Below are 72,089 nucleotides of genomic sequence, written 5' to 3'. Positions count from 1 at the left end.
CTATACCTGATGACTGTGGATGATAAGGAATGTGAAAATACCAGGACAGTGAAAGATATTTACACAAATTCTGTGTTAACTGAGATGTAAAAGGTGTTCCTTTATCTGAGTCAATAGCATGAGGCACGCCATAACGAGGTATTATTTCTTTCGCTAAAACTCGGGTCACCACCTTTGCATTCTCACGAGCACACGGGAAAGCTTCCACCCACCTAGAAAACTTGTCTACCAAAACCAGAAGATATTTGAATGTGCCACATGCAGGCATATGCGTAAAATCAATTTGCCACTCTGCAAACGGGGCAGTAGGTAATAGAAGACTTTCGTGTTTACCTAAACCCTTTGTCACATTATTCTGAGCACACACCAAACATCTAGATATTAATGAATCAATTGTTCCAAGCATGTTGGCTATGCAAAAGAGTTTTTTCATATCTTCCTTAACCCCCCTTCGCGCGCGATGTGTAACACCGTGGAACTCGCGCACGAGGAACGGAAGACAATGAGATGGCAGGCACAAACGACCATCAGCACAATACCATAAACCATCAGAAGCAACATAGGCACCTTGAGCTTGCCAAAAAGAGGAATCATTCGGCGTGGCTGAAGCTTGCAAAGACCATAAATCTACATCAGGAATCAAAGAGCTAGCAAGAAAGGATGTATTGATCAAATCAGAACCAGAGTCAGGAAAGAAAATCTGTTTTTGAGCTGCTTTTTTAGCAATACAATCAGCTAGAGAATTACCTCGCACTTCCATAGAGTCCCCAGAAGAATGACCCTTAGTTTTTACAATAGCGAGAGTACTAGGTAGATGGCATGCGTCTATCAAATCCTGAACTAGAGAAGAATGAGAAATTGGCTTACCCTCAGCAGAACGAAAACCCCTGGATTGCCAGATGCGGCCAAAGTCATGAGCGATACCAAAAGCGTAACGAGAATCAGTGTATATAGTGACATCTTTTCCCTCAGAAAGAACACACGCACGAGTTAGAGCAAAAAGTTCAGCTGCCTGAGCAGATGAGAAAGGGAGAGAGTAAGCTTCAATGGTTATATCTGGCAATGCACACACAGCATAACCACAAAGAAATTTCCCATCATACGGTTTTGAACAAGAACCATCTACAAACAGAGTGTCACCAGTTGCTAATGGAGTAGAAGACAGATCAGGGCGTATACTAGTGGAGTGAATGATCTCTGAACAGCAGTCATGATCTGTATCTACTAACGTGTCGTCCTGTGCATTGATCAAGCGTGCCAGAGCATATCCAAGGGTGTCAAAAGAAGAGGTGGATTTTATCTCTAAGTTACTTGTAGAACAAAGGATAATCTCATACCCAGACCTTCTCTGAGCCGTCATATGTTGTGTTTGAAGGTTCTGTAGCACTTGTTTAACTTGATGTGGAGAATACAAAATTAAAGGATGAGAGAGAACAATCTTCTCAGCATCTTGTACCATCACCGCACAGGCGGCCACAGCCCTGAGACAGGCAGGCAAACCTTGTGCCACAGCATCTAAAGTTTTAGATAAGAAAGCACATGGTTTAACAACACCCTGCTTGAGCAGTGAGCTTAAAATCTCATCTATTCCTGAAGCCTTGGCCTCGGAGAGTGGATATTGTTTGATGTACACAGGTTGCAAGTGTTTTAATTTAGCTTTATAAGGCACACAGTGAACTAACCCCACCTCATCCTTATGTTCAGCCCACAGACTGCTTGGCACACATTCAAGGGCAGCAGGAAGAGAGCTGTTCTGTGAAGAAAGGAAACAATTATTTACACGCATATTTGTAAGGTGGGAGAAAGAAACTGAATCAGGCATTTCAACAGTGAGTTTCACTCCAGAAAAAGTCAGGGACATGTGTAGCCTACTCATTAAATCACGACCTAACAGATTAAAAGGACAATCAGGCATGCAAACAAAACGATGAGAAAGATGAATTCCCTTATCTAAAGGACATGTTACAGTTAACTGGGGAGTAAAATAATTCCGTTGAGAAACCCCTTCAATTCCCACAGAGCTGATACTTTTATTCGAGAGCGGCCCCTCGTAATCACGACCCAAAGACGACATTGTGGCTCCCGTATCAACCAAAAAAGAGAATACGGAACCATCTATACATAATTCTATAAAGGGCAACTCATTAACCTGAGGTGACTCGAAAGTACAAAGTAACATTGCGGGGCTGGAACTCTGCGGGCATCCCTATGCATCATATGCTCCTACCTGCATCCCTGAGAAGGGATTGGGTCTATATTGCTGTTGTTGTTGTTGTTGTACTCGCTGTGGTGGCTGCTGGGAAGGATTAGGAGAAAACACCTCATTAGCATCATTCAATTGATTATACACATTTTGTCCACTACGTCCCTCATCTCGGGCCTTCGTGTGACATTCACGAGCCCAGTGACCTTCTTTATAACAATAATAACAATAACCAGATCTACGGGGTACACTCTGACCCTGCAGACCTCCTCTACCTCTTCCACGGCCTCTTCGGCCTCCTCTACCTCCCTTTTTTCCACCTCTGTATCCTTCACTTTCCACAAACAAACATGCCACTTGTTTATTTTCTAAAATACCATCTCCTTCTAGTGTTCTCACACGCTCACCTAATTTTTTAATAGTCATTGTAGAACGATCTGACAATTGAAACTTTAAAATTTTCACAATTTCTGGTCGACAATTATTCAAGAAGGTTGTAAGGAAAAGTGGGTTAGGATTTTCTTCAGGGAGGGGCATACCACCCAAAAGGGTCCAGGTCTCTCGAAACCGCTCCAGAAACCTGGATGTAGTCTCACTCTTTTCTTGTCTACAATTAGTTACCTGTGACAGATCTTGACTAGCTTGTTGACGTGCAAGAAGATAAGTAGTTAGCTCATCTTTTAAAAGTTTCATAGCCTCATTAGAATTACCCCAATGAAAGTCATATTCCTTCTTTTTCCGTCTTCCCCCACCCTCTACATCTTCCTGTTTCACCACTACAGTCCATGTGTCTTTTTCAGGGTCTAAGCATTTTACTGTTTTTATCAAATCAGCCTCATCGTACCCATCTCCCAAAACCGATTGCAAAATAAAGCGGTAATCCGCACCCACGAGCTGACAGTGCCTAGAAGCCTTTTTCAGCATATCAACAAAATGCAAAGGTTTGTTGGGAGAAGGGAGCATCTTAATAATGTCCTTCAGCGTGCTTACGGATGGTGGAAGGATTTTTGGACCCTTTGGTCCCATAGAGAAAACAAACGCAGTATTTTCTTGTCGAGGTTTGGGGCGAGACCTCTCATCCGGACCTTCATCGTCCGAATTATCATCATCCTCACCATCAGTATCCTCGGGATCATCCGATAGAGGGCTGTCAGAAGTTCGTCCTGACACCTTCTTGGGAGTCTTTCCCTTTCCTGAGGCACACACTTCCGACGAAGGTGAGCACGGTTTTGTGGGTACAGGGGAGACAGGCACAGATGGGCAGCTCACAAAAGGATTAGTGGGATTCAAATTAGGATAGATTTTCTCAACAATTAGTTGGTTAGATGCTGACGTTACTGTGTCAACAGGATATGGAGGAGGAATCGGAAAGGTTGAGTGAACAGGCGGCTTGAATTTAGTTTCAGATGTAACCTTTGGAATCTTTTTCTTCTGTATTTTAGTTTCTTTTATGTCTAAATATTTATCCCAAATAGCTTTCATTTCTACCCATTTTTGATAACATGAACCCATATAAGAATAATCCCAACCTGGATCACCCATACCCTCATATATCTGAGAGTAAGCAGAGGCTAGATATTCAGGCTTAAAAGTACCTCCTCGTGGATAGGTTAAAAATTGAGATTGTGGTTCAGTCCACCCTGATAAATTATCAAGCCAAGGTGTGGTAAAGTAAGTAAGTCCACACCTATTCATCCAGTCACGCGGAACCTCTTCTGGGTCCGGCTTTGGATAAGTAGTTGTGTTCTTATTACCCATTTTATAAATGTGAATAAACCCGCGACAGAAAAAACCAATATCTTCAACAAACAACACACAACACTTCAACAAAGACAACAACAAAGAGCTCAACAAAGACAATAACAAAAAGCGGGCAACAGAATACAGCTTCCACACTATGCTTCAGTTCAAGGAACCTTTCAGAAGCGAGCGCGCGCTAAACAGGCGTAAAAGCCCCAAGACAATCCTCCCCCGTACTGTATATGGTCCAGATACCAAAAACCAGTGAGCGTGCTTGCTCTATGCTTATAGAGAAAAAAATTTAAAAGCAACACTCACCTGATTAGAGGTATCCCGGACGAGCCCCCAAATTGTAAGGATTTCTTGAATTTTGGTAGACCTCCTTTTGTCTACTCAGTGCTCAGCCTGTATTCTGCTTGTCCCGCCTGGTACCAGGGAACCCCTCAATGATACACACAAGTCAGTGCTCAGTGAGACGTTCAAAGTTTATTGTGGGAGACAGGAGTATATATACGCACATACACAAAGAACCAAAGAAAAGGTGGATGCAGAAGTGTTTACATCCAGTCTGGAATGCTTTTAACAGATAAGGTAAGGAAGAACATAAATTTAGGAGTAGCTCTCAATTTACGAGCGTTTAACAGTTTTACGACCTTTAACATAAACTTCCATAGGATGTGTTTTTTGAAAGCACAGCTTATGTCGTGAGAACAGGACGAAAATCACTCTGTTCTCATGCACACAGAATACAATGAAACATACTAAAAATCAAATATTCCCTACAATGCAAAACATACAACAAGCTGAGGTTTCAGCAACAGGACATTAAATGTCTAAAAATAATACAAAGAAAAATAAAGCATGGAACAATGTAGCCGAAAAGTGGCTAGTTACGAATTTGTCAGCGAACCCAGTTTCACACTGATTAATGTATTATTTATTTTGTGTTGAACTAGAAAACTTTAAAAGCTACAGAATTACAAAATCAGAATATCATTTAAAAGTATAATTAAATTTAAAAAGTGAAACCCTGATACTATATAAATGCACTGAACATCAAGTGAAACATTTCAAGCTTTCTTTGTTTTAACTTCAATGACTACAGCTTAGAGTTTATGAAAATAAAAAATAAAGCATCTCAAAATATTAGAATATCTCACTTCAAGAGAGAAGTGTGGTAGGAAAAAGTGAAAAAGCAACAGGGATCACCGCAGCTTTTAGAAGATTGTTGAACAAAGCTGAATAAAAACTTTCACAAGGAGTGGAGTGAGACTGGCGTCAATGCATCAAGAGCCTTCAGGAAATGGGCTACAACTGGTGCATTCTTAGTATCGAGCCGCTCCTCAACCACAGGCTGAGTCTGGAGGAAGAGTGGAAAGGCACAGAATCCAAATTGTTTGAAGTCCAATGTAAAGTTTACAGAGTGTGATGATTTGGGGTGCCATGTCATCTGCTGATGTTTTCTGTGTTTTATCATGTCCACAAGTCAACACAGCCATCTACTGAACCAGAAGAATTCATGTATAATAAAGGAGTACATAAATTAACATACTTTCAGAAGCTGGACATTTCTGTAAATCTTGTAAATGTTTGATACCAGTTATAAGGAGCTGTAAGCCATAATTATTTACATTGATGGCATTAGAAGACACCTTTATTCAAGGTGACTTATTTATTTCATTACACATGAGCAGTTATAAGTTAAGGGCCTTGCTCAAGCCCCCAAGAGTGACAACTTTATGGTGCCGGAGTTTGTACCTGGTACCTTCAAATCAGTAGACACCTTAACCACTGAGCTACCCTCATTGAAATTAAAAACAAAATTAAAACAAAGTATTGAAATATTTAACTTTATGTGGAATGAATTTAGAATAACCGAGTTTCACTTTTTGAATTACATAAATTAAAAAAAGTCCACAATATTCTATTTTTTTGCAATGCTACTTTATATAATGAACATGAGTAGCTACTACTTACCAAAAACACTACAAAAGCATTCAGCTTCCAGAGACTTAAGTGACTCATGAATTTAGAGTAAGAGTTGACAATGTTTTATCAGTTTTATGGGGGGCACTTTTGGGGAGACATACAAGTATATGTAAAGAAAAATTGTACTTTGTTACTCTACTTAAGCAAAAAAAAAAAAGATTTTACTCAAATAATATTACAAGAAAAATGTTTTTGCTAGTTTCATTTTTAAATGTTTTGCTAAAAAATAACAACTAATTAATTTTGCAGCTTTAAGCCTGTAAAATTTCAAGTTTTGTTTTGTCGCTAAAAACACTTTAGAGTTCATTCCAAAACGAATAAACATAAGCTATCCAGCGAGTCAAATTCAGTTTTACCAGCATATTTAATAAACATATTAATAATCTTAAACATATATAAGATACATAAAAAGAGAGATAAAAGTTGAGTGAAAAAGTTAGCAAACCCCATGAAGTGCGCATTAAACAGAAATATTAATGTTTAATTTACGGATCCCTTTTAAACAACTGATTTGTGCTTTATTCACTTATTTTAGTTAAGTTTAAACTTGCCTTTTCTTCCAACATTTTTTCGTTTTCTAAAGGAATGGGATATATACAATAATAATTCTTATTATTATTAGTAGTAGTAGTAGTAGGAGGAGGAGGAGGAGGAAGAGGAGAAAGAAAGAAAGATTATACAATAAAATATATTTAAAAACAACTTTGTATAATTGTATGCAATATGAAAACTTCTTAAAAGTGCTTCCTGTAACAAAACATACAAAACATCAAATTTGGTGAAAAAAAGTTATAATTCTAAATATCATTTAAATATTTAAATAAAAAAATTTGGTAATACCACAAGAAAGAGTCAAAAGTAAGGATTTAGCCAATTTATAGATATTTACATACAACATTGTATAACATTTCAAAAGGAGAATGCAAACATTTAAACTGCTATAATTTTGACTGTTTTTACCCATGAATTACTTTCTGTTCTGCTTAAAACGTTAAATTTTTAACAAAATTTCACTGCTTATTCCTTTTGTCCAAATGGTTGTGCATTCTCTTTCACTCAACTATATGCGAGTAGCAAACAACTTTGCATATCCATATGTGAAAAGTGAAATCAAAACCGAAATAGGATGCTAATTCTTGACCAAATAAAAATAAAACGGTAAAAAAAAAGTACAAAACAGGTTGATTTCCCAGACATAAGACATTAAGACTAAGTAATCACACAATATGTCTAGACTATACATTAGACTATAGTTGCATCTAAGATTTTGTATAATATTAAAGTTAAAAACACTCTATTCAAACTTAAAAAATTTTTTTAATGTAAAATAAAATGTTTTAGATAAAATAAGTACACAGCTGCATTTTAGACATGGATTAAACGTAGCATTGGCTGGATTTATTTAATTAAGAGGCTTTTAGCTTAATATGTGAGGAATACATTTGGAAGAATAACACGTTTACTATATCCAGAGGAGGGGAAAAGGTAAAATGATCCAAGGGCAATTTCTGTTTTTCGAAAAATGCTCCATTTCTTATAAGACAAACCTGAGTGATGGAAAAATACAAACAGGAATGGTTTAAACACTGTACTGAGCACCTGGTCTAAGATGTAGCACCAAAATAATCCTTCTGAGGAGGTCTTTGAGACTTGGACTTTTTACATAAAAATTGCTCTGTCATCATGTGACCTCTGAGGTGATAAGTTTGGCATCTAGCAGATGTGTTACATGTTGGGTATTATCTTGTTTCACACTTTACATGATATACAGTATATAGAACAATAAGTTACAGAAACACACAGTTTGCTTTCTTCCTCTTGCCAAGTTATCTTTACCACCCCCCCACCCCAAAAAAGAAAAAAAGAGAGAAAAAAATGGTGAAAACATATAGCTGATTGCAAAAGTTTGTGCACCCTTACTTTATATGTAAAGAAACAGTTTGGTCAGTTCTACAAAGATTTCTTCATGTATGACAAGAAGAAAAAAAACACTATTATTAGAGAATGAAATAGTACATTGTATTGTATATCAAAATCGTATTTGTTAAATTATTACGAATATGGACTTCTACACTTATTTTCTTTAAGGACTTGGACAGATTTGCTTCTGTTTATTTCTTTTCAGTTACAGTACAGTAACAGTACAGTAACGTTTACATAACAGTTCCCTTTAAGGGACATTAATTTAACAGAATAGTTAACATAAACCAACACCTTAAACTTCAACATTAATACAAAATTATAAAACAGTACTAAGGAAATTTGATTATTTTCCAATAACAGCATGTCCTAAAATGTTTAATTACTCACAGCAATTTGGCATCGATTACAATTTACAATTAATTAAAGAAGGACAACTTGTACATTCAGCCACTTATAGTTACCTTTAATATTATTGAACGTCCACAAACGTCCCAAGTGATTTCTTGTTCTCACTTACAGGTTACAGTACCATTAAACTGTCACTTCCTCACCAGGGTCTCTTTTTTACTCTTTTTTTCCTTTTAACACAATTAATAAACCACAAAGTATGACAAAAAGACCTCTGTTGTTAAGTTTCCTGTTACAGTAACTCTCACTGTTACAAACTGATAACATGGAAGATTCCTTCCATAAATGTTCAATAATCTAACATATAACAAACCTCACTATTTCAGTAACTACATGATTTCTTTGTTGAATTTCAACACATTTTAATTGTGAATTGCATCAAGGCATCTGCTGCACCAGTCCCTGTGAAATAATGTTACTAGTATTACGAGTATTAGATTGATATAAACTTAAAGCTGTACTACTGTCAGAGCTGCTGTTATAGAAAATTAATCAACACCTTCTGACCAGAAAAACAAAATGGAGAATTTAGAAACACTATGATGCACACAGAACTAATTTGATGGCCTGAATTACGGGCCTTATTCTTTTAAATACCACAGTTTAATTTAGTCATGGAGTAAATCATAATGGAAAATCAATACTGTGCTTTAAGACAAATAAAATTTAGTAAATTTAGTGGGTGAAAAACACATAACAAAGTAAACATATAAATGAATTGACTGAGATCCAAACTCCTGAATCTGCAAAAGATTTTTAACAGGAAAGCACCATTGAAAGACATTTAAAAAAAAAAAAAAAGTAATGATATACAAACTTTTGCACTCATCTGTACCTTAAAAGAGCTAGAACATCTGGACCTGGCTCTGAACCCTGTAAGAGTGGTTGGTGGTGGTGATAATCCTTTTAGCACCCTGATGTAATATTGAGCTTTTGGCTGATATAGTATACACAGTACCATGCAAAAGTCTTGACACCCCCCAATTTCTTCATACTTTAGTTAGAGTTTCTAGGGGCCAGGCGAACGTTTTTGGCTCTTATTTTTGGCAAGTGTTTGTCTCTTATTTTCAGTCCAGTCCCTGTACCTGACCAGTTTCAGGGGAATGTTTTTTGTTTGTTAACAAGTGACCTATGAATCAATTAAGCATAAAAAAAAAATCTAACTTAAGGCATGAACCAGTGAGAAACAGGTGCAGATTATTAGGCTGGTGATTAGTATACTGCTGATGCCGAATGCTGAGTGGTTGGAACAGATGAGAGGGGAAATGGAGGTTGCCGCTGAGGTTATGTATACAACCAATTTTTAAATTGCATCTTTAGGCACTTTGCAGACACTCACAGTAAAACACTTGTTAATTTCTTTGAAATTAATCTATATCATTTAATTTTATTTAACTAAAGAGGGGCTCAAGCCTTTTTCCACAGGACTGTATATATTATAAACAAAAAATGACTTGATTTGAGTTTTAATAATACTCATATTAATCTAAGCATAAAATGCAATATTGATAAAAGAAAAGAAACAGTAAAAGTGGTCTTAGACAACCCAGAAAGTCAAATCCCTTGGACTGATGTATGTCAAAAACATCAGCATTTCAGTAAAAATCATTCCTAAAAAATATAATTTGCATGTAAGGAACATTAAAAGCATATTTTCTTAATCAAAAGAAAATAAAATGCTTAAATAGTAGTTCAAAATGCATATTAAGGATAAGGTGTCTGATCTTATCAGCAACACACACAACAAAAAAGAAAAGAAAAAAGAAAACAAATGTTTGGTTCTGAGGAGAAAAAAAATTATGCATCACTGGTGAGAAAGAAAAAAAAAATAATTAGGGCTAAAGGAACAAAGTTTAACAGACATGTTTGCTTTCTTCTTATACTGTATCTTTTCGGATTCCCTGCTAGCATGTGTGTACTGTATGTTCAGAGCTCCCTGAGAAAAGATGAGTGCGGTGAAGCATGAATGCGTCTCCCATCAGTCTTAAAGTCCTCTGTGCACTAATCTCTTATGGATGGGGGGGCGGAGGAAACAGCTGTTATACCAAACAAACTTGTGTTAATGTGTCAGGTTATTAACTTTTACAATTACATAAAGGACAGAAGACAAGAGGCAGAGGCTTCTGCAAGTGCTAAAAGTTACGAATCACAATCGTTATAAACCCATGTACACAAAATTGGCCTCAGATTTATAAATTATTCCTGAAAATGAAATCACAAAAGAAAAATATAGGATCCATTTTAAACAAATGAGGTAGTGGCTGGGAGAAGCAGATGTATGAAGCACCCTTTAACATGCTTTAGGTCTCCCGTTAAACAAATCAAATTACTATCAAATATGATGCTCAAAAAAAAAAAAAAAAATCAGACTACATGTACAATAGACATGTCCTTCATCTTCTCTTTTCTCAGCAGTTTCTCTTCGTTATATACAGAAAACTCCTGAGAAACTCCAGCCAAGGAATGTATTTATCAGACTGTCTGATTGCACCCGGATGAAAATAGGATTAGCCACACAGAACTGCACCCATAAACACGCATACACAACCAAAACTTTCACTTTTTTTGCCTTAATGTAGTATTTAGCATAAAAGACATATTTTATTTACACAATACTAAGTCTTTTAGCTTACATAGCAAGCTAGCTAACATAAAATAAACTATTTTCTTGTGAAGTGATAAAACTAGCAGCAAAGGTAATTACCAAGCTAGCTAACAAGACGTAAACTACAGATATAGTCCGCAGTTGCTAGCTAACTAAAATTAGCCATCCTAATAAGCTCTGAATATGTTTGCTAGCTAAGATTATGCTAACTACTGTACCATAAAATCAAACCTAGTAGCCGTAAAATCTTTTTAAGGTAGCTAACATTAATTAAACTACAATACTTTGCTATTTGAACTAGTAATATTGTTCAGTAGCGAGCTAGCTAACATTGTGTGAAATTAAATCCAGGGAAAGAGTTAGCTATAAAGCTAGCTAATATTATGCTATGGTGTGTAATTTAAACCACTTCAAACAAGTACCGAGCTTAGATTAAGCTAACTATCATACTGGAAAGTAATAACTAGTAGAAAAATTAGCTGGATGTTTAAAAAAAGAAAGAAAAAAATAGATTTCTTTTTATGTGACTGGTTTGGGACACATGCTAGCTAACAACAGGTAACAGTGTACAGTATATTGCTAACACCAGCTGGGTGCAAATACACTTTCCTGTTTCCACCCAGGTGCAAATAGAAACGTCCGTATTGTATTCGTGTGGTTGCGTGTGTTTTTGTTTGTTTGAGAGAGAGAGAGAGAGAGAGAGAGAGAGAGAGAAAGGGATGAAAGCAAGTGCTATGTAAGATTTAATCAAGCTGAAAGAAAAGTTGGTAAATGTGTAGTTCAGGGTTGTCCACCCAGGACCGTGTGTGTGTGTGTGTGTGTGTGTGTGTGAGTGTGTTAACCCTGAGAAATTTCTAGTGCGTGGCAGGGTTGTGGACTCTTCCTTAAAGTCTACGGCTGCTTTGTACTAATCTCTCATCGGTCTATTCATTCAGCTCATCTGACTATGACCTAGTCCACACTAACTTAATACTTTTTCTTTAAATAATTTTAAGTTTTTCATTTTTCACTATGGAAAGTTTCCTGAAAATGGCACACTGTGTGTCTGACCCACAACCTTTAAACGATTTTTGACATTTTGGTTTGTTTTGGCCTTATGATCAAAGATGCTTTCCAGCATGGCACAGTTTCACAGGTATTACAAAAATGACATGATAATTATATGCCAGTGTTTTTCAAAACCTGTGATAAAAAGCTTTCAGTTTTATCCTCTTTGAAGAACAAATAAAAAAAAGGTGCATCCTTAGATTTTCCATACAGAAATGTGATATATAGATATACATCCCAGAAAGGTTTTCATATAGTTATATATTCATATATGTTACAGTCATATATATATATATATATAGTACCAGTTTGGTGATGTATGTGTGCCCCCTATAGGCCAAAATTACATGTTACCCTTGAAGCGAGTTCAGTACTGTACAAGGGATGTGTGGAGTTACTGTAATGTTCAAGTGGTGTTAGTTAATGATTGTGTGTAAAGTTCCCATAGACTGATGCATCTCTTACATGGACATAAGGCCTTCTTTAAAACATTTGCACCAGCTCAGTTTTACTACTTCTTTAATGAGAACTTTCATCATAAGCCCCTTGCATTTACACAAATAACAAATTACTCTTTTAAATACATATACTACATATGCCCCCCATATGACAAGGACTAACTTTAGATATGTTGCCATATATGGCATATATTTAAAATTCTTAGATATATTGCATATAATAGGAATGTATATATGTCCATATATCACATTTTTATATGAGTAAAAACTAAGTAATAATAGATTGTAAAAAGTGTTTTTAAATATACTTTTCATTAGTGTGAACTAGACCCTTCCAGCTCTGTTCTGATCTTCACACACTGATATCTACTACTGATTCCACCTTCAGAGTAAGAAAAGTCCAAATTTACAATATTTATATATACTATTTATATCACATGTGCATGTATCCATGTATACTAGTTGAATACATACAATACATGCACACAGTAAAAAAAGGGACAAAAAGCAAACCCATGGTTTCTAGAGCTAAAAAAATATTCTGTATGTACACACTTATAAAACAACACGTTGCAATCGTGGACTATTGGCATCATGGTTCCTCCTCTTCTTTTAATACTTAGGAGCACAGGTAGCTCTGCGCACCTGAGGTAGAGTGGACGAGGCCGGACCTGGCGAAGGTTGGAGGAGAAGTGGACAGTCCTATCTGAGGCAGGGCCTTCTTCGAAGGGTGAAGTCTATGATCTCTTTTCTCTAAGAGGTGTTCAGGGGATACCCCGTCTTCGAAAACGTCTTCCAGAGTCAGCTGGGCCAGCCCGTTTTCCAGCGGCCCGTTGTGATTAGCCAGAATGTCCTGAAAGTGGTTTGAGGTGCTGGGAGGAATTTCAGTGTTTGAGTCAGGTTTGACTGAGGGGAATGATGGTGATGGCGGGGCATCTTTTCTGCAAGGAGTTTCCAGAGAGGGGTTGGTGTCACTCTGGACCTTCTGCACCACCTCCACTGGATCGGACAGCTCCGTGTGCACAATCACGTCTGCCTCCACCTGGTTCGAGCCCAGAGAGTTAGGATGCTCCTCACGACAGTTCTGAAACACACAGACACACACAGAGAGATATCATTGTCATTATCCTAATTCAAAACATTATCATTTCTTCTTGCAGTAGAAAATATATATATAGATAGATAGATAGATAGATAGACAGACAGATACTTTATTGATCCTTTATTGCATCAACTTAATGACTAATAGAAAAACAAGTATAATGTACAATATACGAGGAAAAATATCTAAATATATAAAAGAAATGTGGTGAATATGTATATTACTACTTGTGTAAACTGAGATAATTGTACAAATCTGGATTGATTCTCTGATAATTCGCCGACACCCCTCATAGACTCTTGCCTACTTTCAAGAATGTTTTAAGGTGATTAATCTAAAATAAAATCTAATAATGTACGCTATGGATTAATTAGGTCCTTAAAATATTACCGATAAAAACCTGATCTTTTAACAAATTACAGTCACAAACTCAATTTATTTAGACACTATTTATTGTGTCAGAGTTGGTATTTTACACTTCTAACAACTTCTAATGTAAACAATTAAAAAGTGTTTGTTTCCTACACCAGTATTTAGATTAGATTAACATCTAGCTATTTTGTAATTCTTATTAATTATTATTTGGTGCTTGACTTAAACTGTACATCATTGTTCATCTCTCCATAAAACACACAAAAATTATGTTGTTCACTGTTGTAAAATTTACTTCCTTTTTTTTTTTATCTCAGTGTGGCACCTAGCTTAAAAGATTGCCTTTATTTACACAATAATAAGCTGTTTAGCTTACATACCAAGCTACTGTAGCTAGCATGAAGTAATTTACTTTTTTGTGAAGTTAAAACTACAGTGGAACCTCGGATTACGAGCTTAATTCGTTCCGGAAGTGGGCTCGTATTCCAAAACACTCTTAAACCAAATTTAATTTTCCCATAGGAAATAATGGAAACTTAAATTATTCGTTCTACAGCCCAAAAAAATAAATACATAAATATAATTAATACAAAATATAAAGTAAAAATAAAACAAATTAACCTGTACTTTACCTTAAAAAAAATGTAAAATTAAACCCCGACAGATAAGGGTTTTCGTTTGTGCATGCAGTGTATGTGTGTAAAATGTGCGCGCACACACACACACACACACACACACACACACATTAACGGATAGACCGTTTTTAAAACCATTTAAAAATTAGCAAGGAACATTCCTAGTCACACTCACGTGAGCGCATACTAACAGGATCACTGCTGATGTTGCAAAACAACAACAAAAACAAACAAAAAAAACAAATTAAACAGCACCTCACCTTTGAAAACAATCGCGACAGAGAGAAGTTTGTGTGTTTATTTGGCAACCTGAGAGGAGGGGGGATGAAGGGGGGCTCGCTCGCGTTTACGGCCCCCCTCTTTCAGGTTGCCAAATAAACACACAAACTCCCTGCCTTACACAGACACAAACACGCGCACTCAAAAACACTGCAAGCACTAAGACCCAGCAGGGGAGACGATAGGTCTCGGCTTTACAGCTCCCCTTCTCTCAGGTTGCCAAATAAACACACAAACTCTTCTCTGTCGCGACTGTTTTCAAAGGTGAGGAGCTGTTTAATTTTTGTTTAAAAAGCAGAAGAGACGATTACCTACAATTCTGCTGCAAGAGAGATAAAAACCGTTGCCTCACTTGTGATGATGTAACGCTCGTTGTTAAAACAAGAAGCGCATGCGTGAAACATGATACTCGGTGCTCGTTAACTAAGACAATGCTCGTTTTTCAAGTAAAAAATTATTAAAAATTGTTGCTCGTCTTGCAAAACACTCGTAAACCACGTTACTCGTAATCCGAGGTTCCACTGTAGCAGCAAAGTTCAAGCTTGCTATCAATATGTAACTACAGTACAACCTTAAGTGAAAGCTCAGTGGCCATGTTTGCTAAAAAGCTCGCTAATGTTAGCCAAAATACAGTAGCAGAATGTGAATTAAACCCATCTGCAAAAAATCTGCAAAAAGGCAGATTTTTAAGCAGGTTAGTTTATAACAGGCTAACTTTTAAACAGATTATATTGGTTTCAGGAGTCATTCTAGTTCCTTCTGTCCAGCCCTATGGTGTCAAACCTTAGGGCGACTTCTGGTTCAGAAAAATATGATGCACAAAAAAAAAAAAAAAAAAAGAATGCGAAAGTGCAAAAAAACATACAATTGTGAGTTCATCCCTATAGACCATCTGTTAAAATTTCCACCTTTACAACACAAATAAACATGTTTGCAAAAAACTGTAATGGTCTGCTGCTATATTTCCTATTATTGACAACTGTACTAGGGGCAAATTTTTATGTAGCTCATCAGATAAAATTATATTAAAACATTAAATTATGCATGATATGGGCCGATTGAAGTGTCAAAACGCTAGCTGCCTGCTTTGCACTTCTTAGTTACCCAGGTAACTGGAATCGTTGTTTAACTTAGCACGAGAAATGTAGGAGAAGACGCGGGACAAAGTGTAGGATACAAATAACAAAGTTCAATTAAATGCAAAGCTAGCTAGCTTGTGGTGATTGAGATAAGTAGACATGTTTAAACGAACAGCAGGCTCCGTTCACCAAAATTTTAGTTTCAATTCCCCACAAAAAAATCTAGTTCCCTTCATCACACCTCCATGGACAACAACTGCTACCTCTGGGACATGTTATACCATCATTCTGAACTGCTGCATCACAAAGCAGTATAACGCTAAGGGGAAAGCGCTATCTGCTTTCTTCTACATACACAACCCTTGCTTTCGGGTTTTATTCTTTCATACCAATTAGAACACAATATAGTGTAAAATACCCTTCCACACTTCCGATTAGCTTCCGTTTGTTAGCAAATTTTGCTCAGGTGTAATTATTAAAACTGCCCTTCAATAAGTCCCAGACATCTATCCATCCTGATAATAAAGACAATATAAGATTTTAATGCACTGTAGTCTCTTTTAGAAAAAAGGTGACCTTGTCACAGTATATTTTCCTTCATTCCTGTTGTGCATAAACACGGTATAATGACGGGACCGGAAAGTGGGGTGAAGACGTAAATGTTAACTGGAGAATAAATCAGGACTAATAGGAGGTGTAATGAAAAGCTCAAGGTTTCATTTGATTTCTCCCCTTCCTTCTGGCTCTGGACCTGTTTAGTCACAGAGAGAAAGAGAAAGTGCGTATGTGTGTAATTGGTAGGACACAAGCTACAGCACTTAATTGGAACCCTACGCTTATTTACTGGATATCTAATTGTTACTGGACATTTAATGTCAATTACTTTTTTCTCCTGCTTCAAAGGCCACATGCTCTATCAACCCCTTTATACTTCCTCTTTCACACACACAAACAACCCATCCAGCACACAATTGCAAATGTCATATAATGTCCACATACATTCACACCCACAGTGCAAACGCTTGTAAAACTGCACACACTCTCTTCACCTGGCTCTCCTTAGCGTCCCACGGTCCGTTAACGACACACGGTGAGTTTTCTGTTATTGCCTCTTTGTAGGTGCTGATCCGACTCGCCCATTCCCGGCTCACTGAACCATTCCAGCTCGGCTAGGTGACCGAAACATAAAAGAGAGTTAAACTAGCATAATATTTGCATAATGATATGATTTCTTAATGATAAAAGTCTTCTCCAAATCAGAACGTTGGCCTTCAGCAACCCTGAAGCCCTTTTCTTATTCCCAGGCTGTTTGTGAGAGCCAAATGGTCCTGAATTCATGATTCTTGGTGGATTGTCTCTGTTATCACATGACATAATCACCTACGATTTATCTGTACATGATGGTTTAGATAACCATTAATATAAAAGCCACGCCGAGTTCCGGTTTTAAAAATCATTAGATAACTATCTAAGTAAATCGTTTGAAAGCACCATATTGTGTATTACATCCAGCGTGTGTTTCTTTCAGTTCTTCAGAACAGATGGTATTTTTTCATTGCTACAGCTTTGTTTTTCTTTTCACTTTTGCGTCTTATAAAAGACAACAGAAAAAAATTAAAATGCTGGAAGCCAAAACACTTTCTTTATAGCTTAATCACATTCCCGCTGGAGTTCAGCTGGATGCCGAGCAACACAGCATCAAGGTTCCAGTCAAACACTGCAAATCTGAACACACCCTTAACGAGAACAGCTTCTCACACATTCTGTAATCAGGTTTAAGTTACTTATTTGTATTTTTTAAGATCTCAGTGCTTCAAAAACAAACATGAACTCACAGACAAATCTCACCTTCAGATCTGTCGGTGCATCGTAAGCTCCTCCTACACTACCCATGAGGCTTTGCTGCTCATTAGGTTCATTTAGGGGCAGAACCGGGTCCTGGGCTCCGGGGGGCATAAGTGTTTCGAGTTCATGGCAATCTGTGCAGTTAGGCATGACGGCAGGTACGGGATGGGTGTTCCTGCGGTACTGGGTGTTCACCAGCGTAGGTTCCAGCCCTCCAGGAGCATCACTGTACAAAAAAAAAAAAACAGATGCAAAGAGAAAGACACAGACATTAGACACCTATTTCAAATGAGCACTGTCAGTCACCACATCCTGTCGCTCAGTGGTGGAACGGTTGCCATCAACCCCCAACCAAGTGTCTAATAGAACAGCTCCTGCAGATGTACTTGAGCAATGAGCCTCGCCATCGAGCCATTCTCTTGGTTGTTTATGCAAAGTTATGCAAAATTAATTATATTTTAAAGGTCATGCCTGTGCAGATGTGTCGGCTCATACATATTCAAAACTTACACAATAAATGTATATACCATTTCTACACCAAAGCTCAGTAAAACTAGTTTCAGATGAGATATTCACCACAACAGCAGGGATACTGGACCTTAAGCAGAGTTAGTCCAGCACCAGGGGCAGATAAAAATTATTGCAGACTTTGCTAAAGAACTCTAGACACCCCTGTTTTTTTCCAAAACCAAGTTTCCTCCTAAGCACAGTCCTAGTTTTCCTGATCACATTTACAAACTCATGCTGGTTCTCCTGATCCTAAGTCTATTAATTCAAATTAAAATGAGTCGTTAAGTACCGGCTTTTTCCGTTGCGGAAGCTAACACACATGCAGACAAGGATGCAGAGAAGACCGAGACACACGCCGGCGATGATCCCAGTGACAGCACGAATGTCCAGCTCTGCAGAAGAGAGAAAGAGAGAGACCACAAGCCAGTGCACTTATTGTCTCCTTGGTCAACATACGCACTATGCTTTTGAATCATAGAGAATTAATACACTAGGTACAGGGTAGGTTACATCTTGGACAGGGTGCCAATCAATTGCAGGGCACACAAGCACACACACACACACACACACACACACACACACACACACACACACACAACGGGCAATTTGGGAATGCCAATTAGCCTAACCTACATGTCTTTGGACTGTGGGAGGAAACGTCTCAGGTTAGTTTGCTGTAACCCTGTTCCCTGAAACAGCGGGAACGAGATGCTGCGTGAAAACACTATGGGAACATCTTTCTGTGTTGCCGGTTGTGAAGCATGTGTGTATCAAACACGCCAAATTTTGGCATATATAACCTCGGTTAGGTGATGTCATCTGATGAAGCTAACTCGAGTAGCATGAACATCCAGAACACACTTGCTGCAGGGGAACACCTCTTGCCAGCGCAATAGATGAGGCAATCCCCCTGGTCGAATGAGCCCTGATTCCTAGAGGCAAAGTAAGACCACGCGCCTCATAGGCTATGGCAATACCATCTCTCACCCAATGTGACAACAGTTGTGTAGTGGCGGCCGCCCCCCGATTGCAGTCCCCATAACATATAAAAAGGTGCTCTGACTTACGCCACTGGCTAGTGCGGTGGACAAATCTGAAAAGCACGTACTGGGCACAGTAAGTGAAGTCTTTCCTGCTCCGGAGCTGTAAAAGGCGGAGGACAGAATGTTTTAAGAACAACTGGGTGCGTGGTTGAGAATGGAACTTTCGGAAGATAGTTCGGGTGAGGATGCCTAACAGTGCTGACTCTAGTGGTTCAAAAGGGGTGTCAATCAGACCTTCGGGAACAACAGATAAGTCCCCAGAAGGGACAGTGGCTCTAGTGGGCAGCCTCAACCATTTAGCTCCACAAAAAAAAAGGGCAACTAAAGGGTGCTTTCCCACAGAAACCCCATCAGTCAGAACATGACAAGCCAAAATAGCGGCTACATACATTCTGAGAGAAGTAGGGCATAAGCCAGACAACAACTCTTCTTGCAGAAACTCCAGCACTGAAACGATTCGGCAGTGGACTAAGTCTACATGTTTTGCCATGCACCAACTTTACAAATACACTCCATTTAAGGGCATAAGTTCTTCTAGAGGAGGGAGCCCTAACACTTAAAATTGTTTCAATTACACTGGCTGGTTAAGACCAGTATCTCTTATCAGGAAGGTTCTAGAGCTCGGACTGGGGATGAAATATTGTCCCCTGCGCCTGAGACAGAAGATCCCTCCTCACTGGAATCACTGACGGTGAGCCGTCGAGAAGAGATATTAGATCTAAAAACCACATTCTGGTCGGGCAACTAGGCGCTATCAGTAAGAGGAGCAAACCCTGTTGACGACTCTCGCCAAGACTCCCGGGACCAAAGCTATCGGGAAAAACGCATAAAGGCGTAATCTGGGCCACGTACGGGCCGAGGCGTCCACACCCAGGCGAGCTGGAAGATGGTACGAAGCATAGAAATGGTACGAAGCCCCTGACGCATAACCCTTATTGGGGATTGGCCCTTGAGTAAAATCCCCTGGTTCTTAGCCACAACTGAAATGCTCTCATGTACAGAAGGCCCAAAGGTATCACCGTGGATGCAGCTGCCATGAGACCTAAAGATCTCTGAAAGTGATAAACAGACACTTTCTGGTCTAGCTTGATTTCCTTGATTTCCTTTCCTTCCTGACACCCAAATATGTTGTCCTCTGAACAGGCCAACAATCATCATGCCGTTGGGTCTCAATCCTAAGAAACAAAGATGAGCTAGGATGACATCCTCATGTCGAAGTGCTAGCTCCTGAGACTGGGCCAGCCAGTCGTCTATGTAATTCAAAATACGGATGCCCTGGAGTCGTAAGAGCCAGAACTGCATCCATGCATTTTGTGTATGTGCGGGGTGAGAGAGCTAGACCAAATGGAAGGACTCGAGACTGGTAAGCTTCGCTCCCAAAAGCGAACCTCAGGAACATTTTGAAGCTGCATTTATTTATTTTTAGATAGCGGTTCAGCCCGCGAAAATCTAAAAATTGGAAGCAGCCCCCCGTTCCTCTTGGAAACCAAGCAATACCAAACGTAGTAGCCTGACTCTCTGTCTGGTAGGGTAACATGTTCTATGGCCCCTGTCAGCAGATGCGCCCTTTCTGGTTTCACGGAAGTGGAGACCACGCCGTTGAAACGCGGAGGGTGATGTGAGAACTGAATCCTGTAGCTTCTCTCTACACTGCTTAGTACCCAAGGAGATATACCTGGCAGTGCCTTCCAAGGGGCAAAAGTCTCGGCGGCTTGGTTAGCCGGGGAGGGAGGGCGGAGTTAGATGTTCGGCATTCTGAAACATGGCAGTAAAGTAACACTTAATTGGACGCCATTGTTGCCTAAAACACCAGTAGTGGCGGAGCATGAACACCGACCTCCTGGGGGTGCCAGGGAGAACACTTTATTCTCTAAAGGAATTCTACGTACCTCTCCCCGTTGAGGGGCCACCCCCATGGTCCTGGGCACATGAGCCTCAGGACTTCTTTGTGAAGAAGTGGTTGCCAGGCTCAAAAACACTCTCCTTGTGTGTTTCACGCCTCGCAAGAGTCAGACCCGGTCGAGACTGGGTGGCCGACAGTCCCGGTTCTTTAGCACGGCAGGGAAGGAATTTCCCGAAGGCTTGTTTATATAACTTTGCCTCACGAACCTAGTGGAGACCGAGTTAACGACGTCGCCAAACAGGCCAGAAGGCGAATGGGGGCATCAAGGAGGAATTCCATGAGATTCAGCCACAAGTGCCTCTCCGCGGAGACCATCGCAGCCATAAAACAGCCAATAGCACAAGCTGTCTGCTTTGTGGCACGAAGAGACAAGTCTGTGGCCCGGCGAAATTCCAGAACGCCCTATCTTAAAAAGCCCCGCCAGTGCTCGAGTCTCTAAGCAGGTCAGCCTGGTAGGCCTGCAAAACCGCCATAGTGTGCAATGGAGCACCAACCTGACCTGCTGCCTAAAAAGGAATCCGCCTCCCGCACACCTGCAAGATTCACGCGTAAGCCCCAGGAATGCACCGCGGCTCGGTGGGCCATCTCATTTAAAACTCTGGCATATTGGTGAGTTAAACACTTTCTCATTTTTGCTGGTTTACACACACACGCAAACACAACTAGGCTGTCATGAAGACAAAAAGATCTGAGGAATGTTTCCGGTTCACTCCTATTTATACCCTGCAGGTGCGCTTCATCAGATGATGTCACCTGGCCGAGGTTATATATGCCAAGATTTGGCGTGTTTGACACACACACTTCACTGCCGGCAACACAGAAGGATGTTCCCATAGCGTTTTCACGCAGCATTGAGTGTAGCTGTTGAAAGGGAACCGGAGTACCCGGGGGAAACCCACCAAGCACGGGGAAAACATGCAAACCCCTCACAGGCTTGATGTGGGAATCGAACCCTGACCCTGAAGATTTTACCCTACAGTGCTAACCGCTACAACACTGTGACACCTGATTCAATACAATAAAATTAAAATAATACTAAAATGCATCTGTTTATAACTTTGACACTTGTTTCTTGTTCACTTGTTTCAATCTATCAGAGGACACACATGCACTCTAACGCCAATTATCCTAATCTGCATGTCTTTGGACTGTGGGAGGAAACTGGAGTACCCAGAGGAAACTCATCAAGCACAGGGAAAACATGCAAACTCCATGCACACAGCCCCAAGGCAGGAATCGAACCCGGACCCTGGAGGTGCAAGGCAACAGTGCTATGGACTATGCCACAGTGCCGCCAATATTTTAACTCTAATTAAAATTATAAACTGCTAAACAATAACAAACCATACACCTAAGATGGTAAATGGTAAAACACTCCCATTTGGTTCTTATATATGACTGTTGTGCTACTTTCAAATGAATTTAATAAAAATAACTTGTTAACTTGCAATAAATAAATACATGTAATAAATGTAACAAGTGTAATATATATTAATAATTAACAGTCGCCTGGTTTGTAAAAAAGGTTCTGTAATTTTGAAGATCTTACATATATATATTAAAAATATGTTCATATACTGTATATGAATACGTGTACGTGTGAGAGTGTATCTGTGCGTGTGCCTACAGAGTGTTGCGGTTATTTGTTTGTATTCAGAACTGTTTTATTTATCTTAAATTCCCATGAAACTCACCATGTTTCATCGGGGGTGTGTGCACATCCTTTATGGGAGAGAACGGCCCCACTCCAACCTCTGTGCACGCCCCCATCTTAAAGTAGTACCGTGTCCCACTCAAAAGACCCAGAACCTCTGTGCTAGATACAGATCCTGTGTGAAAAAAGAGGTATATTGTATAGCGGCATAAAGGAAATCAGTACTGCCAGCGAGGCTGGTGTTGCCAGGTGTGCAGGTTTCACCCAAAAAGCTGCATATGTTTCCTCATAAAATCATGTCTCACATCTCATGCGATCATGTGTTAATGTTTTTTATCTTCCTTTAAAATCTATCTATACATGTAAGGACACATGAAAAATAATACTCATTGAATGTTTCAAATAAAACTATTAAAAGTGTTATTACAAGGCTCATCTTTGATTCCTCACTAAACTCTTGTTTGTAGAGCACATCTGGCAAAATTGTTTATAAGATTGTTTATAAGATGTGCTCACCATTATGACTCTGGTTGGTCCACAGGTAGTCTGGCTGACTGAGGTTGCCGCTGTAGAGCATTTGATAGCTTATGATAATACCATTAGGCTCCAGAGGGGGGCGCCAGCTTACCAACACAGAGGATGAGTCTATGGCACTCAGCTGTAGGTCTGTAGGTGGAGATGAGGGTCCTGCAATAATCAGATGCACAGCATATAAAGCAGTGAGTATTAACCAGCACAAGCTCCACCCACTTAAACAAGTTAAGATGTGAAAACACCCACACAGTCATTTAGTTCCAGTATTAGTATTAATATATTCGGAACTGATAATAAATTCGTTGACACAACCAAAGTTCTTTTCTGCTTTTTATAAGTTGATTTGTTTAGAAATTGAGAATGTAATATCTAAGTTATACCTTTAAAAACTATTACAGTATAAACTACAATATTGAGAAAGTCTCGAACTGGTCCTGTTACTGTATGTATTTTTACTGCACGTATGCACGTCTTCTTCCAACACCACGTAACAAGCTTGTGCAAAGATTTTCATTCAGTTTAACAGGAACAGTTTTATATTGCATGCATGTGCTTTAATCCACTTGATACACAATTATGATTATGTGTGCTTTAGTGACACTCTTCTGAAAAATCTATTTGACAGTAACACAGCTTAGCACAGCTATCATGGACGAATACCACACACACACATACCCACACTCTCACACATACAGTCCGCACATGGCACCATTCATGTAATTTTTGTAAAACACACACATTTGGCTGGTGTGACTGACAGGCTAAGAGTCTCATGACCAATTAAATCCCGATACATCCCCGTGAGTGTGTTTAGTGCTCACTGTCAGTGAGTGTGGACTCCTCCACCGTGCCGCTGAAGGGCCCGCCGGTGTTGATGCCGTTGGACTGGATGGCCAGCTCATACCGGGTGAAGGGTTTAAGTGCACCTAACAGGATCTCCTGAGACGTGCTTAAAAAAGGGAAAGCAGTAAACACACAGTTATTTATCTACCGGCCTGGAAAACATGAGCATGGTTTATTGTAAAATTCTAAATGAAACACAGATTTGCAACTGCACACTTAATTACAAGAAAAAAAACCTCGCAAAAATAAGAAAAAAGAATTTCTTTATTAAAAACGTTTTGTTATTGCTAGAAAGTCTCTCATCTGTTTATTATGAGAAGAACATAACATTTATTTATTTAAACTGGGATTTATTTATTTACTTATCTACATATGTAGGTATTTGTTTATTTATTCTGACTAGGGGTTATTTATTTAATTATTTACTTATTTATTTATTCTGATGGGATTTATTTAGTCATTCATTTAAATGTGGATTATTTAATTACCTGAACTGAGATTTACTTATGTACATATGTATTTGTTTGTATGTTTATTCTAAATTTTTACTTATTAATTTATTTGTTTATCCATACATCCATTCAGTCTAACTGGGATTTATTTATTTGTTTATCTATTTATTTACGTACGTACGTATTTATTTATTTATTTATTTATTTAACCAAGTATTTATGTGTTTGTTCATTTGTTTATTTCTTCCTTTCTCTTTTTGTTTGTTCATTTGTTTATTAATTTATTAACTTGTTAGCTTGTTCGTTAATGTGGATTTATTTGTTTGTTTATTGATTCATTTATTCTGAAGATACGCACTGTGCTGTACAAGTGACACAAAAAAATGTGTGTGTGTGTAATCTACTTTGTAACCCACCTGGTGTGGTAGGAGACGAGTGAGGCGTTGCGGTTGCCCGCGGGGCTGCACCGTATCGTGTAGTTAATGATGCGCACGTTGCTGAAGGGCGGTTTCTCCCAGCGCAGCCAGATGGACGTGGAGCTGTTAGCTTGAGCTTTAAGGGTGCTGGGGGGCAGTGGGGGAGGGTGGTCCAGGGGTCGAACTGCAAAACACAAACTAACACAATGACTAAATGATTTTAATCTGAATCTTAATCATAATCCGAACCTGAGCATTAATCGCTGGCTACATGCCTCTAGAGACACAATTCGAGTCCTGGAATATGCCCCTTGCCATCAGGGTAGAGAAACTGGACACTATGCATGATGGGTGCATCGCTTTATGAGCTTCCCTTCTTACCCATCACTCTGGAATAGGCTCAATCTGGTCTCATCAGGTCACATGACCTTTTTCCATCACTCCAAAGTCCAATCTTTATGCTCTCTAGCAAACTGAATCTGATGAGTCTCACTAACGAGTGGTTTACAGCTGTTAATTCCCAATCCTATGAGTTCTCATTAGTGTGTGTGTGTGTGTGTGTGTGTGCAGAAATGCTCACATACTTTCACTATTAAACATAGCTCAGATTTCTACTGTCCAGTAATTCAATCGTCATTTACTTGCTTGACACGGGCCAATAATCTGTAAACGCAGCTCTTTTGTGGACTAATGTAGTTAACTCATATTCAACCTCGATCAGTGAATTTCTCGGTCCGGCCCTTCCATGTGGCAGGATAGCCTTCAGCTTGCTTATTACACGCCCACACTTTCACTTCATATAGGCGATCAGGAGCTGAAACACACACACATACACACACAAAGAAAATGTAATAGGTCTGTGTGAAGACAAACGGCCTGTCATATAAAGGCAGGGTGAATTCTGTCTCACCAAGACCAGTGATTTCGTAATGCTTTACTCGCTTGCGCAGCCTGATGTGCGGAGCACCAGCCGCAAAACCCTCCTGATTGGTCGCCACCATGCCATCTGCTTCCCGATAGGCCAGTTTGTAGCTGGTGATCTGCGTGTGATTGGGCGGCGGTTGCCATGTGACATGGAGCGAATTCATCTTAGCTGTCACTCTGAGCTCAGTGGGAGGAAGGAGCACTAGATGACAGACAGAATGCAAGCATTAAAGATACATAATCAAAACCATACACTTAAAACGTTTATTTCAATAATTTTTTTTATTGCTACACTTCTGTCAAATTAAGCAACAGTTCAGAAACAAACCCCAACATGCCAACAATACTGTAAATCAGGGCAAATCTTTTTTTTGCCCTCTTTCATAAAAATGAAAACAAACAACACTTAAAATTAGTGATATTTTGAGCTTAAACATACAGTACACTGTATAACACTGTCCTATTTTGTTCTGACTTAATATTTTAATACAAAACAAAAAACTATATACATGACAATGGCAATTTGTTTGTATTTACAGTGGAACCTTGGATTAGAGCCATAATTCGTCTTTGAAGCAGGCTCGTATTCCAAAACACTCGTAAACCAAATAAAAACTTTCCATAAGAAATAATGGAAACTCAAATTATTCGTTCCACAGCCCAAAAAATATATATACATAAAAATAATTAACTAAATATTAAGTAAAAACAAACAATTAACCTAAACTTTACCTTCAAAAAAAAGTTGAAATAATTCCAGACAGATAAGTGTTTCCGTTTGTGCGCTCAGGCGCTGTGTGTGTGTGTGTTTGTGTGTGACCAAGACCAAGACTTGCTCATTTTCCAAGTCAAAAATGTTTAAAAATCTTTGCTCGTCTTGCGAAACACGCGCAAACCGCGTTACTCGCAAATCGTGGTTTGACTGTATTTTACATATAAGGGGTGTAAATACTATTGCCACTTTCAAAAGAAAGAAAAAACATGAGGTTTTCATGCAAACGTTTTAGGTGTTGTGTGTGTGTGTGTGTGTGTGTATCTGTGTGTTCTCACCCTGAGTAAGGTTGGGTGTTTGCGGAAAAGTCCATTCTGAAAGTTCAAAAAAGCCTGAACGGGTTCCTGCAACCATCTGGAACTGGTTTGTATGGGCTGTACTGGGCTTTGGCTCTCTCAGGGTCACCTGGGTCTCGTTACCTTCCAACTCTTCTGCAGCCACAAACCCACACACACACACACAAACACACACACACACACACACGCACAGAAGCCATTTATTGCCAGATATTTTAAATTACTATACATGCGACTTCTAATAAATAATTTATAATCTGGCCTGTGTTACGGTGATTGACCCTGGAGATAGGACATGCCACTCCCACCCAGAGATCACGCCCATTCTAGAAATGTTTCATATTACAGTATTCACATACAACTGCGAGAAATCTGATTCCTCTACCACTCACCGTCCTCCACCGTCTCTATGGTGATAGACTGAGATGGACGGCTGGCTCCCATGGGTGAATAAGCCACCATGTAAAAGGTGTAGGCCGTGTGAGGCTGCAGCTCCTTCACGTGGTACTCTGTCGTGTCGTTGTTCACTGCAAACTGATACTCCATGTTATCAAACCCTGCTGGAAAACAGAGCAGTTTACAGTATATCAGTAATATGGGGTATAATCTGCAACTTTTCACTTTAAACTTGGGATGATCCCAAACTGAACCAAATCCTTCTGACACTGAAAACGCTAAAGCTAGTTGAAAGCACTAATTGCCTTCTTCTACATACATGAGCTGTGATTGGCTAGTGTCATTGTGATTGACAGGGGAGAGCCAGTATGCCACGCCCATCACAGCACACACTGTTTTGCTGACACATGTGGCTGTCGCATCATTAGGAATTAAAATTCCCTGATGATGAAGTAAAAAACTGGCTAGTTACCTGGTTGCTTAGCAACAGTGTTCCTATTAACTACACGACCAGTGAGCATATTGTGTATTTATCTTCCTAAAACAAAAAGTTTCTAAGGTTCATTTAAACTAATAAAATGATGAGGAGTGTGATATTAAATCTGCTGCTCACCTTGCTTTTTATTTAAAGTATTGCTAAACCCAACTCCCTGACTGTGACGGTGTCCTACCTGTGGCGCGCTGGTAGTGGATGGAGAAACCGATGACCTGCTCACGGTTATGTTCTGGTGGTTCCCACGTGAGGCGAATGGAGGTGCTAGAGAGAGGCGTGGCCTGGAGATGAAGCGGAGGACTGGGAAGTCCCGCCCTCACAATGACAGACAGTTTGGCGGTCGCGCAGGCGGTGCCCAGGACGTTTGAGGCGAGGCACTGGTAATATCCAGCGTCATCAGGCCGCAGCTGGTTGATGAGGAGAACGCCCGGACTCTGAGTCTTTACCCGAGCTGTCCAGTGCAGACGCTCGCCGTCCTTCAGCCAGAGCAGAGACGCAGCCGGTGAACCTGAACTGTTACACACAAACCTCGCCGTGTTCCCCCGAGAGAGCGACACTGACTCTGGAGGTTTCACAATCACCGGAGGGGCTGAGGGGTAAAGAAATAGAGGGAGAAGATCAAGAACAACTCTTCAAATACTAATAAATAAAAATAAAGAGACAGTGGAAAAGAAAGAACGCACGTGTTTAAATTATGCTGTTTAAAGCCATCTAGAATAAAAGTGAACCAAAGATAAAAAAACAAAAATGAATCCAAAGAAAACATGCATGAGTTGGATGTGTAGACAGATAGATAGATAGATAGATAGATAGATAGATAGATAGATAGATAGATAGATAAGATTAACATGAACAAATAAGCATCGGAATGTAAATGATTGTACGATAAAAATTAAAAAAACTAAAAGTAGAAATGAATAAAGAGAAAGAAAGAAGTTTGATGAATTTTAATTGACAAAAGAAAAATAAATAAGGGGTATTTAAGAAGACAAAAATAATTAACTAGAAGAACTAGAAGAATGTGATGAGAATGGACAATAAAACAAAAAATAAAAAACAATTAGATAGGAAGAATGAAATGTAATGCAATAATATAAATGTCATATATAATATAATAATAAATGTATTATAGCTCCACATCTGACGCAGTGTTACCCAGCATGCGGATCTCAGCGGTCGCAGAGACGAACTCTCGCGTTTTGGGCTTGTTGGCGCGACACACATACACCCCGGCATGGTGACTAAGTGTGTGAGGTATGACGAGGTTGGTGGCGAGGACGAGAACATCTGCAGCAATGGGTTTCCCATCTGTAGCACAGAGAGTTGCTTTTTAGAAGATGAATGGAGGAAGATTAGAAAACATTAAAGCAATGCACATACACAGATTCTCAACGGCATTAAAGGGCACCTGTTACACAAAATCCACTTTCTAGTCATTTTCAGACGTTCAGACGGGTCTCCGGTGTACGTGTGTAAACCAAAAACATAGCATGTGACCTCATGTAAGAAGAGCCCCCTTCCTGGCATGCTGTACAGCTCTGTGTCCCTGGTGGGCGTGGCTCAGCAGTAGCTAATTTACATAGACAATGAAATAGCATGTTTGTAAGAGGAATAGTATATAAATGGTTTCTTTTGTGTGCCAATTTATGCCTTGCCACACTAAATCCAGAATAGATTTTTTTTTTGCTAAAAACACCATAAAATCGACATAGCTTTTGTTCTGTACATCGGATGTTGAAAATGATAATGAGAGCTTTAAGCGAACCAGGACTTTATACTGGTGAACCAAAACTATCGTATAATTTTATACTATGGTCCGAACCAAGAGGAAGTGTACTGTAAACACAACATTAACTTCTGGATGTTTTAAGATTGTGGTCTTGTGGGGGTACGGGAGAAATGAGTCGGCCTCACAGGTTTCAATTTCTCAGTCTGGGAGCTCAATGATAGAAAATGGCTGTCCTATAAAGCTGTCCTAATGGTATATAATCCTAATTTCTGAAAATCCACAAGAAGACAGCTTTCATAGTCTGAAACAGCTCTGAGACAAAATGGCGTCCGTTCAAGCGCGCACCAAACACCATGTAGCATTATACTTCCCCGACGTCTTCCCGGGTTCCCTTTAAAAGAGGTCTGCTAACCCAGCTGCGTCACCAAGATTCCCCTCCCGATTTGGAAGCGCAGTCTCATGGGAGTATAATGGGGAAACCAAAACAACAAACCTGTGTGTTTGTGTCAAAGGTCTATATGACTCACTTTGCTGGACTTACAAACAAATCCAACTTACGAACAAGTCGAGGACTTACTGTACTAAAATACTGGACATTTAAAAGACACCACTGATTAGAACACCTGTGAAGCGGAGTGATATGTAGAGTTAAATGTTGCAGTGTTGTAAAAACTGTACTCTTCCTTGGTGCGGGACCGGTAGTATGTAGCTTTCATCTGAAAACTGTGTATATAGTTCATTAATTCATTGTCTATACCGCTTTATCCTGTGTACAGGTTCACAGGAGCCTGGAGCCTATCTTAGGAGACATAGGACATAAGGTGGGATACACCATGTGGACGAGGTGCCAATCCATCGCAGACTGTAAATATATAGTATATCACTCACTCATCTTCTATAGCGCTTTATCCTGTAAGGGTTGTGGGGACCTGGAGTGTATCCCAGGAGGCTTAGGGTAATAGGCAGGGTACACCCTGGACATGGTGCCAATCCATCGCAGGGCACACACATAAACACACTCACACACCCATTCACACACAACGGGCAATTTGTGAACGCCAATTAGCCTGACCTCCATATCTTTAAACTGTGGGAGGAAACCGGAGTACCCAGAGGAAACCCACTAAGCACGGGGAGAACATGCAAACTCCATGCACACAGAGACGAGCATCGAACCTGGTCGGGAATCGAACCCGGACCCTGGAGGTGCAAGGCGACAGTGCTAACGAATATAGTGTATTTAAAAAAAAATGATATATTTGCACTCTTTGACACTAAAGGAAAAGCTTAAAAAATAGATATATGCAGCCTAACATTACAAAATATGCCACTTAAATGGTACCACTGCAGCACATACTACAGAAGTACAGTTAAAAGAACAGTAGATTTTGGTACTGTTATTTCCCAGAGAGCACACGGATTAAAAGGAAAGAAATCAAATTCTTTCCTCATATAACAGCATCGTCCTGTGCGCAGAAAACTGGCCGAGTCTGATGTGTACTATTAATCAGCAGGAGGCAGTAGAGAACAACAGAGACCACATGGTGCTGCTGTAATTAATTCTGTAGGGACGGACTGACCAGCAGCATCTGCCATGTTTTTCAGCAGACAAAGAAAACAGCCTAAGAAAAGACTAGACACGGTCGTGTTTGCCAGAACGCCTTCAGCTGCACAGCATTTATCATGCAAATGTCAGTATAAAGGATCTCTGATGAGACGTGTGAGAAGAATTTGATTGCAGCTCACTGAGAACAATGCCTCGACGTCTGGAAGTCCGCTCCATTGTCAAGCACTCGGCAGAAAAAGCAGTCCACTCTGTGCTTTGTACAAAGTCTCTCTCATGAGAGTCGTGGAGCTTCCTGACCAGATACTGTCGCATAAAAGGTGGTGTCTGTCGCATCATTTCAGTAGCAAAGGACATAAGGAGTGCCCTAAGATGTTAGTAGAGCTAAACTGGGCCACAGCAGGCAAATATAGTGGACTTCAGACAATATGTCATAAATCATGCACCTTTCCATTTCAATTAAAGTTGTATAAATGTCATAATTATGCATATTTTGGACAAATCTTAAAGCTGAGAGTCAGTCAAATGCAAATAAAAGCACTATAATACAAGGAAAATATTACATTGTGGCGGGGTAGCTCAGTGGTTAAGACATTAGCCTAGTAATTGTAAAGTCCCAGGTTTAAACCCCAGCACCAACAAGTTGTCCCTGTTGGGCCCTTGAACAAGGCCCTTGACTGCTCAAATGTAAAATGTTCTGGAAAAAAAGTGTCCTGAAGTGTCCCAAATGTTGTCCTGAAATTCTCAGGACTGTCCCTGTTACAGCATCTAGGACTTCTGGTTCTAGAATTTGTCCAATGACATGCATTTCAAACAACAATGTATATTATGACCACCTGCATAATATTGAGTAGGTCCTCTTTTTGCCACCAAAACACTAATCAGACCACACGGCCCATCCTTCGCTCCCGATATGTGTTAGTGAGCTTTCGCTACCCATGACCCTGTCACTGGTTCCCAGGTTTCCTTCCTTGGATCACTTTTGGTCGGTCCTGACCTCTGCAGACCAGGAACATCCCACAATCCTCTACCATCACAATTTGGCCCCCTGTTATAGTAGCTCCAGTTACAATATTATGTGTCACGGATGCATTAGTGACAAGTATGCTCTTAAACCTTTATTCGAACTTGTTGGCAGCCTTCCCTTCTACAGGGGTGTGAAGAGGTGGGGCCGGGCCTTGGGCTTTCTCCGCGCTATACAAGTGAGAAGTGGAGCTTAGCTCGGGGGAGTTCAGGAGAGAGAAGAAAGCATGGCGGATGTAAACGGCATGTGAGAGGTGCGGTGCCATGCGCTCCAGGTGGACTGAGAGCACAAGAGACATCGTGTAAGCATGAGCTGACGCGGCACTTGTACTTTCGCCGATAACCAGCTTTCTCAATCCAGCCACAGAAAAGGGAACGACTGCTGCACTCACTGTTAAGGTCCCCTTCCCCAGCTGAGATCGCCACTGCAGTTAACAGAGGAGCAACAGACGATGTTGGCTGCAATCGTGTTTGACTCCCATATGTGAATGCACCCAAAAAGGACTGGGCGGGCTATCACTCGCCAGCCGAGTGCCCACATGCCAGCTGGCCACTGCCTCTGGACCCACACATGCACACCTTTACTTCTTTTCTTCCACCATCCTCAAAATCTTTTCCTTTCCCAATTTTTCCAATAAACCTTTCCTTTTCTATAAGACCTTGCTTCGTGTCTGTGGTGTGCCCCAGGTCAAAGATATTACATTTATTACAGTGGTACCTAAAAGTGGGTGGATTACATTAGGCACCAAGTGAACATTTTGTCCCTGAAGTGTGTTGGTGGGTTGAAAGCAGAAAAAATGGGCACGCATGAGGATTTGAGTGACTAACAAGGGCCAAATTGTGATGGCTAGACAACTAGGTCAGAGCAACTCCAAAACTGCAGCTCTTGTGGGCTGTTCTCAGGTCAAAACATATGAGAAGTGATCCAAGGAAGAGAAACCAGTAAACTGGCAACAGGATCAAGGCTCACTGATGCAGATGGGGAGCAACGCTGGCCCGTGTAGTCCGATCCAATAGAAAAGGGTAATATTATTACCTTAATAATGTTGTGGGAGGTCACGTTACACCTGACCGACGTGTGTGTGTGTGTGTGTTTTTGGCACAAGATCTAAAGCAGTAATTTGTATTTTCTTAGATGAGCTAATATATGTTTTATTTTATTAGCACAACAAAGCATTCTGTCTCTATTTACACTTCTCCACACTGCTTCCCCTCAAAGAGGGCGCTGTCTTTTAATTTTTCAGGCTATATACAGTAACTCATTGCACTCATTTGGAGCAGTATGCAGCTCTTACCTTGTCTACTCCAGGACACGAAAGGTTTGGGTTGGCCATGAGCCATACACTCGAGCACTGCTGGCCGCCCTAGAACCACAGTCAAGTCTCGCGGAGGAGCTACAATCGTCACCTCGCTCTCCTCTGAAGGACCTGACAATATACACACACACATGTACATATACTGTATACACACAGCATGGTTTAGAGTTCTCTTGTTGCAGGTGTGTGTGCATATACCAAAGCCCACGAGAGGGCAGAAGCATGTGATAGCCAGACAAAACATTCAGTCAACGGGAACGTGACTCAGGGTCAAAGAGGCATCCTGTCAACACACAGCTGTCTGAAACACTCCGCAAAGAGGCTTGAGAGAAAGTAAATGTCTGTGTGTGTGTAAGAGAAAGAAAGAGAGAGGGAGAGAGGGAGCGAGACAAAAAAACAAGCATGTACAGTAAGCGCGTCACTCTGCTCACTTCAAGTTCAGCTGATACGTCTGTAAGGGGAAAAAAATCTTATTTCAAAATTTCATTTGAAAATCGAGAGAATGAAGGAGCTGCTGACAGTCCTTATAGGTAAGGAATAAAAAGACTCCATGTCATGGTGTTACAGGAAAACAATCGGCAATAGGGTGGGGTGTGATGAAGTGATTCACTCTCACTGTCCCAACCCAAAGATGTTTATTTCCCCAGGGGTTTCTTTATTCCTCTTATTCCACAACAGTTTACAGCGGAGGACAGTTTTTATTTAATAAAAACGATAAAATTGCATGCAAGTCGAGGAACATCAACAGAACATTAGGTAATATTTTATAGCAGCTATAAATGAACCGTTTGACAACAAGACGTTGAGCTTTTACTCATTCTGACAAATTGTTATTTATTTATTTGTTTATAAGCATCTCCTTCATCAGCTTTCTCTTCCTGTGCATCAGCCTCCATTTCACTGCTCTTCGTTCTTGTCGGGGTTTTATGATCCCGGTGTCTTGAACCTTTTCCAGAAAACATCCAGAAACTAATTGACTTGTCGGGGCAAAAAGATTCAACTGTTTCCCCATTAAAGAAGAGTTGCATGCAGTCATTCAGTGTTTCAGGGTGTAGAGAGGTACGATGTGCTGTCTTCACTCGGTTCATGCAAGAATATCCTCTCTCACAGATAACTGTTGATGGACTAAGTGTCAGCATTAATTTCACTAGCAACAAGATACGAGAGAGGTGTTCTGGATTCTCAGAGAGGATCTACAGTACCTTGCTACCCTGATGTTTTGCATTTTTAGATCCATCCGTTCTTGTGGAATTTTCTCCTTCTCCTCCTCATCTAGCAAACTGGCAAAATGTGTGACAAGATAATCCACTTCTTTATCCCCATAAATTGCCAGCTCTTCTCTTGGGTAGTAAATGGTGGAAGAGTCAAAAACCTTGAAACAAGAGAAAGGCTTTTCACGCAGATTTTTTAATCTGCCCTCATCTCTTCTAGCAGGTTCGCTGACTTTTTGTGAGCTGAGTTTCACAGTAGAAAACGCTACCATCCTCGTTCACTGTGAACTTTGTGTCCAAGGTTTTTTCTGGTATTCTCCTGGTTTAGTTTTTAGGCTGAGTAGGCGTAATGTGGTGCTCTTAACTAACTGATTTGTTGGTGTGATGTTTAGGTTATCATGCTGAAAATCAGTACAGTAATTGGATAAGATGGTACTGTAGTCCAACATGAAATGCAGGAAGCAAACAAATTTCTCAGTCTTCATCTCCTGCACCACCAACTTAGCCTTGGCTGCATCCTCGGACTTGACATCACTTTCTCCTGCCATGTTCTCCATATGAACGACGGTGGAAGTGTAATATTTCTCCACAGCCTTCAGACATCTCAGCTGGCTTTGGAAGCCACCATGTGCTCTTCAGGCCACTGAAATGTGCCAGTTTTTCTGGGGAATAGTAGTACATCTTAAAGATGGTTTTTATTGTATCTTCAAATTTCACCAGGTACACACAGCCTTTCACGCTATCCAGCATAGCTAGCTCTAATTTGTGTGCCACACAGTGGATTGTTTCAGTCTCCCAGCTACTCCTGTTTTCTCACCCATCATCACTGCAGCACCATCAAAATTTACACACTTTCTTTTTCCATGTGTCTTCTCTGATACCCATGGTGTTCATCGCTTCATCAATAGACAAGCGCCCTCTAAAATCCCTGCAGCATTTGCACTCTTGACTGGCTGACGTTTGATCATGTATGTGGATATGTCACCATTATCTCTCACATACCTGACATGAACCAACTCCTGTTCTATTATACCAGTGTCTGTACTGCCATCTGCAAGAATGGAAAAAAACATGCTTTCCTGAATTTCCTTTTTGATCTGCAAGTTTTATAAACTCTCTGCAAGCATGGTCATTGAGGTAAGTAGAACCAAGATCTAGGCCATTTGTTTTTTGAAGTTTGCAAAGACTGCTAAATTTTGCCAATGGTAGTTTACTCTTTGCAACATAGTACGCTGTGTTAAACAGCTTTTTCAGGACTTGTGCTTGCTTTATTTTTAGTATGTTTTTTTGCAATTGGTGTTTGTTCTGGGAAAGATGCTGCAAACTGAGTACCAATGCATTTCTTGTGATGCAGAGATTTTTCATGGGTTCTGATGGGGTCTTTCTTAAAATTACTGGTCCCAGTAACAAAGGTGCTTGTCGATATTATTGTTATTGCTTGTCGTCATATTCCAGTTACAAAAATTCTTTTGTCCATGAAACCAAAAAGCTGCGCTTTCTTTTTGCCTCACAGTCCGATTTGTCATAACTTTTCCGCTTTGTGGTAGGCTTTTCTAAGGCTGTCGCTTCTTCACCCTGACCTGTCTTATTTGGCTCAGCTGAACTAAAATACCTGCGTACAGTAAATCCATCTATTTTTACACATGCACACACATAACAGTCCGCAATTTTTTTCATCTCTGCGCAATCACATGTTTAACCTTGCTGCGGGAGATTTTACTTGTCATGAATAGTAAGCTAACGAGTGATCGGACAATGTCAGGAATTGGTGCGCAATTAAAGTTAAGTTAGCGTAAAGTTGGCGTGTCTGTACATTGAAGATATTTGTGAAAAAAAATAAGATAAACTAAGATGAGTAATAAAGCACATCAAGATGTTTTTTTGGATTTTTTTTGTGTTTGTTTTAAGCACGCATCACATAAACCTTTTTTTAACAAGTTCTAAGGGGGTTCTCACTGGTGTATTTGACCGAGCTTAAGGTAACATATAGGCTTTACTTTATCGCAATCAGACCACAGGAAGAGAAGAGATGCTATTTTGGTACTTTTTTAAATGGAAATCGAACTTAAAAAAATTCATTAGGTAATCTCAAAATTTAACAGATGGCTCTGTAAATTTTTTAAAATGCATTTATGAGTGTAAAATTGAAATCTATTTAATAAACACAATCTCACACCTTTATTCCACGCACTTCACGGTACCATGTAAAAATCTTATTTAATTTAAATAAATGTTTTAGAACGGGCTTACAGTATAAGTGTGCAATTAAATTTCATGCAAACAAATTTACAGGTACATCTAGTATCTCAAACAAACAAAAAAATGCAGTTTTAACAATGTTAATAAGACTTCATTGTGTTGAGGATTTAAGTATGCTTTATAATCTCTTCACCAGCTGTCTCAGATGTTAGCTACAGTATGTAACAAAAAGCTGTTACTACAGAAACAATTTAAACGTATTAGAATGATTGCTACTGTATATAGATATAAACTTGTGATTTGTTAATCTGTACTACTGCTGTAACTTAAAACTTTCTGACCAATCATGATACCAAATCCAACAGCGATACCAGAAAGAGATGTGTTGTGTGCTATGTGTAGTAAGGTTGCAGTGTTGTTGACGTTAAATTCTTTGTCTTAAAAAAAACCCTTCTTAAATTCTTGATGTTATAAATTGAGGAGAAAAGCTTCTGTTTAAGGTTAATTAGTCACCTAAAATTCTATTGTATGCTTGTCCTTGAAGTTCACACACACTAGGAAGTGATAGTCTATCCCAGGAACACTGGGAGTAATGCATGGACAAACCCTATCAGTGGAAATCATCCACACACTCAGACATAGCGTTATTCAGGCAGCTTAGAGTTACTGATTCAAGAACCCAGATGAAACCATGATGAGAGCATGAGAAACACACAGACCTGAGATCTGAGAATCGAAAACTGGAGCTGTGATAACTGCGTCTTCACCAGCAAATAACGGAATTTTAAATTACCATTTGCACCCTAAATGTCTCATTCAAATTCAAATTTTATTTGTCACATACACAGATAAAATTTTAATTTAAATAACACTTTTATTATTTTGTCATACTTTATGTTTCCATTTTTTGCAAACCATTGGGAAACCCTTGATAGTAAAGACATTTATTTTTGTCTTTTTAGCGATATTCTAGCATTACATTGTTTGTATAAACTGCTGCGTGTTAGGTAGCTAAATTATTGATTTTAGACAAGAGTTAGTTACTGTAAGGCTTGGTGGCTCAGGTAGAGGTGTTTAAAATAAAGATATTCTCTATATAGTACATCAGACCATGGATATCTTATATATAGTAGATCAGGCCACATATACCTTACTGTATATAGAATATATTAGACTATATTGTTGTAGACCAATATCTCATATACAGTAGATCAGACTACAGATATCTTAGCAGGTCAGATATCTTATGTTGATTAGATCACCGCAGATATATTATATAGAGTAGATCAGACCGCAGATATCTTATATAGACTATATTAGAGCACAGATCTCTTATACAGAGTAGATCATGTTATATACATGTTATATGGAGTAGATCAAAACACTGAAATCTTATATAAGGTAAATCAGATAAATGTGAAGATGTTGAGGAGTTCCTCTTATTGACTTTATAGCCCGATCTCTGTGTGAAAGTACTTTCTCTTTCTCTCTCTCTCTCACACACACAAAACCCATTTATGTCACAGACACCACACCAAAGGGAAGGAAAGGCCAGCAATGAAAGCTGACAGAAAATGAGAGAGCATGAGACAAAAATCTAGAGCTTGTGCTAAAGTCAGAACTAGACTCAAGGACACACATTTGATAAATACAAAATCCTTCACACCATTATCTCTCCCCCCCCCCTTTTCACTGCACACTTGTCCAATTTCAAAAGATTTCACGAAAATATTTAAAAGAGAAAAACTTTCATCCCAATTTTTTCCCTTCATGGGAGCGATAATTATTTTATTACGCCTGTACATCTCATTGTGCTTTTTTCTCCTATATTGCTGCTAATTAATCATTTTAAATGATTAAATGAAGATCATATTATCATTTCTTAATTTAATAGCTGTATATTATAATGCTTAGGGTTGTTTGGTTGCCTTTTACATTATAATAAAAGTCCCACGTTTGTCTCTCTTGAAGTTATTATGCAGCCTTTTCAGTTAAAAAGTTATACCTCTGATTTACACCTGTAAAGCAAACACCTCCTTACAGAACACCTCGCCATATCAACTATAACGTCATGTTCATTTATGTGGAGCATCTGCCATCAGAGCCCCTTTGAATGAGTTGTTACTATAGAAACGATGAAAATGAAATATTAGAACAAGCGCATTAATACAAATCTAAAAGTGATTTGTACCCGCACTATTCTATCCACTACGTTAACTCCATCCGCTAATGCATTAAAGATCTTCTCAGCATATAAAACACACTCAAAGCACAGGCTCAAACGTTTAACTGTGTTCATATTCTCTTTCCACATAAATAATACGAGACGGGCGATGACGCAAACTGGCTCATGTACAGATGCACTTGTTCACGTTGAGTGGTCTGAAAGCAGCGATTAGCATTCTTTTCCCTCGGAAAGCAGATCAGGTTGATGAGTGAAGCTTATTAGAGTCGCTCTAACAAGAACCCTCTTGAAAACAGGCTGTATACGCATGACGGATCCTGAAACAGGAGATGAGCTTGATAATAGTGGGGCTTTGTGGTAGCTATAGGTATGTGAGTTGCAAGTTGATACCTGATGTAACTGTTAGCGAAGCATTTTGGCTGTAGAGCTTGTGAGCGGAGTTTGATGCTACGCAGCGGTACAAACCTCCATCGTCTGCCGTGACGTCCAAAATCTGCAGAATGCCATTTGGAAGTGTTACAAACCTGTTACAGAGAAACAAGAAGGAGAAATAGAATAAATTAAAATGTATGTGTCCTAATAAAAAATTGTATGTTTCTTAATGATTGTAAATATCACACTTCAATCATATAAATAGTTCACGCATTTATCATCAGTTAGCATTTGTCAGGGTCAGGGTTGTAGTCAATCAGGAGATTATCCTAGACCTGGGGTACAAGGCACCCACCCACCTACTGTACACCTACAGAAGGGGTTCTTTTAGTGTAGTCATGTTTTGAAAGGCAAACTCAAGCAGGTATGGCTCAAACCAGGGACTCCATGTTAACTAAACATCTCTGCCACCCAATAAGACCTAATTAAGAATTTTTTATTGTTTGGTCATTTTGTCATCCCACGTCCAGTGTTCCCAGTACACACTCCGAATCCACCATCTTCCTATATGTAAGAAAATATACTGTTATTATTGAAACATTTTATTTTGCAATTTGTAAAATATAAAAAATTTAATTTTTCACAATTTTAAGGAAAAATCATAACATTTCTTAACATTTATGTTAAGAAATGTGTGCTCTATATTTGAAGCACAGTCAAAAACAAACTAGATGTTTACCACCTGGCAGTCTATATTTCTAATTCCTTCCTGCACGTGTTAAAAATGTGTTTCTGTGCTCTTAGAACACTGTAGGTGTGAGAACAGTCTGGCTCGCTGTATTGTACGAATTAGCACACAAACGCACAGCTGGGTAACAGCACACTGACATGAAGGAATGTCTTGTTTAAATAGCTTCTTTCATACAGAAAATGCAGCTCTGAAAGCGTTTGCAACTTCATTAATACTGAGCTTTTTAAAAAAGCTTATTTATTCGTAATTTGCCAACACATCATTTGATATTCCAAGCCAAATGTATTACATTACTGCACCATTCATTATGACTTTACACTGTTTGTATAAAAGCCAATGTGGGTTTGGCGAACCTACTGTATTAGTGTTAGTCTTGGTTTATGTCTGCCTTCTTTACTTCCTACTGTATATTGCATTTAACATTGTAGCGGATTAAACTAAGCATATTTTCACTATAATTTTACCAATACATTATTATTTTTCAGTACTCTCTTAAGAAGTTTGAAAAATATGATTAGAGATAAGATGATTTAGATTTATTATATTTTTGCCTGTTTTAATAAGGTTAAAATGCTCCTGTAAGCTTATTCTAAGAATTTCCTTGTTACGCTTATATACTTATAACATGACATTTTAGAGGCTAATGTCATATATCATTAAATGCTCATTTTATTCGTACATAATTTGATTCAGAGTCTTTCCTAACTAATCTGCCAACAATTCTGAGTAAAATCTCAATTTCCAGACAAATTTATTCTGCTTCCATGTTGTTTTGTTCTCAAAGCAATCCTTTCAGCTTATTCTTATAACCGCCTCTTACATTACCGTTATAGCAGTCGATGCTAAACGTCATTAATGTGTCATTTTAGACGTCCAGTCTCTTTTTTTCAAAAGTAATTTGTCAACACACCTGAGGAAAATGTTTTTATTCCGGACAAATATAGCAACATTCTGACATATAAAATACCCCTGTGTGTTAGCTAGCTAAATCATTGACTACAGTCATTAGCTAGTTTATGCTCGGTGTCTCCCAGTTTTTTAGCTGCCTAGCAACAGGTTTTTCACTATTTAAACCACTCAAACAGCAAGACATAAAATAACCCACTTCACATATTTCACTTGTCATTCTAGCCGACAATGCTAAGAGACAAAAAAAGTGGTTTTAGCCCTACACAGACTTTTTTTAAGTAGTTTGTCAACACATCTGAGAGAAATGTTGTTATTCCATACACATTTATTGTGTTTTAAGCAACATTCTGCCTTTACATTGTTTGTATAAAAAACATCTGTGTGTTAGCGAGCTAAATCATTGGCTTTAGTCATTCGCTAGTTTATGCTCGGTGTCTCTTAGCTTCTTAATTACCTAGCAACAGGGTTTCCACAATTAAGACCAGCAAGATCTAAAGCAAACCTCTTAGGTTATTTTATAATTTCCCATATTACACTAGCTAAGAGTCATTAAAATGTGATTTTAGTCCTTACGTGTCTCTTCCTTTAGTCATTTGTCAACACATCTAAGGAAAATATTGACCTTTAGGGCAAATTTGCCCCCTTTTCACTGCCTTACTAAAAAAAAAATTTGTACAAAAGACTGCTGTCTTAGCTAGCTTAATCATTAGGCCTAATTATCATAATTTATGTTTGGTATCTTTCAGTTTCTCAGTTGCCTAGCAACAGGCAGGACTTTAGTCTCAGCAGATATTTAAAATGAAAATGAAATATTATGTTGTGTTTTAAGTTTTTCAAACATTTATACAGTACATAGGGCCGTGCATCGTCAGTAAAATGAAGCGAAGAGCAAAAGTGTGCTTAAACTCCAGGTGAAAAAATGTGACCAGAACATCTGAAAATCTGAATGTAGGTCAGCGGTGGCTGTGCGTCAGAGCTTGACAACCTCGAACAGACCGTTTTGCTTGTCAATAGTCATCTCCCTCCGCCTGTCTTTTCCCGCATGGCATCATGGCTGCTGTGGAGGAGAGCTCATGTTGCACAAGGCCTTGACTGATCCACCACAACCCTCCAGAGACCGCCGTTTTCTCTCCCCCACTCCACCAAAGTATTATAGACTATTAATCCAGCAGACAGATTGCCGTCTGTGGGAAACACACAGCTTGAGAGCCTGCGTTTGTGTCTGTGTGTGTGTGTGTCAGTGTGTAAGAGAAAGAGAGAGAGAGAGTGAGTATGTATGTGAGAGAGAGAGAAAATGGACTGCATGAATTATTAGTTCAGGGGTAGAGAATTTTTTCAGCAGGGGTTGAGTCAGGACAACACAACATCAGAGCAAAGAGCTCAGCGGCACGGCGCTGACCCGCAAGAGCTGAAGCTGTGAATTTAAAGCGAGCCATGTGTTGATACTGCAGTGCAGGAGGAGTGTGTGAGGTGGGGGAAACTCGTTTGTTCCTATTAGCAGCAAAAATAGAGAGGTGACCGAGGCGACAGAAGAATTTTCCACTGTGCATTTATGCATTCAGGAAACGCTCTTATTCTCCTAACATAGGCGTGCAAATTAAGGGTTAAAGGTCTTTTTTCACAGAGTTTACGTTAGCATGCGACAGGTCACTTGTCTTGCTTGCAGTTTGTCGCATGTGGGCGTGTATTCTGTTTTTTTGTTTGTTTGTTTGTTTTGTTTTGTTTTAAGTAAGAAATAAAACACCCAGAGATGTGCTCTTACAGGAAAATAATCAGCGCATAAGGATGCATCATGGCATAAGGAACAGTGAGAACTGACCGACTTATGGTTAATTAATTTACAGTAGGAGGACATACTATACAACCTTAAAGTGTTTTATTTATCGTACACTTCGTCAATTTGCCAACAGTTCCATACTTTTTTAACCCATTTATGGTGACATTTTTGTCATGGATTGTCCATGAAACAGGTTTCAGTTATTATTTATGTTACAGTAGCTATAAATAATCCTTCCCAGAATCTTGTCCCTCTCTGGAAGTTAATAAGAAAAAAATACACTGCTTCGCATGTTAGAAAAAAAAAAGTAAAGTGTTTTGCAAAAGGTTACACCTTTACATCTGTGAAAAATCACTCACTCACTCATCGTGTATACCACTTTATCCTGTATATAGGGTTGTGGGGCTCCTATATAAGCAAGGGAGCATAAGCAAGGAGACTTAAGGCTCGAGGCAGGGTACACAACGACGGGGCACCAATAAATCACAGGGCACTTATACTCACATGCTCATTCACACACTACAGGCAATTTGGGAACATCAAATATAATCTGTGTGTCTTTGGATTGTGGGAAAAAAAAAGAGCACCCAGAGGACACCCACCACGCCTGGGTTAGAACATGCAAACTCCATGCATACAAACCAAAGGTGAGATTTAAACCCAGAACCTGTAGGTGCAAGGCACAAGGCTAACCACTATCCCACCGTGCAAAACTGAAGACTGTTTTTCATTTACATCCACAATTATAAGCCAGTCGTTAGCACTGTTGACTCACCCCTCCTGGGTCGAGAGCTCGATTTCTGCCTTGGGCGTCTGTGTGCATGGAGTTTGCATGTTCTCTTCATGCTTGGTGGGTTTCCTCTGGGTTAATTATACTAACTTGTGTTCCCAAATTGACTGTTTAGGTGTGTGTGTGTGTGTGTGTGTTTGTGTGTGCCCTGTGATGGACTGGCACCCTATCCAGGGTGTATCGTACCTTGTGCCCAAAGTCCCCTGGTGTAGACTCCAGGCCCCCATGACCCTGTACAGGATAAACAGTATACAGTAGAAGATGAATGAATGAATCCACAATTATGGCTATACACATGGCTATGTTTGTTCAGTCTTTTAAGGGAAATACTTTTATTTTTTTAAATGGCATTGTAGTAAAACAAATACTAAATACACATACAGTAATACTGTAAGGTCCTACTGTAAGCTGCGGGTAACGTACCAGGAGCACTGAAGTCAAAGTATGTTTTTACTTTTTTAAAGGGTACTGGTAACTCGTGCTTTTACCTCTGTAATGTTCTGTGATTCAGTTCACGTTGCCCTTCTGCTATTTCACATATTCAATAGTGCAGTGTTAAATGGAATATACTTGGCTTTTTAATTCAAAAGCAGGGATGATGATGGTATATAAGGAATAAATTAATCTTCATCTAAATTGCAAATACAGAAAAACCTCACTACATGACGTGCACTCTAACCTGCTCTGTTTGCTAAATATATTAAAACGAAACCATGTGAGAAACAAAGGAAGACGAACAACACAAAATTACAGTCATATACAACATGAATAATAAGGTATCTGTGTCAGCTTTCTTATTTAAATGATAAACCACAACAGCTCCATGAAACAACAAACAAGCTCTAAAATAAAGCAACTTTTTCTTTCTGGTTCAATAGAAAATAATAAGAATCATTCTGAGCACAATTCAGGAGAAGACAAGCATAAAGTAGAATCTTTCAGCAGTGTACAGAATACATGAGTCAAACAGATGAGTCTCACCTCGGTGTACTGACTGATTCAGCAGATACAGGAAGCGGCATGTGGTTCTTCTCCCAGGTGATGCTGGGAGCGGGTACACCGTCTATGTGGCACTCGAAGCGTGCAGTACCTCCGACCGGTACAACCTGAGCCTCAGGGTCTCGGAGGAAAGCAGAAAGTCCTGAAGACGAAAGGAAATGAGGTGAGAAATGTAATTAGTGCAGTAAACTCTGCAGGTAGCTTTTAGGGGCTGTGAAGGTGGAACGTTCGTTTCTGTGAAACAAGAAGCATTTTCGTAGCTCGTGCTTTACATACTTTCACAATAATTAGCTAAAAAACTGCATTAGAGAATGCACTGGGTTTTTCTTTGCTAAAGCTGCTTCCTCATATTCACTTTACAGCATGAATTATATTACTTGTTAAATGAAAAGTAAATGAAACCTGTGATGTAAGTTAGAAGAAAATGTGTAAAATAGCTTTTTCTCATCTAAATAAATTCAGTAGTATATAAGAATTTCACTTTTACAGTATGCAGAGCCAGACCACGAGTATTTATAAGAGCCCCTACTCAGGGCTTCTGTAATGAAATAGGAGTTAGCGAGACATGCACAGGAAGACCTTCCCGTTAGGAGATAGCATGGGATTATTAATTAGCAACTAAAAAGGAAACTGAAAACACAAAATAACAAAGCTCAACAGTCCACGAGACCGGGCGGGAATCTGGAAACTAAAAATAAAACTTATATCCTCTCGTGGCATTCGCCCTTACCGAGGATTTATACGTGATCGATGTGTTTTTATACTCTGCACTTAAACTGAGAGTGCACATTTGACAGGTGGCATGCCGTTCTCTCTCTCTCCTCTTCAGCGTCTAAGGAAGACTAAGCCTGGATCTTTTGCCCTTGTCTTGGCTTGCTGCACGCTGTGACGTTGTTTGGCCCTGATACCTTTACCGGTTCTACCCAAATGATCGCAGGAAGTGCGCAGGTATCAGGACTCTTAAATAGACGCCACCAGGAGCAGCATGTCCACGCTGATTGCCTTTGTGGCAGCATCGCCTGGCAATCATGTTCTAGATGACCGCGGCTATGTCTGTTCAGAACGGAGTAGCAGCTTGCGGATGAATAATGCAGATAATTTTCACGCAATTCTGCCCCTCATGAGACCCGCTTTGTTACATTTACAGTTAAGAAAAACAAAAGAAATGACCTATACCTCATTGAGACAATATTTTTAAACTATAATCTAAGGTCAATTTTATTAGAAGAGTATTTATTATATGAGTAAATAAAAATTACATCTACATAAAGTAAAAAGGATAACATCTTAGACCTGGACAAGAGAAAAATTAATAAAATACACAAACATAGAAAAAGGACAGCTTGTGCAATATTTATAATTATATTCAAACAGATGTGTTAATTAAAAAAAAAAGACTTTCCAGACATCAGAAATATAATTTATTGCATGTTTTATGACACTAAGCATTTACTACTTTGTGAGAGAGGACAAGAAGTAGATTTCTGTTTAATTAATAAGAATGTCTATGCAAGCAAAGTGAGAGAAGTGACAAAATCACCCTGCAAACATGGGAAAAGAGGTACTGATCTGGGAATTACACCAAACACAGGCATTATGGTTTTCACCACGATGGGTTTTCCTGTTACACATGTTCATGACTGAAATATGGATTTTGATTATTTATCACTTGTACCATTTATTTCACTAAGTGAGAAATCTAAGGAGAACCTTAGCAGACATCAGTGACTGTCCTGTCCAGGTTATACTCACCTGGTGCATCATACTGTATCTCCCAAAGACAGTAACACCAGTAAACAAAGGCAAGTACAATGGAACCTCGGATTGCAAGTAATGCGGTTTGCATGTGTTTAGCAAGACAAGCAAAGATTTTTAATACATTTTGACTTGGAAAACAAACGTCTTGGATCACGCATGCGCTTCTTGTTTTGACACCGAGCGTCACGTGATCACATCCCTGCCGCTCCAGAATTGTGGGTAATCGTCTCTCCTGCTGGGTCTTAGTGCACGTCCTTTACTGGTATAATCAACATCCATGCATGCGTGTACTGTTTACTATAACACTGTAACCACGCGTTCGTAAAATATACTTTATTTTGTGTCTGTATGTATGTGTACAGCACGCATGTAAAGCAAAAGCAAGTCTCTTTAGAGAGGTTTAAGATCCATTTTCTCTCTTTGCTCAAGGCTTAGCCTGCTTTTTGTGTCTGTGTGTGCCCACGTCATTGGACACCGTGCCACACACACACAAACACACACAAACACACACACACACACACACACACACACACACACACAGACCCTTCCTACCCCTCCTACTAATATGTGGTTCACATAATCTTTAAACTTCATAATGCCGAGTTTTACAGAATCAATCTCAGATGATAAGTCAACCAAAAAATTTCTGCTGGTTGAGTCCTGCTCTGAGCTGAGTGGAATTTTTGTTGCTTTTGGTCTTTTAGCTAGTCACCTTGAGGAGTCGCCACAGAGGACTATCCAGTCCCCACACAACACGATTTTATGCCAGATTTCTTTCCTAATGCAACACTTCCATTTCATCTGGACTTGGGACCAGCACTGCACCAAGCGGCAGAGGTTTGGTCATTGATCATCTTTTACTTTTTAAAGATTAGGGCGTATGGCTCGTAGGTTTTGTTACATTTTTTCTCTGCTTCATTACAGTGCTTGTACTACAGCACAAACAAATCACATAATGTCCTATCCTACAGAACGTACTGCGGACATTAAGCGAAGCATACCTGTTAATTATTACTGCTTTAGTGACTGTAACATCAGCAGCAGAGTGTAAACATCCTTTTCTTGACTTCATGAAAAGTTCCCCAAAAAGACTTTGAACACATTCAAACCAGAACTGGTTTCTTTTTTCTACCAGAACTTTTCTCTCCTATCCAACTGACCTTTCTTTTACAGTATTACTACTAGGTACTCCATTAGACATCCTTATATTTTATCTTATAATTTCAAAGCAATTCAATGCCTTTACCATCAGTGCATCACTTAAAAAAATATTTCTAAAAGTACATTTTGAAGAAAGTTAAATATTTGTATGACGTTAAGGAAATGTGCACTTTTCATATATATATAGAAAGTATGAAAAAAAAGAGATAAAGTGGGCAGAAGGACCACTTCAGGATTTCTGACATACTTTACAAAACTTACCTTCTTTAATGAAACTGTTTGTCAGTGTCCCTGAGAGAACTCAAGAGCAAAAAGTCAAACAGAATATTAATAAGATTTAGTTTATTTCTACATACCGCTTAATCTCATTTAATAAATTTATATATTTTTTTATAATCTTTGTGTTATAGTAAATATTTTCTGTATGTAGTATCCACTCTTTTCTTTAGCAAATAAGTGGCAGAATGTATTTTTGCCTTGATTGATGCTAGACTTAAATACTGATTTAATATTAAAAGAAAAGAGTTAGAGCTGCAGGGGTCGAGTACTTACATCAAACACGGATTATGATAAGTTTTAGTTGGGTTTTATCATAATTGATAATTTAATCATTTTAAAGTCAAATTTAAGATTAATTATCTGACTGTTTTGCAGAGTTACAGATGTTTATCTTCTTAGGATGTCTTTTATGGAGTTTGGAATGTGACAAAAGAAAAATTTAAATTACTCTTTTTAATCTAAAGTTCTATCTAAAGTTCTACCTAAATAAAATAATTTCGTCTTCCTGTGGTGTAATAAATACATTTACATTTTAGCTAGGAAAAGAATTGCTTTTTAGATTAGACAGTAGAGTGCAAACATCTTAGGCACATGCAAAGAAATGCCATAAAGCACAGATGCAAAACAATTACATAAAAAAAAAAAAAAATCACTATTAAAAACAATAAACAGCGTAAAACTAACCATAGTCAATATTACGTGTAACAAGGCTTTGCTGTTTAAAAATAGGTCAGTTGTCTTAGGTTTACTTGGAGAAGTTTAATAAGGAAATTAACCGATAAGATTTTCTGAGCTTTCCAGATAATCTAGAAGTGGAGGTGGGAGGTAATTGAGTTCATGTACAGTACTTAAAGTATTTGTACTTATCACGTATCTGTACTTTACTTAAATAGTCTCATTAAACGTTTATTATTCAATTTAATGTCAATTTTTGTGATCTTGTATTTGAAATTATTTTGTATTGTGTAAATGCTGCCCTTGGTTTGTGAAAAAAATTATTTTAAAAGGAACGAGCGACATTTAATTATTATTGCTCGATTCAGTTGTGAAGCTTTTAAATAACGCTTTAGAGCTATAGCTCAACTTCTTTTTTAATAGATTCAAGGTTTTAAAATTTAATCGGATATTGAATCAAGCTATTTATAAAATACAACTCTTAAAAACACAATTCCGACTGCATGGTGGCTTAGTGGTTAGCACTGTCGTCTTGCACCTCCAGGACCGGGTTTGATTCCCAGCCAGGTTCGATTCCAGCGTCTGGGTGCGAGGAATTTGCATGTTCTCCCTGTGCTAGGTGGTTTCCCACTGATTTCCTCCCACAGTCTAAAAACATGCAGATTAGGCTAATTTGTGTTTCCAAATTGCTCGTAGTGTGTTAATTTGTAAACTATGTATGTCCTGTGATGTATTGGCACCCTGTCCAGGGTGTACCCCACCTTGTACCCTATGTTACCTAAGTTATGCTCCAGGCAAACAACACCCCCCCCCCCCCACCCCGCCTGCAACCCTGTTTACAGATTTAATGGCATAACTGATGAGTAAGTAAGAGAGTAACATAATTGCAATCTATTCGGCACCAAGGTATCAGGTTAATTAAGGTATGTTTTAACAGGCGGGGCAAACCCTTTTTCACACAGGGCTATGTAGTTTTGGATTTTGTTTTCCCTCAATAATAAAACCCTTCATTTAAAAACTGCATGATGTGTTTACTTGTGTTATCTTTTACTAATATTAAAATTTTTTATGATCTGAAACATTAAAGTTTGACAAACATGCAAAAAAATAAGAAATCAGTAAGGGGGCAAACACTTTTTTACACCATTGTACCTTGTAGCACAGTACAATTTTTTTTTTTTACATATTCCAGTTAAGAACCTGCAGTCAGAGAACAGAGGCAGCCAGGATACAGCGCCTTCTGGAGCAGACTGGGTTAAGGGGCCTTGTTCAAGGGCCCAACAGTGGGAACTTGGCAGTGCTGGGGCTTGAACCGCTAACCTTCTGATCAGTAACCCAAAGCCTTAACCGTTTAAGCCACCGTTGTCCTGGTGAGCTCCCTGGTGATTCCCATCCCAGGGGCATGACATAAAGTCAGGGCGTCACATACAGTATTACCAAGCACGCTAGTTTGCCTGCTTCTTTTTTTTTGGCTTCAGTGGCAGAAAAGCCACAAAAAATAGAACTTGGCACTACGAGGTAACTTAACAGTGACAAGACTGAAAACTAAAGTTACTGATTTTCTGTTTCAGTGGTATTTAGCAGATAGCTGTATTTTGTTAATTATTAAACAATACCCTCTGAATAAACCTGTAGAAATAATTTGGTTGACTTAATGATTTTACAGAAGGGAATCTGATGCTTTATGTGTATGGGGTTGTGTTTATGATTAGTATGTGACGTGGCCAGAATGAGACCAGACAATCTGGTGGCCCAGTATATGATTTAACTGGCCTAAAACTGCTATATCGTAATATGTTGTTTACTTTAGGGCTGCAACAACTAATCGATAAAATCGATAATTATCGATAATGAAATTCGTTGTCAACGCTATGCAAGACCGAGCTTTCACGGCATGTCACGCTATGCAAGACCGAGCTTTCACGGCATGTCATGCACGAACACTTAAAAAGAAAACATGTTGGTGTTACGGATGGCGAAACGACAGCAGGGTCGGTAAAAACTGTATCTCTCCATCGTGTAAAAGGTGAAGTGCTTTAAGTTTAAACTGTTTGCTAACTTCGGGACAGTCACGCTAGATCTGTTCACGTGCTACTCGCGAGCATCACATTGCACAATCACCTCATGAGCAATAGTGATTAGTTAAATGGAGTTACTTTAGATTATCTTAATTTACACGGTGCGAATAACAGAAGAATATTACATTTAGTGATTGTTGTGGTTTTCAGCGAACGCAAATAACAGTATATTTGTGACTATTAGCTTTTTGCATTTATACAGTTTTTTTTTGTCCACTACAAAGTTAACTTGTAATTTACTGTGGTTTTACTTATGCATACATCATTTTATTATACAAAATTACATTATTTTAGCTGTTTATATCTTATCAACTGAATATATCAGTGTATTTTTTAAACTATACACACTCAACAAAAATATAAACGCAACACCTTTGTTTCTGCTCCGATTTTTCATGAGATGGACTTAAAGATCTGACATCATGAGTAGTGCACAGGTGTACCTTATACTGCCCACAATAAAAATGAAATGGTAATATTGTGTATCTGGAATGAATTTTATACTGTATATATTACAAATTAACAAATTATAGACCGATTTCAAACCTTCCGTTCATATCAAAAATATTAGAAAAAGTAGTATCAGCTCAAATATGCACATTCTTGCAGAAAAACAACATCCTAGAAGAATTTCAGTCAGGTTTCAGGCCCCATCATAGTACAGAAACTGCACTAGTCAAGATTGCAAACGACTTGTTTTTAGCTTCAGACCAAGGCTGCATCTCAATACTAGTCTTACTTGATCTAAGTGCTGCATTCGACACCATAGATCATAATATTCTCATAGACCGCCTACAAAATCATATAGGTATTCAGGGGCAGGCATTAAAATGGTTTAGATCATACCTGTCTGATCGATACCATTTTGTAGATCTAAATGGAGTACCGTCTGATGTAATGCCAGTGAAATATGGGGTCCCACAAGGGTCAGTTTTAGGACCTCTCCTGTTCTTAATTTACATGCTTCCCCTGGGAAACATCATTAGAAGGCATGGGATTAGTTTCCATTGTTATGCTGATGATACCCAATTATACATCTCAACAAAACCAGATGAAATACCCAAGTTGTCTAGATTAACAGAGTGTGTCCAGGACATAAAAGATTGGATGACCAATAACTTTCTTTTACTAAATTCAGATAAGACAGAGATATTGCTCATCGGCCCAAAAACCAGCACACAACAGCTTTCACAATTCAGCCTGCGTTTAGAAGGATGTACTGTTACTACTAGCTCAACAGTAAAAGACCTGGGCGTGATATTAGACAGTAACTTGTCTTTTGAAAATCATATTTCCAATATCAAAAAAACAGCCTTTTTCCATCTTAGAAATATTGCCAAACTTAGGAGTATCCTATCCGTATCTGATGCAGAAAAGCTAGTTCATGCATTCATGACCTCCAGACTGGACTATTGTAATGCATTACTAGGTGGTTGTCCTGCATCCTCAATAAACAAGCTACAGTTAGTCCAAAATGCAGCCGCCAGGGTTCTCACTAGATCCAGAAAATATGATCATATAACCCCAATATTATCGTCCCTGCACTGGCTACCTGTTCAATTTAGAATTAATTACAAAATAGTACTACTTACATACAAGGCTTTAAATGGTTTAGCTCCCCCATACCTAACCAGTCTTTTGATACGCTATAATCCACCACGTCCCTTAAGATCACAAAACTCCGGACTTCTGGTAATTCCCAGAATTTTAAAATCTACAAAAGGGGGCAGGGCATTCTCATATTTGGCTCCAAAGCTTTGGAATAGCCTTCCAGACACTGTTCGGGGAGCAGACACGGTTTCCCAATTCAAAAGTAGGCTCAAGACGCATCTCTTTAATCTGGCATACGCGTAACTCATCCCATAACCTCATACTCCAGTACACCTATCCTGAATGGCAACTACGCTAATTCTCTCCATCTTTTCTGTACTTTTCTACCCATCCTGAGACATCTGGAGATTGTGCCAGCTTCAGTAGACAAAGGCCAACCCTGCGAGGTTTCTAAGGCATCTTGAGAAGGACCTGCTCCAGCTAGATTCTGCTTTATGATGGCTGGAGCTACACATCCTGCTCCTGTGCTGCCAGTGATCTGACCCCATCTGCCCCCTGCACCTACTGCTGAACTGAATCTACACAACTTCTGATATATTGAACTTTCACCTGCACAACACACTTGATGTTATTTTTATCTGTTATTACCCAGATGAGGATGGGTTCCCTGTTGAGTCTGGTTCCTCTCAAGGTTTCTTCCTATTGCCATCTCAGGGAGTTTTTCCTTCCCACTGTCGCCGTCACCCTTGGCTTGCTCATCAGAGACATTTCATTCATCATTCATTCATTTAATTATTATCTAGACACATTTTTCTCACACATACACACTTCCAAATATTTTCTTTTCTTTTCTTTTCTAAAAAAAAAAAAAAATCTTTAATTCTTTTTTTTTTGGGAAGCTGCTTTGGGACAATGACCATTGTTAAAAGCGCTATATAAATAAAATTGAATTGAATTGAATTGAATATATTATATACTACATTTCATTTAAGGTTTAAAATGTCAAAATTAAAGATTATTAAACTCTTTATGTGGATTTTGCATTTTTAAAAGTTTATTTTTATACATAAATAATACCCTGTTTTTTTTTTTTTTTTTAAATAGTTATAAGCGAAATATCAAATTAAAGAAGCGTTTAGGTTTTATCCGATTAATCGAAAACATAATCGCTCAACTAATCGATTATCAAAATAATCGTTAATTGCAGCCCTAGTTTACTTTACTGCCATTATTCTGTAACATTTATTTAGTTTACATTTATTTTTTATTGAATCAGTAATGATGTTATAAAATAAACATTTTTTAAAACTACATAAGTCTACATTTATTATTAAAATGGTTGCCTAATACTGTTAAAAAAGGACAGGTTTAAAAAGGACAGGTTTAAAAAGGACAGGTTTTGGTTTAAAAAAATGTTTTTATTTATAATGATACTAAAATCTTAAAACCTTGAGTACTGCTTTAGACTGATACCAATCCAATACTGTCCTATTACAAAGCTACATTATAAAACCTCTTTCACACAAAATCCTTTCCATTGTAAATGTATTAAATATAAAAGTATAAAATATAATCGATCAGTCTTAATAAAGGCAAAGTGAACTAAGTTACTTTACATAAAAATATTTCAGGTTCCGATGATCTTTGACACTCTTTATAGCCATAGAAGGTGCTATATTAAAGCATGTTCCTGGAAAATTAACTGGAAGGGAAAAGCATGGTAAGAAAATGTGCACAAGCAACAGCCTTTAGAAGACCTTGAGACGGCTTCACAACGAGTAGAGTGAGGCTGGAGTCAGTGCATCAAGAGCCACCATGCACAGCCGCCTTCAGGTAATGGGCTACAACTATAGTGTTCCCAGTATCAAGCTACACCTGAACTAGAGGCAGTGCTCTAAAGTCCTCCTATGATGGAAGATGAAAGAAAATTTTGCATTTTATTTGGGAAAATAAGGAGAAAAAGAGGATAGGCACAGAATATACGTTGCTTGAAGTCTAGGGTGAACTTTCCATAGTTAGGGATGATTTGGAGTGGCATGTGATCTGCTAGTGTTGGTCCACTGTGTTTTATCAAGTCCTATGTCAATGCAGCCGTCTACCAGGAGATTTTAGAGCACTTCAAGCTCTTGAAAAGCTTTATAGAGATGCAGATTTTCTTTACCACCTGCCCACAGTGCAAAAAAGCCAATAAATGGTATGCTGACCAGCCACATGATCTCACCCGTATAGAGAATCAAGGGGAGGATGAGAAACACTTGACCCAAGAATAAGATGAAGATAAGATGAAGGCTGCTATTAAAGCAACCTGGTCTTCAGTAATGCCTCAGCAGTGACACAGAGGCTGATCGCATCTATACCATGCCACACTGATGCAGCAATTAATCCTATAAAATTCCTGACCATAATTTTTCATAATGTATGTATTTTTAATTCTTTTAAATATTCTAATTTTGATTTTAATGTCCTGTAAGCTGTAATTATTAAAATTAAACAAAAAAACTACTTCACTCTACATGTAATGAATATAGGAGAGTTTTAAATTAAATAACATAATATTCAAATTTGAGATTAGGAAGAAGGCATCTTTGCTGTGGTGCATTCTGATCTTTGTGCTTTGTTGCGTTTGGGAAACAGGGTCCTGCTCCTGAGCAAAGTTTCTCAATGAGCACACAGAAATCGTGGATGGTACGCAAAGAGTGAGAGATAAAGACTCGTTAAACATTAGCTCATGATATTTCAGAGTGTTTCATCACTCGCTGGCTAAATAAACACACACACACACACACACACACACACACACAGCACTGTAAACTGGAGCCCTGCTGATGTAGATGTCACTGCCCAAATGATTTTTGTGTGTTTTTGCTGATATTGCTTTTTATTTTCATGTTCACTGCAGGGTTTTATTTTTAAGCCTGAACTATTTACACAGTTATGGCTCGTTCTGATTAATTTCCTTTTAAATGTGATCTTCGGAATACTACTGAATAAAGCTGACCCGGGGGCGGAGCTTTGTATGAAGGCATGCGTGAGAGAATTGATTTTTCTTGCTTTTTTTTCCCCTCGCCCCAGTGATTCAGTGTTCCAGTATTCCACAGAGAAGCTGTATAAATTAGGTTTTCACTGGGGAATTAGTTGATGGGGAATTTGCAGCCCTGTAGTTTTCTTTGTCAATGCAAATAAAGAACAGTGTAAGTACAGTGCAGGAAGTGACGGGGCAAAGAGCGATCTGTTCCGAAATATCGGTTTTTCTGTTTGGATTGCAGGTAATGGGAACATTTCATCATCACTTTCAAAAAAGGGAGACTGCTAGCATAGCAGCATTACATCATAGCTGGCTAATTTAAACAGGATAGTGAAAGTTGTAATTTTTGTCAATCACACAGGCAGAACAGAAATTACCAAAGAGCAAAAAAACTGGCCCCTGATGTGTTAGTAAATAACTAAAAAAGACCAGGCTGAGGAAATCACACTCATTAAACTGTCACAGGCTTCGGGAATATTTAGGAAGATCATTATGTGTCATCCCTTATTACTTCAAATCAAGAATGAGTACAACAGTGAACACACAAAAATAGGCAGTCCATATCATGTACAAGTTAGAGGTCACAGGGGTGTAGTGTGTGTTAGCACTGTGGTCGTGCACCTCCAGGGTCAAGGGTTCGATTCCCACCTTGGGTCTGTGTGCATGGAGTTGTTCATGTTCTCCCCGTGCTTGGTGGGTTTCTTCCGGATACTCCGGTTTCCTCCCACATTCCAAAGACATGCAGATTAGGCTCAACAGTGTTTCCAAACTGCTCGTAGTGTGTGTGTGTATATGTGTGTGAGCCGTGCGACGGACTGGCACATGTCCATTGTGTACCCCACATCGTGCCCTAAGTCACCTGAGAAGGCCTCCAGGCACATAGTCGATGATTGAGTGAGTGTGTGAGTGAGTGTCATAAATGCAAGTACCCTGAGATGGTATTTTTCTGTCACATCGCCGAGCCTGATTGCTGAATATATTGCAGTGCTATACAGCACAGTGCGGTAAAAGGCTCAATTCGGATTGGTCCAAACAATAAATTGCTTATCGTTATTGTTTCTATAGTAACAGGAAATATAGTAACACCGTAATTTGAACAGTGTGTGCTGCATAAAAAGGGAATACATTATGTGAATAATATTATGTGCATAATAGTGAAGCTTTCTGGCGTTTTAACTTTAATAGAAGGAGTCTCTGGTTTCATAGAGTAGTGTCCTGGACTGGCTAGAACACTACTTTACTTTACTCAAGTTAGATTAACAGAAAGTGGGTACTTACTGGCCAGCTGCAGAGTGACACTGCGACTGGTGAGTGTCCCGAACGAGCTCCCACTCAGACAGCTGTAGGCTCCCTCCATTCCTGCTGAGACTTTCCCGTCCTGAGCTGACGGTAGGAGGAGCAGCGAGCTGTTGGGAAGCAGCCGGACGGCCTCGCTCTCGCTCAGCACCACCCCGTCCTGAAGCCAGGTGATGTTGAGCAGGGTCTCAGCGCTTCCGAGATGGCAGTCCAGCAGCAGAGGACGAGGAGGTTCCAGAACCACGTGAATGGGACCAGCACCGCAACTCAATTCCACAAACATGGGGTTTTCTGTAGAGACATAGAGGAACAATATTTTGGGTTAGCCATGTCAGATTATTTTTAATGATAAAAAGTATATGTAAAAAATAACACACTGGACCATGTGGTTATACAGAATTATACCACAATACAATAAAATTCTCTGATTTATGAATCGCGATTTATTTGTGTGCCGTTTCATGTTTCTCTACACTGACTCCAAAATCGATTTATGAAATACAGTGAGGTCTATAAGTATTTGATCACCCTGTGATTTTGAAATTTCTCTTAGAAATCATGGAGGGTCTACAATTTTCAGCACAGGTGCATTTCCACTGTGAGAGGCAAAATTTAAAAAGAAAAATCCGGAAATCACATTGTATGATTTTTGAACAATTTATTTGTGAATTACTGTGTCAAATAAGTATCTGATCACTTGCTTATCAGCCAGATTTCTGACCCTCAAAGACCTGTTATTTTGTAAATAATTATAGATAAATTATTTATTACATTTATAAAAGAAATGCATGGGTCAATCGAAAAATATTCCAGCTCCTGATTGGGTTTCAGCTTGAAAAAGATTAGATAGAACCGATTCTGTACCGAGCGCAGAAGCTTCTGTCGGGTGCAACAGAAAGGCATTTTCATCAAAAGTAACGCATGTTAAAAAGCCTCCGATCTGCTCCGAATTAATTTCAAATTAATTAGAAACCCACTCATTACAGACACTTACAACAGTATTACAACACCGCGAGCACAAATTATTCTCAAAACACGCGTGCTCTCAACTCCTTAACACGTGCTCAAGACTTTGGAGGCATTTGTGCCGATAAAACGTTGTAGTTTCTTTATAATCCTACAGAATTACTAAATTATTCACACCTTGGCATCCTGTGTGGTAGGATTGAATTATTTTCTATATATATCTCCAGAGATACGCACTGCTCAGTAACAATGTAGCTTTTTGTTTAACTGAATTTGAGGTTAAATGTTAAATCTTATTTAGTTTGTATTGTTTAAATGCTGCACTTGCTTTGTAAGACTACACTTAGTTACTCCTATTTATTTCAGTTGTGGAGCTGTTTAATAAAGCTAAGGTATGAAGTTCGAGTTTTGACAACCGTTTAAGGTAATATTACACAGATTGGGTTACTGCAAAAATAATTGATTTAAAATCATTTTTATACAATTTGGTTGAAGAACAAATTTGGTTGTGTCAATTCTGCACCTTTGCATAAAACTAAACAGTAAATGATCTTTACTGTCCAACAAGCAACAGACGGCGATCCTTATTGCCTCAAACACACACAGACACACACACATACAGACACACACACACACACACACACGCAGATACAAGTACCAACTCTAAAGAAAAATTTGATCTTATGAAAAGAAAAAAAATCAATATTAGGTATGAAATATCAAATTTCCAATTTCTAATCACACAAAAAACTACATTTATGAAATCAACTTTGAGTTATTTCACATAAAGCCATAAAGAGCTTTAAATCAGAACTAATTGTCATCTGGAAGAGTTTTATGGCTTGCTCTAGACAGAAATAAAAGAAAATATGACCAATTATTTACTAACTATTAATATGTCTGCTCTCATTTTAGCTCTTGAACGATACACACACACACACACACACACACACACACACACACACAGGCTTCTTGCATTTAAAGAACAGATTTAATTTCAATGTAATTTCAGTATTATTTCTAGAGCCCATTTAAAAGAGATGCAGAAGTTGATGAACATGACACATCAGCATTACAGGTTAAAAAAAAGCCCTTAAGTCAGATGTTTACACAGACTGATGATGAACATGAACATGAATTAGAATTTCAGTGATTTCTTTGCATTAGGAGTAATCTAAAAAAGAATGATTATACAGCGTCCAAATTTAATTTAAAAAAAATCCCAAGAATTTAGAGCAAAAGGTTTATTTTATTTTGGATTTTCTGAAATCAACACAATTTATATACACACACCTAAATTATAAATTTGGCAGATTTCCAGAAAATGTTTGTGTGTGTGTGTGTGTGTGTGTGTGTGTGTGTGTGTGTGTGTGTGTGTGTGTGTGTGTGTGTGAGACAGCACTCGTTGAATCGACAAACATACAGTACGATGATAAACTTAGTAGTTGGAGCTGCTTTGGCAAGGTCTCGACGAAACTCCAACTGTTCCCCTCAGCTGAGAGGAAAGCGGTTCAGATAGTCAGCAACAACCCAGGAGCCACCAAGGTACCAAGGTAAAGTATCACAATGACATGAAAGGCTGCCGTCTAAGACAGAAGCGCCTACTCTGGAATCCACACCTTCAAGCTCAATTAAAGTTCACAGCTGAGCAAATCGATGAAGAAAAATCCTTCTGGTTTGTTTGAAGGAGTAAATGTTCGATGTTAAACTCCAAGATAACTGGAGCAGGTGTTAAGCATGGTAGTTAATGGAATGATGAATGCGAAGGACTACCTTTGAATTCTTCAGCAAAACCTTAAATCATCAGCTAGACAGATAAAAGCTGGACAGAATTTAGTATTCCAACAGGACAATGACCTCAAACACATAAACGCTGGATGGGGAATGGATCAAGCAGGCTAACTTTAAGCTTTTGGAGACTCAACCTTATAACAAATTTGTGAACTGTGCTCTAGATTCGAGTCTATGTTAGTAAACCAACAATTTTAATAGAACACTAACAATTCTTCTGAAAATATGAGAAGTCAAATATTCTACCAAAAGCTTGCTGTTTGTAAATAAAACCATTCAGCGGCATTCCATTAAATATTAGGAGTCTTTTTTTTTTTTTTTTTTTTTTTTACATGTTTTTGACCCTGTATTGATTACAGAAAACCCAGGATAAAATGCAACTTGTGCTCCAAATTCTTGGGTTTCCTTCTATTAGAGATGAATGTTGTAGAGAATAAAATAGTGCAAAGAAAACACTGAAAGCCGAATACTGCCAGGAAATTCATGTTCACAATGAGTCAGAGCTGTAAAATGTGTAAATCCCTTCTTTAAAATGAACTAAGTGGACACCTGCCATTAAAAAATACCAGGGGTTAGCTACAGTCATATGTCAAGGAGAGAAATGATTTCATATGGTACAATTAAAAGTTATTCAATAGAAAAAAATGAATTTACTCTAACCTTACGAGCCTATTCTCCAGTCTATGGGAAATTACTGAAATCTTAAGCAGCAACAGGTCAAAAATGATTGATATTTATCACTAAAAAAATCTCTAACTCTAAATAAATGAATAGATGAAATAAAAAGGGATGTAGTTCACTTGTTGAAAAATTAATATTTAAATTGACTAGGCATTAATATTATTTGTGTCTCACTAAATAAAGATAACTGAAGGAAATTTCAAGGGTTTATAACTGTAATATAATTTAGAAATAATACCCTGGAAACTACTGGGAAAGATTTAGAAACACCTCTTTATGCATACAAACATTATAGCATCCATTCATAAAAACAACAAAAAAATATTTGTTATTCACATTTGAGTTCCTAAAAAGCTAAGCTCATCAGTTTATGGTATAAAAAAATGTTTTGTTGTCATGGCTGATCTTTTGTACGGTTGACCCCATCACATCACACTTCATTAAACTGATTAGCAAAAGTAACATAAAGCTACGATGATTAATTCATACACAGAGATGCATAGCCATCAGAGGATTACAGTATGTGCACACACACGTACAGTAGCCGGTATCCCTCTTGGACACACTGCACTACAGCTCACAATTAATTAGGCTAATGGAAATCGGATTTATTTCCAAGATAAATATGCCAGCCGACCTGCTCCGAACGTGCGCCGGACATTTGTTTTGCTCTCTGTCTTTTCCTACATGCATGTTCCTCATGCTTATCTTCATCTGCACAGGTCTTGAAGTCAGCGTGTTCACCATTTTACCAATATACACTGTAGTGCACAGACTTTGAACCTTTGAGAAAACCTTCCAGACATCAACCAACAGGTGCTTTGTTCTAATTTTCAAATCATGATCTAAATCTTTGTGATCTGACATAATTTATATATTCAAGATCCAAAAACAAGATCAATTTTTAAAAACTTCTTGTTTACATTATAACAAAGCTTCAGTTAAGTTCTTTAATACATAAAGTCAAACCTTGGTTTACTAGCATAATTCGTTCTGGAATCATGCTCGTAATCCAAAATGTGTATATCAAAGCCAATTTCATCATAAGAAACAATGCAAACTCAAATGATTTGTTCTGCAACCCAAAAATATTTATTATAAAATTATCTAATATATACAAAATATAAAATAAAAACCAAAAAAATAACCTGCACTTTTTAAGTAAAAATAAAATAAAGTAACCTGCACTTTTAATGTAAAAATAAAACAAAGTAACCTGTCTTTGAAATGCATTCTCTTCTGTTGTAATGTAGGTCCTTTTTGACATCTTTTTCCAAAAGCATCGCATTTAAAAATTTGCTGCATCCCTTTCTTCTTACCGCCTTCCGTTTGTAACTTTTTCTTTGCAGGAGCTATTGTTGCAGTATACTAAAGTATACTTAATACTTATTTACAACTAAAATTTCTGTTGCAGTATCCCGCAATAGAAATTTCAGTTATAAATAGGTATTGAATCCTGAAATTATAAAATTAGCTATAAGTATTTGCTGTGTTTAAACAATATCCATTTCATAAAAAGCTTTAAGACAAAAACGTAGAAAAGTAAGAAGAATATATGGAGAAATGTCTTTTGTGTGTGTGTGTGTGTGTGGGTGTAACATTGTCTGTGTGAAAAGGTATGTACAGTAAGATGATGTAAATCAGAACAACTGAAGGGTAAGAAAGAATGACCTTAAGACCTCAAACACACACACACACACACACTCACACACACATTCTCTCTCTCTCTCTCTGTCTTCTTTTCTCACCTGTGCCCCATTAGTAAATCTCATTAAGCCCTTAAAAGCACTTGCCGTCATGTTCCCTTGTCCATGCTCTAGAACTTCCTGACAAATGGAAAAAACCCTTATGTCTAACACACTTTTAACCAGCTTTCAACATGCTCTCAAATGCACATATGTAGCTCATTATGAGCCCCTTTAGAAAAAAGTAACTGTAATGAGCATTTATGACATTTCCCCTCCCTGACACCAGAGGTCAGGCTCACGGGAGGAGGAATTAATTTTAAATTGCTTTGGTTACGTCTCACTATTCTTTTGTGTTGCAATACATGTATCACTACAGTGATACATGTATTGCAAGTCTTTGTCTTTGCCTTTTCCTGTGGAAAACTCGCAAACCGCATTACTCGTAATCCGAGGTTTCACTGTATTTATAAAATCGCAATATGTTCAGAATCGCAATACAAATGGAATCAGCACCAAGGTATCATGATAATAATAGGTAATTGCAGATTATATGATTAAGTGATTTATATAATCGCTTGTGTTTTGATCTTCTGCTTGTTCCATGTGTTTTTACTTACTATGCAATGATTATCATCAACACGCTTCCTTATGACAGTATCACAGCATCATTATTATCATTATCTTATCCTCACGGTGACCGTCTTCCTGTTTCCTATTTATTGATTTCATTTGTAATATCTTTAATTTTTTTCTTTTTCTGCTAATTCTTTTAAATTATTCATTTTCTTTCTTTCTCATCATTTCTTTCAGCTCTGTTTTACACACAAACACACACACAGTTATAATGTTCAATTTGTGCACTTATGAAAGATTCTGTTTGACAGCCAGTCTATTTTGTTCTCACATGTCGACTAGCTCAGTACGACTGTTCCAAGATCATGTTCAAATGAGACCGATGCGGAGAAACACACATGTAGACACACAAACACACACACACACACACACACACACTTCCCTTTCTGATTCCCAGGATCTGAGGCACCTCCTCCTCCTACATCACATGACCAAGCGGGCAACAATGTGGAATGGAAGGAATGTGATCGTATTAGTGTTTACTCAGAGAGATAGATTCCAAAGCGTGCACACACACACACACACACACACACACACACACACACACACTCAAAAGACCTTAATTAACATAGTTATGTCAGTATGGCAAAATTTTATTAGTAAAAGCAATTTCTTATTTATTTATTTTTAAATCTAGAACTGACTCTTGTGTGAAAAATCAGTTTGATTATGGCATTGTGCTACGGTGCGGAAGGTCCCAGGTTCAACTTCCACAAACACCAAGTTCTCCCTGTTGGGCCCTTGAGCAAGGCACTTAACCCTCAACTGCTCAGATGTATAATGAGATAAAAATGTAAGTTGCTCTGGATAATGGTGTCTGCCAAATGCTGAAATGTAAATCTCTACTTTATTTTGATTAACATGTTTATTCAGCCTGGAATATACCACATGCTAAACCAACCTCTTTTCTTAACCCGAATTACTCTGAAGCTTTAACTGTGAAATGTATGTGAGCATAATATTCATATGCAACTTTGAAGTCTTGCTCATTGGTTACTACAGAAAAATTATAGGAACATATTAGAAGGAGCATGCAAATTATATGAACCTGTGGATTATATGATTACAGCTGTAATAGAAAATTGGTCCACATCTGAAAATCAACATTAATGATTTTTAAATCCAATTAGACAATTTTTGACATAAACGTTAAACATCAAACGATATGTACTGTCATAACAAACTGGCCTAGATGACATTTGTCTGTCATAAACATAACACACTACATGAAATAGCATAAAATTAACTGAATTTACATGCAGACTGCACATTTAAGAGAGACCAGATTTTAGTTTCCTGACATTAACCGATTCGGACAGAGGTAATTTTCCCAAAAGCCATGGCTGAGTGAATTAGTGTGCTTAAAACGTTTACAAACCAGCTCACTCCTCATTAAAGATGCAATTAGATTTATAAATAATCCATTAACAGCATTTTGAGAGCATGCTTTGTAAACAAGAACCTTAAGCACCGAACTATTCCTCAAAAGAGTTTCTTTGAACGGCTTATAGTTGTGGTTTGAACAATTTACACTTGAAATGGTCAGAAATATGTAAAGGGTGCTGTGCATGGCACACCTGCATCATTAAAAAGGTCAGGAATGTTCTCAAAAAAGTACTTCTTGTTGGCTAAAATCCATGACAGGATGAATCTACGAAACACATTAAGATATTCAAACCTCACTGTTGTAAAGTTCTACAGAACTTTAAGTTTGTTCCTGACACAAACACATACATCTGTCTAGTTTAAAGGTTTTTATTATTATTGTTCTCATTATTATAGATGTTCTGTATGCAACATATACTGTATAGAGTACGCAAAAACAGTTTTTTACAGAGAGTAACCCCAGAGGATAAATGGTTTTTAGTAAGAAAAATGATTTAATAAAAAAAATATATATAGAAACTCATGCTTTGATTGTGTTCTTGTAGTGGCTCATCCTGGCAGCAATTTGAAGAACGGAAAAAGTAGAAAGAGTTAGTGCTGACAAACCCTTTTATATTACGAAAAATGTTGAGGTTCAAGAGAAACACTGAAAACAATACCAAAAGTTCAGTTTACATCATCATCATCAGTTTCCTCCTCCAACAGTTTTGGTTTCGCTTTATAATTGACAACAGCACCTTATTATAGTTCATGACTGCTGAGGAAACTGCAAAAGCAGGAAATTAACAGAAAATGCTAGGTTTCAACATTTTCCAAAATCTAAAATAACTAAATCTACTGTATTACAGTAGTGGTTTCGCCCAGTCAGTACTTTTGCTTCACTGATCATGTGACAAAAAAAGCGAGGTGATTGGCTCTTTATGGATGCATCACAGTTTGTAATGAAGTTGTTCATTGCCAGATTGTGCCAAAATCTGTGTTCAAAACTTCTCGAGGAAGAATACAGTGGTTTTCAAAAAACCTTTTACAGTTTATTATATAGAAATAGCTATATATAGAAAAAGGGTAACAGTAAAGCTTAACTGTAAAATTTTAACATCAGATCTGCTTTTCCCATGGATTTGTAATTATTAAAGCATAGTCATTTAAATATGTTACATGCTTATATTCCTGACATTTTGTGATGATTGTGTACAATGACATAATTTATCAGAAGGGTGTATAATGATTACTGTAAATACTCCAGCCCTAGTCTAGATAACTACTGCAGTCTAAGTAACCAAGAGTAAAATGTATTCCTACTTTAAAGAGTAACTGATGCTCTTTGCTTAATAAACTTTTTATTGAGATTTGTTTAGCTGCACTTGACCTCATTTACCTGTGCTAAGATTTTTGATACGCCAGTTAAAACAGTTAGAACAGCTGGACTTTGCCTTGGCTAAGTAACTGCTAGCATGCTTTTTTCATAATTTTCTCGTTTCTGAAACACAACAGGAAGATAAAGATACTGTAACACTTTCTATTCAGGACATTTTCACCGAAAAGAAATACAGCAAACATCCCCATGTTCCTACCAAATTTAACCCCAATCTTAGTTTAATGTGCTGTGTTGTATGCTACATCAGCAAGTGTGCTGTGTTTGGCTTCACATCTGGCATGGACTCTTTGTTTACTTTCAGCTCTCAGTGACACAGCGGCGATGACCTTTTTTTTCTAATCTGAAACATAATGAACTGTAAAAGCCAGGACAGGCAGAGAACTACAACAAAACAACAGAACAATATGTGAGTCCGGTGATGAAGTCAGATAAGACACCTGGGATTAAACAGTGAATACTAAGACATTCATACCGATGCTACTACTATGCAACATTTGGTGCAATGGTTATTGTACTACTGTGATTGTGCAATGGGTAAATATGTGGTTCTTGTAAAATGGAAGTACATAGGAACTAATGTAAAAAAATATGCATACACAGACTCAACGTCCATCAATAACAATTTACATTTACATTTACATTTAGGCATTTGGCAGACGCTCTTATCCAGAGCGACTTACATTTTTATCTCATTATACATCTGAGCAGTTAAGGGTTAAGGGCCTTGCTCAAGGGCCCAACAGTGGCAACTTGGTGGTTGTGGGGTTTGAACCTAGGATCTTTCGAACCGTAGTCCAATGCCTTAACCACTGAGCTACCCCTGGCTCGTAGCTACCCTACTTCCAGGTAAAAGCTGAATAATAATAATAACAGACAGTAATTCTGACTTACACATAAAATACTTTATATTAATTACATTAGATCAACCTAAAACACTATAATTAGTATTGTATGTAAGTATAGGTTATTTTTGTATAACAGAATTATTCATGAAAGATATGCATGTAGTTAGTCATCTACAGTAGTTACTTGCCACATAACTAGTGATACATATGTGTAGTGATATGACTAGTAATACCTACTTAGCATTTAGCACTAAGCCTGGTATTTTCCATACTAGGTAAAATATGGTACAGTATTTTCCATACTGTAAATCCAACATCCAAAGTTTGTGCTACAGCATGATGAAAAGAATAAAATACAATCAAAATAAAAAAACATATTAACTTGTTAGAGCTTTTAAATTGTTGTCACTATTAAGTAATCAGAAAGCAATTTGTATTAATTTAAGGCAAATTCAATAATAAAATTAATAAGATGATAAAACTATTCAAATTATCATCATTTTTACTGCTTCCATTAAACTTCTTCTGTAACTGGAAGACAATGTGCTCAAAACTTTTAACACACTATGGCACCAATACAATTTAAATATTCAGATAATAGAATAGATAGATAGATTTGGCCTTGATCATACTGTTATCTCTGTTATGGATGACTATCCACAGAATCATTTTCCTATTCAAACCAGGTTAACAAGCCTAGGCAAAACCCTGCCTTCTAGTTTACGACCTACAAGAATTTGATATCAGTTTAATTATCGTTTATTATCATTTACTAATAAAGTAATCAACGATTTAAATAAACATCAAAAATGTTTTTTATACCAATTATATCTTGTAATATATTTTTACATATTATAATGTAATACATAATTTACATTATTATAATAAAAACAAAATTATACTGTTTAAAATGAGTACACCCCACCTGAATATACCTTTAGTTATGAGCCTTATGATCTGAAGTTTACCATTACAATTAATTGAATGTTAATTAACTACCTATGTTATACAAAAAATAACATAGGGAGTTATGTTCAATCGTATCGTTCGTCAATTTATTCCCATTTTATATGATGGTCAAGAACTCCTTAAGCTTACACTAAATTGTCTCTTTTTTAATTTTATCACAAAAATGTAACTGTTGGCAATTTAATATTGAAGTTTGTGGCCAATTGCATTATGCTTGTGTATTATTATAGCATCCGAATGTCCTTCTTGCATTTCAGATCTAAATTTGAGCTTTGGCATCGATGTTAGGAAAGGTCATATACAGTAGTTCCCTTTAATGCAGTTGTTTGTGTTTAATCAGTTTTGAATCTTCAATGCCCCGGAGGAAACAACCTAACCTTGAAACAAAATTAAGATTTTTTTTTTTTTAAATATACATTTTTTTCAACTTAGTAAAACATTTTACTTTATAATTTATATAAGTTTTCAGCTGAGCAAAAGCAAATATTTTAAACAAGTTGGCAATATTTCAGGTTTTATGGTTTTCCTCTGTGTGTACAAATTCTGGCACTAGATCCTGCTTAGCTAAGGTGTACTCAGAGTTAGGTACTAGTACCTCTTACAGCTTCAGCATTCATACAGTAGATAACTCTTCACAATGAGGAGATTTTTTTTTCCAACCTGTACAAAGGGAATTTTCTCAATAACTGCCATCACATCCTCATTTCTTGGCACAACATTTCATGGTACTTTTCAATTTGACAGAAAGCAACAAGAGCAATATCACATTATTATTTAACAAAAGCCTTTCAATTAGCAATGGTAGCCATTTAAGATCCTTTAATTCCTCAGCAACAAAACCGCATTGATTTCTGAGTTTCCTCCAGTAAGAAAAAAAGACAATTCAGATTACAATTCAGCAGCAGGCTGCCAACAATCCACTATGCGCTACTTCATCCTTTAAAGATAAAAGGCCAAAAAATATCATAAATGTCTCAATGAGTCTGTTTTGTTATCTACTGTATATCATTTTGGTTTGCGCTCTCTGGGCCTCACCATGGGTTGCTCTGTGTTGCTCTGTGTGAGAGCCTTAAAGGAATTTACAGTTGATAAACATTAATAAAGTATACACAGCAAATTTCTGGAGTTGGATATCATGGAGTTAGACATAACGTCTGTTAGACAAATCCTAATCACTTAAATCCAGTGGTTACAGGTACAGTGCTCTAAGTTCTACAGTTCAGTGCTCTAGGTGTTTTCATATTAAGGTCCTGGGATCGTTTCCGAGCACACTTGACCTCAAAGTCCGGTTCATTTTGATCAGTAAGAACACAATCGTTCTGTGACCAAGAACCATGCCCGAATCAGCTGGAAAAAAATCTTTTTAAGAATGAAACATCGTACTTGGGCATAGATAGAATCATATATGTAAGCAGCTGTACCTAAATACTGCGGTAGATCACTGGTTATAAGTGACGTCATCAATGCCGCGTGTCCCCACTGTGTGTGTGTGTGTGTAGCACGTGCCAATCTCAGACTCTGACTTGCACCGCTGTATCATACGCTGTATCATTCACAAGACCACCTAAGCCTGATTCATCTACTCCTGTGTTAATTGGTGTGCATTTCCACGCCCAACTACAGAAGTGATAACATCCCTAAGAAGATACTGTTTCTAGAATGAGGGAGCTTAAGTTATATCAAATGTTTTGAAGCCCAGGTGTCATACGGGTATGATTTGCAATTTTATGCTTTGTCAGATGGGATTATTTAACTTGCTGATATTGGCATATTTTTCGAATTGCTCCCGTTTATGCACATGTTTATGTTTGTTCAAATATTTTAAAGTCAGCATTATGCCTCATGTTCACATAATCCTACATTATAGAGACCTTTTTCGGACATGGAACAAGGTTGTTGATCTGTAGATTTTAGGCAAGCTAATGCTCAGTGATGTTGTATTGACACTGCTTTAGTTTGGTTGAAATATCTAATTTCTTTTTATGTTTACAAGTTTTTCTTAGCTTTTTTTATTTTTCAATCCCCTTTAATGCCCTTTGTCTCAAAGTTGTTTTACACTGGGTTGTGTGTTGGGTTTTAACACTATGCAAAAGTTATTCCTAACATAAACTTTTGGTAGGAATTTACCTCTATGTGATATCTGTGAGAGTTTAGCTCTAACTAATGCCAAGTGTTGAAAAGTCAACTCAACAGGAGAGTTACTTTAACCCTGCTCTAGAGTGTATATATTCAATTGTCATGCATGTACAGCCAAATAAAGTTGGAATTAACCCTCTGTGTATAAATATAAAGCTTTATGCCCTGGGCGGCACAGTGGCTTAGAGGTTAGCACTGTCGCCTTGCACCTCCATGATCCAGATTCGAGTCCCACCTTAGATCTGTATGCATAGAGTTTGCATGTCTTCCCCATGCTTTGTGGGTTTCCTCCATGTTCTCTGGTTTCCTCCCACTGTCCAAAGATTTATTTATTTGTCCATTGAGTCTAAATGGCATTCCCAAATTGCCCACAATGAGTGTGTGTGTGTGTGTGTGCCCTAAGATAAAATGGCACCCCGTCCAGGGTGTACCCCGCCTCGTGCCTTAAGTCTTTTGGGATTGGCTCCAGGCCCCCTGCGACCCTGTGTACAGGATGAGTGAGAGTGAGTGAGTGAGCTTTAAGCTCTTTAGTCTGTATATTTCGCATTCTATGCTAAAAATGCTAAAAATTCAATTCTATTTTTTACTTTTCTTATTCTTAAAATAATTTGAATTATTCAACAGCATTTAACAAAAAAATAAATAGTTCGTAGTTACCAACCTGGAGCCTCTGCAAATACTTGTAATACTTGTGATAATTAAGGCTTTATATATAGATTATGTAGAGTGTTATCAGAAAAACAGAAACAGGACTATATAGCCAAAGTTAATAAGAAGCGCTCTGCCAGAAGTGTTTTGTGTTTGACTGGTAAAAGGTGAGAAGAGAATAAAGGACAGATTTTAACCCGACTCTTTGTCATGCAAATGAGGTGCCTAATCTGTATTTCTCAGCCAATACCATCTTTTCTTCCCTAATCTGCATAATTCAGCCAATAAGAGTCCTTCTTTCTGGCAGGTGACAGTTAAATGACTGCCTGGATTCAAGTCTATCAATGCACAGGCCATGTGCAATGTGTTTCAATGTGTTGCCCTGAGGAATACGAAGAAAACAAGTGCACACACACAAAAAAAAACACAACAGTGCCGGCATGACTGGAATGGACCTGATGTCTAATTTGATTAAATTTCAACAATTAGAAACACAGAGCTGCAGATCTTTAGACATTTAATACTGTGGCCAGAAAGATTGCTACATTTTACTTTGCCCTTGTGCTTGTGGCAATCCAAACTTCAACTCCAAGCCGCAAAAAGAGGTCAGAGGAAAAAGTGTGATAGGCAAATCGGTATCAGGACAGTCACCGCCTGATGCCTCATAAAATATCATTTGTATGCATGCATGCTTTTTACTTTTCCATCATTCAAATTAAACACAGTGCAGCTATGAAGTCTACATAAGGAAGGACTACGTTGTCTATCTGTAAAGTGCATGGAGTAAGTTATTAACTATCATCATGCATATACAAATGTATCACAAGTGCATCCTTCTGGTACTGGTTAAACTGCCCTTCAAGGATGGACCACGTTTCCTGAACACTAAATATCCCATTGCAACAAATGCCAAATGATTCCCAGCAGTTCACACCAGACTCCCTTTACAGATAGAAATGCACCAATGATGAGCACCAGCCTGCATTAAGCCATAGATAAGTTTTATTTTAAAATAATTATAATAATAATGATTGCAATCATTACTCTTATGCTTTATTTTTCTTTACCTTGCACAGCGAGTCCACAGCTGAATATGGAAAGCAGACAGAGGAGCCAGGTATTCAGCGCCATGGGCATCCTCCTTTTGGATTTTTTTCCCACCCGAGAGGGATTTTTAAGAAAGAAAAAAAAAATCAAAGCTACATGCGTTCAAATCAACACGATCCGTAATAGCGTCTTCGTAATACAGTCCTCGCTCGCGCAGTGTCCCGGGAAACGCAGGAGGTCCCCGATACGCGGCATAGAAACTCGGTCCCCGCTTTTCAGTCGGGGGAGAGCCGCCGTGTCTGCGCGCGCCTCCTCATCGCCATGTTGTGAGCAAGTGTTAAACGCGTGCGAGCTGCTACTGCTCTCTCTCTCTCTCTCTCTCTCTCTCACACACACACACACACACACACACACATATGCAGTCAAGTTCCTTTTTCCTTTCACCAAACACAAACACACAGTCAAGTCCCGTTCCTTGCATTAAACACACACACACACACACACACGTTTGTCTTTGTAAGGACCTTCCAACTAAACGCATGAAGCAAAGTAGTCACTCAATCATAACATTATTATTATTATTATTATTATTATTTAGTAATGTGATAATATTAATAAAGTTCAGTAAAGTTGTATAATGAATCTCAGATGAACACCATGTAGCAATTTTACACACCAAGCAATTGTACCATTCTACCAATATTTAGTTAATATAAAAGAAAAAAAAAGAAAGGAAACTGGGACGAAATGTGCACTAAAGATTTACAAAAGTTACAAATAAAACAGAATTAAGATCGAAATAAAATATATAGGCAGCACTGTGGCGTAATGTCCCTTTGCACCTTCATGGTCCGGGTTCGATTCCCGCCTCGGGTCTATTCGCATGGAGTTCTTCCCGTGCTTGGTGGGTTTCCTCCCACAGTCCAAAGACATGCAGATTGGCATTCCCAAATTGCCTGTTGTGTGTGAATGAGCATGCCAGTGTGTGTGTTTGTGTGTTTTCCTTTTCTTGAATGCATCACTAGCACTTTAATCAGATTTATGGGGTGGAAAAATTGTGACTAGGGTGATAGGACAAAAATTTGTGCCAAATACCTAATATTTTTAACCTAATATTTTAAGTATAATGGATTTCATGGCAAAACCATTCATAAGTACAAGTTACTGTATATACAGAACAAATAAAACTAAATGCATTGTATCAGTATATTATGAATGTGGGAACCTAACCTAGCCATGTCATTGTACAGTACAAGCTTTTGCTTTACCTCTGAACATAACCCTAAACCCTTTAGTTCTCTGTACTGTACATGGATGCGCTTGACATGTACATGTACTTATCCGTATCTGAT

The 72,089-nt window shown here is 38.3% G+C and overlaps 2 protein-coding genes across 5 annotated transcripts in view; both read right to left on the bottom strand.

Moving 5' to 3' along the window:
- LOC128518882 (uncharacterized) overlaps window positions 1–4,709 on the bottom strand; it is a 7,411-nt gene extending 2,702 nt beyond the window's left edge. Inside the window, exon 1 of one of the 2 annotated variants that reach the window (XM_053492239.1) lies at window positions 4,262–4,709. The gene's annotated coding sequence lies outside the window, so the exon portion shown is untranslated. Of the gene's footprint in view, window positions 1–1,687; window positions 1,814–4,261 lie in introns of those variants that run through there. The other variant, XM_053492240.1, reaches the window with a different exon arrangement.
- A 7,523-nt stretch (window positions 4,710–12,232) lies between these two features.
- Window positions 12,233–70,975, bottom strand: igdcc4 (immunoglobulin superfamily, DCC subclass, member 4). 3 transcript variants are annotated; one of them, XM_053492230.1, is made up of 19 exons: window positions 70,758–70,975; window positions 56,552–56,860; window positions 44,729–44,888; window positions 39,539–39,672; window positions 33,533–33,664; window positions 29,077–29,229; window positions 28,100–28,510; window positions 27,425–27,592; window positions 27,015–27,167; window positions 25,951–26,166; window positions 25,753–25,854; window positions 25,041–25,224; window positions 24,151–24,278; window positions 23,312–23,482; window positions 22,836–22,970; window positions 18,485–18,587; window positions 17,689–17,911; window positions 16,890–17,009; window positions 12,233–13,457 (listed from the first exon to the last, which is right to left on the bottom strand). In XM_053492230.1, exons 1-19 carry the CDS (start codon window positions 70,825–70,827, stop codon window positions 12,993–12,995), a joined length of 3,537 nt encoding a protein of 1,178 aa, XP_053348205.1. In that variant the 5' UTR covers window positions 70,828–70,975; the 3' UTR covers window positions 12,233–12,992. The 3 variants fall into 3 exon arrangements, with proteins under 3 accessions (XP_053348205.1, XP_053348207.1, XP_053348208.1); XM_053492232.1 differs by having other exon boundaries at window positions 27,425–27,589; XM_053492233.1 differs by lacking the exon at window positions 16,890–17,009.
- Window positions 70,976–72,089: the final 1,114 nt, after the last annotated feature.

This window comes from Clarias gariepinus, chromosome 3, assembly GCF_024256425.1.
Source record: "Clarias gariepinus isolate MV-2021 ecotype Netherlands chromosome 3, CGAR_prim_01v2, whole genome shotgun sequence".
Lineage (NCBI taxonomy): Eukaryota > Metazoa > Chordata > Actinopteri > Siluriformes > Clariidae > Clarias > Clarias gariepinus.
The sequence above is the reverse complement of the archived record's forward strand: the minus strand, read 5'-3'. Positions and strand labels throughout refer to the sequence as shown.

Excerpts from the sequence above, each read along its gene's own strand:
- igdcc4 (XM_053492230.1), bottom strand. The coding sequence starts at position 70,827 with ATGCCCATGGCGCTGAATACCTGGCTCCTCTGTCTGCTTTCCATATTC. Across the intron at positions 18,588-22,835 it reads CACACCCCCGATGAAACATG|AGCTGGACATTCGTGCTGTC; the intron begins GTGAGTTTCATG and ends TCTCTTCTGCAG. Across the intron at positions 17,912-18,484 it reads TTCCGCAACGGAAAAAGCCG|TGATGCTCCTGGAGGGCTGG; the intron begins GTACTTAACGAC and ends TTTTTTGTACAG.